This window comes from Vigna umbellata, chromosome 2 (assembly GCF_029865625.1).
Source record: "Vigna umbellata cultivar VRB3 chromosome 2, Vumbellata_1.0, whole genome shotgun sequence".
Lineage (NCBI taxonomy): Eukaryota > Viridiplantae > Streptophyta > Magnoliopsida > Fabales > Fabaceae > Vigna > Vigna umbellata.
The window spans coordinates 31,950,536-32,022,624 of record NC_142166.1 but is presented as its reverse complement, the minus strand read 5'-3'; the positions used below and the strand labels follow the sequence as shown (position 1 = coordinate 32,022,624).

The 72,089-nt window shown below is 36.5% G+C and overlaps 1 long non-coding RNA gene across 2 annotated transcripts; it reads right to left on the bottom strand.

Annotated features, from left to right (window-relative positions):
* Positions 1-51,725: 51,725 nt before the first annotated feature.
* LOC148203812 (uncharacterized) lies at positions 51,726-54,833 on the bottom strand. 2 transcript variants are annotated; one of them, XR_015784288.1, is made up of 4 exons: positions 54,807-54,833; positions 52,879-52,959; positions 52,721-52,793; positions 51,726-51,760 (listed from the first exon to the last, which is right to left on the bottom strand). It is a non-coding gene; the product is annotated as an uncharacterized LOC148203812 (long non-coding RNA). The 2 variants fall into 2 exon arrangements; XR_015784287.1 differs by having other exon boundaries at positions 51,727-51,760; positions 52,718-52,793.
* Between the last annotated feature and the right edge of the window lie 17,256 nt (positions 54,834-72,089).

Here is a 72,089-nt window from a genome sequence, read left to right as displayed (position 1 = left end):
ATTATTTGAGCTAATTATTTTCATTATTAATTGTAGGAAAATTATTGGATAATATTTGGGACATTTTGAAGGTCAAAAGAAAATGTGACATCAATTTTGTTTAAACTAAAAAGCAAAGAGGAGGTGGAGATTAAATTATATCCTAGTCTCACACACTTGGACACAACCCAGAAGCACTTCACGCACACATAGCTCTCCCATCCAGCAAGCCTGAAGGAAGCACAAGGAAAGTGATGCACATTCCACGGTCCAGCTAAAGAGAGCTCACGTCCAGCTGGCCCAGCAAAGAGGGGTGCACCCAGCAGCTTCAACATTCCACAATGGCAGCACATCCAACAGCCCAGCAGAGGAAGTCTTCAGCCTTCACACAAGCAGGCGGCCCAGCAGCATGAGAAGGGGTGCACGATCTTCATGTCTAGCAGCAACACACGCGTCTAAGGGGGTGACAAGCAGAAATCAACACAGCCCACACGCTGGCAGCAAGGTGTCACAATCCAGCAACGTGAGAGTCTAGGAGATGGGACAGCCACGCACATGGGGGTTACGGATACAGGATTTATTCAGCTGGAAGAGCACATGCGGTGCTTGAACTCATTTCTTTCTTTTAGAAAAGCTAGCCGCTACTTGCCAATTTTCGTTCGTGTTTTTATTTTGAAAGCTCTTGGCTTTGGAACGTTTTTTTTAATCTCTCATGGAATGAAAAATGGCTTTAGCACTTTGCACTGAAGAATTATTTTTTCCAGCACACATTTTGCTTTTCATTGAAACACTCGGTCAAAGAGAATGAAGCGGTGATACATAGTTTTGCTGGAAGCAACACGGTGATTGATTTAGCTAGTTGGCAACACGGTGATGGATTTTGGGTGATGCACACGGCTTACTTCAACAAGGTTACATCTTGGATTTTTTATTATTTTCTTAGAAAAGATGAAGGCTATTTACCTTTGGAGCATGTGCTGATTTCAATTGGACTGCACGGTTGGGATGTGTCACGGTTGATTCAAGAAGACAGCTGGAACAGAAAAGTGGTGCCATGGCTGGAAGCAAAGAGGAGAAGGTTGATTTGTTTTAGTGGAGTAAGGAAAGGGAGTTGCACGATTTTCAATGAAGAAAAGGGGGGCAGGCTGTTACGTTTAGGAAGAGGACAAACCATTTTGCTGGAGAAATGCTCTCACGGAGAAAAGGTGTGCACGCTGATTGATTGAAGCAGGAGGTGTCACGATTGCATTTTGGAAGAACACGTTGTCATAGTATGAGGGAATTCTAGAATGCATTTTCATTTTCTTTTGAGAAGCATGAAGCGGTCTGCTCATTTGGAAGAAGCGCTCTGGGATTTTCATTTGGTCTTCACGCATGAACAAGTTGCATTTTTATATTTTATATATTAATTTTGCATTTAGCATTTTTCTAGTTTACATTATGCCTTTTACTGTTGATGCCCTTCTTTTCCTTTTAGTAGTGTTGATGTGTTCCAATGCTATCCCGTTTCTTTTCTTTTATGTTGTTTAATACAATGAGCATTTCATTTTTACCTTTACCATTGCATCCTAATTACTCCAAACAATTAAGCATTGAATGTTTTATTCCAGTATTTTCCTTATGTTTTCAATTATGTTTGGTTGTATTTAATTTCTAGTTTTAATTCAGTTCGTTTAGAATCACAAAAACACTTTCAAACCCCCCCACTACGTGTTTGATCTGAGACTGAACCCAAATTGGTCCTTGAGAGACGACCTAGGAGTCACTTCCTAGCACTATACTGCATTCTTTTATGCACAACTTTTGTGGGAGGTGCGACCCTCTCATCAAATGTATTTGATGTGTTTAAATGAAAGGCAAAGTTGATTCATGTTACATTGTGATAGTAGAGTGTAAGAGTGTCACCTCACTATACACTTTTGAGTGCTTGAGTGAAACACTGTCTTTGGTGAGGAATAGTTCCATACACATAGGGTAACATTTTGTCTGCTTGTTGATCACTCATAAGGTTGTTGCATCTGTTGTGTATTTCTTGATTATGTGAGCACCATAATTGAAGCTTGATTGGCTATGACATCATCTATCTTGATTGATCTTTCTATGATGAGCAAACATGAGTGATTTACTTGTTCTAGATAAAAATCCTTTTTGTTGTGCTAGAGCATTGTAGTTTGACTATGTTATTTAAGCCAGGTTTTGTTTTGCTTAAGGACAAGCAAAGTTTCAAGTTTAGGGTTGTGATAATGGTTGAAAAACTAAACCCAACAACAATATCATCAACTTCATCCATTCATTCTTGTGTTTAGCCTCAATTGATCAAATTGCATTCATGTTTATTTTATTGCATTTGCATTCAAAACCCCCAAAATTTTTTCTTTAGAGTCTTAATTAGTTGAGTAATCACATAACTATTTAGTGTCGTGAGTCTCTTGGGAAACGATACTTGGTCTTACCATTTATTATTACTTGATACGATTCGGTACACTTGCCGACGTGTTAACAGCAACCCGAGAGGCCTCAAGCGGAAAAAGATCCAATCAAATATGGCAACGTTTTAGACCTCTAATCTATAGTGTCAGACGTCTATATAGACGTCTGACCTGTATGGATCAGACGTCTGACCTATTGGGTCCGACGTCTCATTAACGTAACCCATGTAGGCGTCGGACAAAGATCAGACTTTAAAAGCCAAAAATAACAGACGTCTAAAGCCCTTTCTGCACTAGTGCTTGTAATCGATTACAAGGGAATGACGTGGACACGATTGGCTAAGGATTCCACCTAAATTTGTTCAAAGCACCTAAATGACTTTTTTTCTCAACATTTAAACAGGAAAAGGTGTGAATTGGTTCACTAAACACCAACTATGACCAATAAATTCACTCATTCATCTCCAAAAGTGGAAAGAATCACCTAAAAACATAGGCAAAATCAACCTAGGGAGTGTAATTTTCCCAACTGCGGAGTGACCTTGAACCTTATGGACAACTACCCCTAAACCTATGGTATTCTATTACAACACCCTTGTAATCGATTACTAGGACATGACATGGGCACCAATGGTCATGCACTTCACTTGACTTTGTGAAAAACACCTAAATGGCCTTTTCCCTCCACAATTAAATGGCCTTTGATACCACTAATGATGAAGAAACTTATTCATCCATGCCCAAAAATGGAAATAGTCACCCACGAGAGTCTAGTTGTCCCAATTGGGGAGTCATGTAGAACTTTCTGTATAAACCACAAATACACCTCTGGTAATCGATTATATGCACCTTGTAATCGATTACCAGGGCCTAGCTTGGGAAGCAATGGTTATGGACTTCACCTACCTTGGTTTAAACAACTTATATGGACTTTTTCTCCATGTTGCAATGGACTAAGATGTTTTTCATGCACTAAAGACCAAAAATGATGAATAAACTTAGTCACCAATCTCAAAAAATGGATGGATGATCAATTAGTCCAACAATTAATTGCACAAATTATCAAAATCATCAATTCAAATCACTTTGTATACTATCTTTATACTCAAAATATTTTAGCCACCAATGATGACAACAAAAAGTTCAAATGACATTTATCACTACCTTTTTACTCAATAAGAATGATCAATGAAAATATCTACATATATATTAACATTTCCAATAATTGTTGCAATTAATTTACATGAACAAAATCTACAATGATCTTTTATTTTACACCTCATTTAAAATAAAACTTTTAATACACAAATCACTGCTGTTTCGGACCATATCCGACGTAGGGAGTTCTTAGCGCACAACTCTTGTAACGTACACATCACTATTCCTTCATGCATTTGTACATATTGCTTTGGTAAATGGAAATGCCTCCCTTGCCTTCGATGTGAATTTTCAAGTCGACTTCTTGAACAAGCGTATTGTCAAAACCAAACTTCATGTGTGATGATGGAAATACATGAGGACTAGCCCTTCCATCAACACCTTCTTCACCCTTTTCACCACCCTCGTCTTTATTCTCTTCTTCAACGAACTTCTCCGAAAAAAAACCTCAACTTTGAGTTCTTCAATCAACATTTCTTGTTCCTCTAAACCACACATAAGAACTTCTTTACATCTACTATTGTGAGTTGCTTTTTCCTGCTTGAAATCCTCTCCATTTCTATCAGGTGGTGCTTTGAAAATTGCATCAGAAAGTTCTTGTGTTGAAGCATCAACATCATTAACCATATGAAAAAAAAACAAAATTTTGATTCTAATAAACATTTCATTTCAATAACACGTTTAATGAAATTTTCTATAACACAGAAAACTCAAAGAACAAAGTACACACCCGTAGCATTCTCCATAGCAAGTTTGATGAAATTGTCACCCACATTTATGTTCATCCAATGCAATACTCTTGGGAATTTCTCTACACAAGCATGTGAAGTCATGAATGAAATGATCACAAAACCAAACCTGAAATATGTCAAAAACCAAAAACTAAGTCACAAATCAATCCACACCATAAAAGAATTTACATTTCAATCAATATACATTATTTATTTGCAACATGTAAACACATTCATCAACATAAATGTTGGTTGTACCTGTTTCTTTCTTCAATGCTATAAAAGCTTTGCATAAACTACCTACCAAATACTGATAAACTTTAGTACCGCAACTATAGTGACTTAAAGGCCCTAAGTCATCAATAATGTTAAAAATAATGGGAAATAGTGTTCTGCTACAATTAGACAATAAAACTTTAGATATTCTTAACAAAATATACAAGCTACAAAAATGTGATAACGAAAAGTTTTCATGTTCTTCCAACAAAAAATTTATATATCACCTTCACACCATGTTTTCTATGACCAAAATATTTCTTACATTCACTAAATCCCGCAAAATCATTTAAATCAATTTAATCTCAAAGTAAACTCCACACTAACCCTAAGAACACATATCCATTTCCTTGAGTTCCACATTTTTTCCTCCAAAACAAAACCCACTCCTAGAGTCAGTTCATATAACACATAATTCATTCAACACATTCCTACCAATCTTAACATTATCATGCAATTCTAAAAACCAACCGAATGATGTCTTTTGAATAACACTCCTCTGCTTCGAAGTCAATCTTCAAGTCAAAGCATCAACTAACTTGGTTTTAAAAGAATGTCAAACACACAAATGAATAAAAAATAAACTTATTACGTCATAACAATGAAAAAATCAAATAATCAAAGAGAAACAGGAGATGGAAAGGGAAAGGGAAAAAGGGAAACGCGAAAGAGGAAAGGGCAAATAGGAGAAGGGATAGTGGACATACCTTGCTCCCATTACCGAAGTCATAGGAGGCTTCCATTTCCCAACCTGCAATCCGCAATCGGAAAAACGCTTCATAGGAAGGCATCCTCTTAACAACGATGACAATGGAAGAAAAGGGAAAGGATCGTCAGAGCTTCTATTGCCAGAGCTTCTATCGCCAGAGAAGATGATGGTCCGTAAGAGAAAAGAGAGAAAGAGAGAGAACAAAAATTGAAAATGGAAGAGAGAGAGAAGCAAAATGAAAATGGAAGACAAAGAGAGAAAACAAAATTCAAAATGGAAGAGAGAGAAAACAACAATCAAAATTCAAGACATGCTATATTTCCACGTCAACATTTAAAATAAGAAAAAATAAAAACAGGCCAATAGATTGCTGATACATGACCGTTGTCAAAATGTTGCAAACAAAAAATTGTTAACATATCAAAATCTCATATAAAATGATATTTTGTTTAAGATAATGATACTTTGACAACATTTTTTTGGTCGACAACATTTTAACATCATCTACGTGTCAGTCTGTGATTGGTCCATGTTGGTGTTTATGATTATTATTATTGATTGTGGAGTAATTTTGGACCAATCACAAAATGACACGTAAATGATGTTAAAATGTTGTTAAAAAAATGTTGTCAAGTATCATTATCCTTGTTTTTAGTATGTCCAATCTTTAAACACAACGTCTAGTTTTCTTTCTTTAAAAGGATTAGGTTTTTGTAATAAAAGTTTGTTTTTTTTTTCTTGTTATTTTTAAAGTTTAAGACAGTATAGGTTTTTTTTTTTCATTTACATATTTAATTTAATAGATTTGGAGTGACAAATTAATCATGATACTAGAGAGAAAATGCATATTGAAGTAAAAAATAATAATTGAAAAAGGCTACTTAAAATGGTACAAGTTGAAAATAAGATTATCACAATCATGGTGTGGAGCACAATTTAATATCACGATAAATTCTGCCACCTTATCCTAAAGTTGAATAAACTTACCCTTAAACAATTTTTATAAAGTGTTTCGAAAAGGTAAACATTTCCACAGCCCAAAAAATGAGTTTGCCCTAACGACTGTTCTTAGCTTAGCTTTAATAATTGCTATATTTAACCTGTGTAGATAAATATTGTACAATGTTTTTTAAATAAATCATCACCTTAAATTTGAACGCAATCACAAATAAAACGAAATTAAATTTATCAGTTAACAAATGTGATACTAATTCAATTTATGAAAAAAAAAATATAAGCATTTAGTATCATTCGTTTTTGTCTTTTAAAAAAATTATACCGTATCCGATAATAAAAATTAACATGGATCTTGACTATAACATATTGACATTATTAGTTTAATCAATGACAATAAAAATGATACTACTTTTGGTGTTTTAATCGTGTTATTCTTGGTTTGATCCAATTTTAAAAAATCTAAGACTTTTCTCGTCAAAAAGATGAAAAATTGAAAATAAAAAAAAAGATGGAAGGTTTAAGGGTTTTTTTTATTTGTAATATTCCTTCTTAAACAAATACAAAACCATGGAAATTTAATTATTTTCAATAATTTTTCATTCCATTTCCATCATTCTAGAAGAAATTTCTTAGGTTGAGCTTGACACAAATTCAACTCGAATAACCATTAAAAAAAATACATATCCACTATGATTTTGTGATATTTAAGTTTAGGTACACATATGGATAGTGAAAAAGTGATTATGAAAGAAATTGACTTTTATGCATGTACCAACTCTTTGGATGATGACAAGTTGAAGATGAGAGGGCAGATAACTACATAAGCAATTAATTGACCACCACCATAGTCTCCGCTCATCACAAAAATAAAATTATATATATTAACCCTGTGGGCATGATGGTTCACGCTATTCAATAATAATATACACAAATATTGATGTATACAAAAACAAATATTTTGTTAAAGTTAAAACATCAATCCATTTATAATTATACATATATAAAATTGGAGTATTTTTATACGAGAAATTCATAAAACTGTAAAAATATTGTTTGGGAAGGATGTTATCTCTTTTCCCAGTATGTGCAGAGAAACAAACATAAGTGGGAACATTAACCAAAAGTAAACAACAAAGGGGATCCCATGTAATTAAAATTCAATGCTAACTAACATAAAATGCTGATTTACATACCATTTTAGTAGCATAAGATAAAGTTAACCAAGTGTAGATTACTTTTTTTACATTAATTTATGAGAAGTTTATACCATTGTTCATTGTAAGTATTTTTTTTCTTCTTCTTAGGAACATTTCCTACTATTATTAGTTATTTTAGTCTTCTTGTTTGATGTGGCCCTTTCTTTTAATAAAAATATATATTAATTCCCTTTTTTCTTAACTATTCTTTATACCGTGACGCGGATATGATATTTATAATTAAATTATAATATTTTCTTTCGTATGACACCCTTTTGGAGAAGATGAGACATTAATATTTCATTTGAATTAAAGTCTGTATGATTTTTATGAGCTACATGTTTTCTTTGGATGGTTATTCTAATAACACTTATTTTGTCTTTTATTTTTTTGTGTTTTTAGAAAGATTCCACACTTATTTTAAAATATAATCGTTGAATCATCTAATAAGTGTCATGACATGACATTGCTTTATAAGACAATATATACAATCATAATATATATACCCTATCAGTACGTATATAAGCATGTACATTACCATAACATAACCTATAATCATGTACTAATTACATGTAAACACCAATTTTCCCTACCTTCAATGATTTGATTATCATGATATTCTTCACATGAAGCAGAACCTTTCCAAATGAGGGACATGTACATGTCTCTTATAGGTGCACAGTTACAGTCTATCCACAGAGGGCAGGTGGCCACTGCTGAGATGATTGTTATAATGTATGATACACCTCCAGCACACAGGTGGACTAAGGAGGAGTTTCATAATGTGGTAGCTTGGCCAGAAAAGCAGGTACAAGGCAGCAGAGCTGGAGCAGCTGAAGCTTCAGCTATGGAGATGGATGAAGATGATGCTGATGATGATGATGCATTTGAGGATGCTGAAGATGAGGAAGAAGAGGAGGATACAGATGACAGCTCGGATTGATGAGGAGCTGAGATAACATTTACTGATGAATGCTATCATAACTAGAGAAGGACTTATGCTTTTGTTTTGTTCTGAACTTACTTATGTTTTTAGATAGGGTTTGATGTACTCAATTGAAAACTTTGTCTGTTATGATGTTTGCTTATGATTGTGATTGTTTGATAAAGTAATGCTTGATGATGCTTTGATATAGATTGATGTTGAGATGTGCACATTATATGCTTATACAGGTGGTTCACAAGCTTTGTGAACAAATGCATGATGTTATGATTGTGATTATGATATTAAGAAGGATGTGTATGTCAAATATGAATGAGCTGATATGTGAGGTTTTGAGCTCTAGAGTTTGTGTGATTGAATGTTATTCCTTTGGAAGCATGAATGACTTTGCCCAGGTTTTCTATGATTGAATTACTTGCTTGTTTGCACCATATGATCAAGGCCATTTGTTGATAACCCTTCTATTAACCAAATTCATAAATTTAACCCACTAAAAGAGAACACTATGTGTTCTATCCTTTGAACCTCTAGCCTTGAACATGATTTGAAAACCCTTGTTGAAAAGATTTACCTTGAGTTAAGTAGAAAATATTTTGTGGTATTGACAAATGTTCAAGTTTGGGGTTGTTGGAAAATAGAAAGGGAAATTGAAAGCATTGAGCTAAGAGCTAATAATTAAGTATGTGAAAAGAAAAAGAAAAAGAGAAAGAAAAGAAAAGAAAAAGCAAAGCTCAATGCAAAAGAAAGTTGGGAATAAATAAGAATGATGGTGTTTATATGTTTCTTAACTCAAGGGTTTTGTGATCTAGAAAAACCAATTTTCTTGTTAGCCCAGCCACGTTATAAGCCATAGAAAAGTCCTTGTGATGATGTTTGCTGGTAAGTGTTTTTGATTGTGGTTAAATGAAAGGCAAAGTTGATTCATTTGACATTGTGATAGTAGAGTGAATGAGTGAATACCTCTTATACACTTGTGTGTTTGAGTGAAACACTTTATCTAGTGAGGAAAGATTACATGAATACATAAGAACATCCATGCTTAGTTGATTGATCATTCATGAAAAATAGCATTTGTTGGATATTAAGTGAATTTGGGAACACCAAAGCATGTGCAAGTCTTGATTGAAATCTTTGTCATGGGTTTGATTGAAGTTTCTACTTATCTTGAAAAGAGGATTTTTGAATGAGTAAACCATTATACAGATTCGTAGAAGATTGAGTTACATCTTGTTTGCTTGAGGACAAGCAAAGTTCTAAGTTTGGGGTTGTGATAACAGTTGAAAAACTGTTATTTTCATGCTTAAAATTGATACTAAAAGCAACCTTTAACACTTAGAAACTAGCTTGAAATCATGCTTTTGGGTATATTTTTAGAAATAAGAGAGCTAGACAGGTTTATGCTTGATTTCAGTGTTTTATGCAGGTTTTAAGGTGAATTTGGTGAAAGAAGTGAAGAAGGATAGAGATGGAATCAGAAAAGACATCAAAGAAGTGCAAAAGGAGAAGCCGCAACTGCCGCAGATAACAGTTGAAAAACTGTTATTTTCATGATTAAAATTGACACTAAAAGCAACCTTTACACTTAGAAACTAGCTTGAAATCATGTTTTTCCTCATGTTTTTAGAAATAAGAGAGCTGGACAGGTTTATGCTTGATTTCAGTGTTTTTATGCAGGTTTTAAGGTGAATTTGGTGAAAGAAGTGAAGAAGAAGAGAGATGAAATCAGAAAAGACAATAAAAAGTGCAAAAGGAGAAGCCGAAGTCACCGCTCAGCGGCAGTTTACCGCTGAGCGGCACTCAGGAGCTTGCGGGAGGTCCGCTGAGGGGCAAAATGGCCGCTGAGGGGAGCAAACAAGTCACGCACTCACCGCTGAGCGGTATTTTACCGCTGAGCGGCACTCTGGAAGTCACGTAAGGTCCGCTGAGGGGCAAAATGGCCGCTGAGGGGAGAAAACAAGTCACGCACTCACCGCTGAGCGGTATTTTACCGCTGAGCGGCACTTTAATGGGCTTGGACTTGACTTTTTGTAATTTACGAATGATATATAAGCTTTAGGGTTTCCTAGGGTTAGGCATCTCTGGCTGGAACGAAGAAAACACTCTCTCTTCCACCCCTTTGAAGGAGGATCTTGGATGCTGAGGCTTCCTCTTCACCTTTTTAGGGTTTATTCTTTCATTCTTTCATTGTAATTCATCTAGGTTCACCATGAATATGGTGAACTAAACTCTGTATGTTTGTTGGGGAATCAATGTAATCTTGTGAAACTCTCATATATGGAATCTGTTTTTACATCTTTTAATTAAGACTTATGCTTTCTTTCATCATTAGTTAGGGTTTTTCCTCTTTGCTTAATGCTTGCATTGTTTAACTCATTCGATGCATGATTATTGGTTTTGTCGATACGGGCACGTACGGGGAAGTCTAGATCCGGGGAATTTCTCCCAATTTTATATTGGTTGTCGTTAAGCTCCTGCACTTATGAACTGATCATTAGGAATGCTAGGAATTGTATGAACTCGTGATTAGGGAGAAGCCTTCTGGAAAGGTACATTAGAGAGTGGCATTAACAATGATGATTTGATTGTTGAATTCCTAAAATATATGAGAGTGGATAAGATGAAATTGACCCCCAACAACATATCCATACATAAATTTCATTGAAAGTGTTTATCTTTTGCTTTTTGCCATTGATCAAAATTCATGCATACATATTTATTTTCTGTCTTGCATTTTAAACCCCAATTAATTCGTTTGTAAGTCTTAGTTAATTAAGAAACCACATAACTAAACTAGGCCGTGAGTCCTTTGGGAAGAACGATACTTGGTCTAACTAAGTTTATTACTTGAACGATTCGGTCATACTTGCCGATTGAAAACAAGTTTGTGACATCATAATTTGGTGTTCATAAATTTGTCCATCAAGTTTTTGGCGCCGTTGCCGGGGACTCGTGGTTTAACTGGTTAATTTGTGTGATTATTGATTATCTTTGACTTATTTTTTTATTTTATTTTTAAATTTCGAATTTTTATTTTATTTTTCTGTTTTTTATTTTTTTTTTTATTTTCTGAATATTATATCTTCTCTTATATCTTTTTGTGCTAACCAAATCTTTTCTAGGGTTTTGTGTTCTTGTGTATGCAGGAGGCAATTCGAACTAGGAGCAAGAAAACAACAGAACCTCTGCTTGAAGGATTAGAAGACAGTAGACGGAGGAGAAGAATCAGAACATCTAGAGAACTTTTCCCTCCTCCGGAAACTCTATTGCAACAATAGCACAGAAAATATGGAGAATAATAATATCAGAAGAACTCTTGCTGATTACACCAACATAGCTGGACCTCAACACTTTAACAGCATAGCTAGACCTAGAGTCAATGCAGCCAATATGGAGGTCAAACCAGCACTGATCCAACTGGTGAAGAGTAATCAATTTAATGGGTTATCTCATGAAAGCCCATATGAGCACCTTACTACATTTAATGAAATTTGCAACACAGTGAAAATCAATGGGGTGCCAGACGAAGCAATCAAACTTAGTTTGTTTCCTTTCTCATTGGGAGGCAATGCTAAGCTTTGGTTGAACTCTTTTCCAGAAGGAAGTTTCACAGAGTGGGAAGCAGTGGTAACAAAGTTTTTGAACAAGTACTTTCCACAATCAAAGGTGACAAAAGGCAAGCAAGAGATATCTTCATTTAAGCAGGGCATGGAAGAATCACTGGGGCATGCATGGGATAGATACAAAAGTCTGCTAAGAAAAACACCCACGCATGGCTTTGAAGAACAGGAAGTAGTCTTAACTTTCCTTGGAGGGCTTGGTTCACAAACCAAGATGATGCTTGATGCCTCAGCAGGAGGCAATATTAAATGGAAAACTCCAGAGGAAGCTATAGAAATCATTGACAACATGGCTACTAGTGATAATGAGCTCAACAGTGAAAGAGGAGCTCCTATGCAACAAAAGGGGGTTCTCCAATTACAGACACATGATGCCTTGCTAGCTCAAAATAAAATTCTAACTCAACAGCTGGAGACTCTGACTAAAACTCTTGCACAATTACCTAAAGAGTTGAAAACTACTGCACAGGTACAAACCCAGTTGTGTGAATTATGTGGAGGTGATCATATCAATGGTCAATGTGCTTTTCCAGTGGAAGCCTTGGAGGATGTTAATTTCATGGCTAATCAATTTCCATACCGTCAAGGGAATTACAATCAAGGGTGGAAACCACATCCAAGCATTGGTCAAGGACAAACTGGGCAAGCAAATCAATATAATAAGCAGCAGCAGCAACCAACCTTTTGGCAACAGTTATCTATGCTTAATGAAAAATCAACAAGGTTGGAAGAAACTCTTCAGCAATTCATACAGAAAACCGAATCTTCTCAAAAGAGCACTGAAGCTGCTATAAAGAATTTGGAGATTCAAATGGGTCAGATTACCAAGCAAATGGAAGAAAGGCCAAATAGAAATTTTGGGGCTAATACTGAGGTTAACCCTAGAGAAGAGTGCAAAGTGGTAAAGAGTGTGAATGAAGAGATAATTGAGTTAGAAGAAGGAGAAACAGAAGAAAGAAGAGAAATAGAGAGCAAAAATAATTTTCCTTTTCCAATAAATCAAGAGAAACAAATGGATTTCACAGAATTATTCAGAATGGTGGATAATAAAGCACCTTGGGAACAGATTTTATAGAAAATTGCAGTTTACACAAAATCTGATGAAGAAATTTCTACAAAGAAGAGACGTAGAGATGATGAGGCAAAAGAGTGTATAACTGTTAAGAAAGAGTCATTCCCTCCTAAAGCGTCAGATCCAGGCAGTTTTTCTATCCCTTGTACTATAGGGAAGAAAAAGGTAAAGAAAGCTCTCCTTGATTTAGGTTCAAGTGTTAACTTGATACCTTATTCTTTACTGGAGCAAATCGGCAATGTTAAAATGAAACCTGCAAAGATTAAGATAGTAATGGCCGATGGATCTTCAAAGGAGCCATGTGGGATTGTAGAGGACATTATAGTTTGTGTTGGCAAACTTCAGTTCTTGGCAGACTTTGTGGTGATGAAGATGGAGACCAAGAAGATACCTATCATACTTGGAAGACCGTTTATGAAAACGGCCAGGGCTATCATAGATGTAAATGAAGGGATAGTGGTGCTCCAGGATAGAGAGGAGAGAGTGGTGGTAGATGTCTTCAAAGATGAGATGCAAGCAAAGGAGGAAGAAGCTAGTTATAAAGCTGCATTTCGAGATGCACCCATGACTAGCCGTAAAGAAGAAAATCTTGAGGTTTCAGGTAACCATTGTTTGTTGTTTCAGGTACCCCAGGAAGAAGAGATTGGAAGAGGAGAAGAAATTCCTAGAGACTGGAAGAAAAGAAGACTCCAACTTGGCACACCTGTTAGAATCAAAAACAAGTTGTGGGTTGTGAAGGGCTTTAAAGAGAAGGAGATGATAGAGATAGAGTCTCCATATTCTAGAAGAACCAAAACAGTTCAAAGGAAACAGCTGAGGAGTTGGTGGAATGGCAACATCAACTACAAAGAAGATGGAACTTGAACTTTATTGGGTCAAGCTAATGACATTAAAAGAGCGCTTGCTGGGAGGCAACCCAGTGAATTTAAAAACTTTTGATTTGGTTTTGTAATTTTTAATTTGTGAACATTATTTTTGTATTTAATTTGTTGGATATAGCATCTACTGAAGGATGTTAGGTGGTTAAGTATCTACTGAAGGATACAATGGCTGTAACACCTACTGATGGGTGTTGGTAAGAAAATTTTGCACCTACTAAAGGGTGCTGGAGGATTTTGGGTCAGGCTCGTGACGTTAAACAAGCGCTACCTGGGAGGCAACCCAGTTGATTGAATATTTCTGTTTGTTTATTTTTAGGGTTTGCATAAGCATTGTGAATATTGAATTGCAGGGAACCAGTGAGGGGCACATATGGGAGGCACGTAGGTTAAGAAAAGAAGGAAAAGAGCACTTCACGAAAGTGCCGCTGAGCGGTACTTTACCGCTGAGCGGTACTCTCGCAGAATAGGGTTTTAGTTCCCCTTAGCGGGACCCGAGCCCATTAGGGTATTTTTAAACCCTAAGCTGCGCATTCTTTCACAGTTTCAGACTTTTCTTTGCACAAACACTCCCACATACCTTCTCCAAGGTTTTCCACATCTTTTCACTCTTCCCTCTTAAGAAAATTTCTCTTCCACTCACTTTTTCACTAGTGTGCCATCAAAGTTTGGGGTTGGAAGAGAGCATTCTAGCTTGGAAGCATTCTCATTGCATCTAGTATCTCCACCCAAGTAAGTAAAATGCATTTTGTTCATCCTAGGGTTTTGATTTTGAATATGATGGTTAAAGCATGAAGATTTAGGGGTTTTGATTTCTTGGCATGATTTGATGATATATTTGATGTTTGAACCGATTAAACTGCATGATTATGAACTGGAAAACTGAAAATTGCATTTGGGTGGAGTTAGGAAAGCTTTAAAACAGGTTTTTCAAAAATCTGCAGAGTTACCGCTGAGGGGTAAACTGCCGCTGAGCGGCACTCTGCCAGATTTGATTTTTTTTGTTTTTGTGTGATCTGGAATGTGGTACTGGTGGCGCTGAGGGGAAATTCTGGCCCTCAGCGATGGTTTAGCTTCGAAAGGAGTTGTGTTCTTTGTTTTACTAATGATTAACATCATGTTCTGTGGTTTTGTATTTGTTTTGAATGTAGGAATGGCATCATCTTCAGGAAAAAGATTGAAAACCATGGCAACCAAGAGAAAGGAAAAGGAACCAGAGCAACCCCACTCTAGCAGGTTCCTCTCTAGGAAACATGAGAAGCACTTTAAAGTGGTTCAGGACGGGAGACTTCTGATGGAGAGAAAGGTTGGAATGATACCTAACCTTGCTCCTCAATTTGGAGAGCAAGTTTTAGGGAATGACTGGGGAAAGCTAGCCACTTATCCTGCACCTGCCAACATAGCTGTGGTTAAGGAATTTTACACCAATGCAAAGAAGATTGGTGATTATCCAGCTGAGAATTATTTGGGCTATGTCAGAGGACATGCTATCAGGTATGATCCTGATTCAATTAATAACTTTCTGGACACTGTATGGGCTGGTGAGCAGTGCCAGTTTGCTCTTTGCATGGAGGAAGGTGCTGATTATGAGGATGTGGAGAGAGTACTGTGTATACCTGGAGGACACTTCCAAAGGAATCGATCTGGCTCAGTGGTTAACATTAGGAGGACAGATTTGACTCCTCTTGCAAAGTATTGGATGGCGTTTTCTCATGCCAACATTCAGCCATGTTCACATGTGTCAGATATTACTCTCAGCAGGGCATTCTTCATCTACTGTGCTATCAGAAACTTGAATGTTAATATTGGGCAGGTGATAGCTGATGAGATTAGTGTGTGCGCCAATACTTCAAACAACAAAGCACCACTAGGACATCCTTCTTTGATCACGCACCTTTGCAAGATAGCTGGGGTGGACACTTCTGCTCCACCTTTTGAGAGGCCAAGAAAAGCTATTGATGAGGCCTACTATAGACAGTACTGTGGAGGTGATGATGCAGCTCAGCCAGTTCCACCACGCCGTGCTCGTAGAGAGAGAGGGCCAGCACAGAGCCAGACATCTACTGAGACACATGAAGCAGAGCCATTCCAGATGAGGGACATGTATATGTCTCTTATAGGGGCTCAGTTGCAGTCCATTCATAGAGGGCAGGTGGCTACTGCTGAGATGATTGTGGGGATGTATGATACACCTCCAGCCCACAGGTGGACTATGGATGAATTCCATAATGTGGTAGCATGGCCAGAGGAACCAGTGCATGGAGGAGGAGCTGAAGCAGCTGAAGCTTCAGCTAGAGATATGGAAGAAGATGAAGCTGATGAGGATGATGCATTTGAAGATGATGAAGATGAGAAGGAAGAGGAAGATACAGAGGACAGCTCAGATTGATGAGGAGCTGAGATAGCATTTACTGATGAATGCTATCATGTGCTTATGTTTTGTGGTTTAAGTTTTCTGAACTTATTTGTTTCTGTTTTTTAGATTAGGGTTTGATGTACTCTATTTCAAACCTGGTTTCTTGTGATGGTTTGCTATTAACTGTGATTGTGTGATAAGTAATACTGAATGATGCTTATGATTAATTGATGTTGAGATGATGTGCACATTAAAATGCTTATACAGGTGATTCACAAGCTTTGTGAACAAATGCATGATATCATGATTGTGATTGTGAAATTAAGCAGGATGTGTATGTCAAATGTGAATGAGCTTATATGTGAGATTTTGAGCTCCAGAGTTGTTATTGTTGAATGCTATTACTTTGAAAGCATGAATGATTTTGCCCAGGTTTTCTATGAGTGAATCAATTGCTTGTTTTGCATCATATGATCAAGGCCGTTTGTTGGAAACCTTTTTATTGGCCAAATTTGTAGAAGTTAGCCCACTAAAAGAGAACACTTTGTGTTCAATCCTTTTGAACCCTTAGCCTTGAATATACACTGAAACCTTTGATTGAAAAATCTTTACCTTGAGTTAAGTAGAAAATCTTGTGTGGTATTGTTAAATATTCAAGTTTGGGGTTGTTGGGAAAACATGAAAAGCATTGAGCTAAGAGCTAAAAAGTAAGAATATGCAAAGAAAAAGAAAAGAAAAGAAAAAGAAGCAAAGCTCAATGCAAAGGCAAAAGGAAGTTGGGAAAGAATAAGATGATTGTGTTGTTATGATTCTCTTAACTCAAGGATTTTGTGATCCAGAAAAACCAATTTTCTTGTTAGCCCAGCCACATTATAAGCCATAGAAAAGTCCTTGTGATGATGCATGCTTGTGAATGTTTTTGATTGTGGTAAAATGAAAGGCAAAGTTGATTCATGTAACATTGTGATAGTAGAGTGAATGAGTGATCATCTCTTATACACTTGAGTGTGAGTGAAACACTTGACTTAGTGAGGAAATATCACATGAACACATGAACATCCCTGCTTAATTGATTGATCATTCATGAAAATAGCATTTGTTGGAATTTAAATGACTTTGTGAACACTAAAGCATGTGCACATCTTGATTGAACTCTTGGTCATAAGTTTGAGTGAAGTTTTTACTTATCTTGAAAAGAAGATTTTTGAATGAAGTGAACCATCATATGAATTGGTTTAAAGATGGAGTTACATCTTATTTGCTTGAGGACAAGCAAAGTTTTAAGTTTGGGGTTGTGATAACAGTTGAAAAACTGTTATTTTCATGATTAAAATTGACACTAAAAGCAACCTTTACACTTAGAAACTAGCTTGAAATCATGTTTTTCCTCATGTTTTTAGAAATAAGAGAGCTGGACAGGTTTATGCTTGATTTCAGTGTTTTTATGCAGGTTTTAAGGTGAATTTGGTGAAAGAAGTGAAGAAGGAGAGAGATGAAATCAGAAAAGACAATAAAAAGTGCAAAAGGAGAAGCCGAAGTCACGTAAGGTCCGCTGAGGGGCAAAATGGCCGCTGAGGGGAGAAAACAAGTCACGCACTCACCGCTGAGCGGTATTTTACCGCTGAGCGGCACTTTAATGGGCTTGGACTTGACTTTTTGTAATTTACGAATGATATATAAGCTTTAGGGTTTCCTAGGGTTAGGCATCTCTGGCTGGAACGAAGAAAACACTCTTTCTTCCACCCCTTTGAAGGAGGATCTTGGATGCTGAGGCTTCCTCTTCACCTTTTTAGGGTTTATTCTTTCATTCTTTCATTGTAATTCATCTAGGTTCACCATGAATATGGTGAACTAAACTCTGTATGTTTGTTGGGGAATCAATGTAATCTTGTGAAACTCTCATATATGGAATCTGTTTTTACATCTTTTAATTAAGACTTATGCTTTCTTTCATCATTAGTTAGGGTTTTTCCTCTTTGCTTAATGCTTGCATTGTTTAACTCATTCGATGCATGATTATTGGTTTTGTCGATACGGGCACGTACGGGGAAGTCTAGATCCGGGGAATTTCTCCCAATTTTATATTGGTTGTCGTTAAGCTCCTGCACTTATGAACTGATCATTAGGAATGCTAGGAATTGTATGAACTCGTGATTAGGGAGAAGCCTTCTGGAAAGGTACATTAGAGAGTGGCATTAACAATGATGATTTGATTGTTGAATTCCTAAAATATATGAGAGTGGATAAGATGAAATTGACCCCCAACAACATATCCATACATAAATTTCATTGAAAGTGTTTATCTTTTGCTTTTTGCCATTGATCAAAATTCATGCATACATATTTATTTTCTGTCTTGCATTTTAAACCCCAATAAATTCGTTTGTAAGTCTTAGTTAATTAAGAAACCACATAACTAAACAAGGCCGTGAGTCCTTTGGGAAGAACGATACTTGGTCTAACTAAGTTTATTACTTGAACGATTCGGTCATACTTGCCGATTGAAAACAAGTTTGTGACATCATAATTTGGTGTTCATAAATTTGTCCATCAGCCGCTCAGCGGCAGTTTACCGCTGAGCGGCACTCAGGCAGTCACGTTGGCTCCGCTGAGGGCTGAAAAGGCCGCTGAGGGGAGAAAAACAACTCACGCACTTACCGCTGAGCGACACTATTTTGGGCTTGAGCCTAATTTTCTGTAATTTTAGAATAGTATATAAGCTTTAGGACGTCCTAGGGTTTGTATCTTTGGTAGAGACGAAGCAAACACTCTCTTTTCCACCCCTTGAAGGAAGATCTTGGATGCTCAGGCTACCTCCTCCTCTTTCTAGGGTTCTATCTTTCAGTCTTTCATTATTGTTCATCTAGTTTCACCATCAATATGGTGAACTAAACCTTGTATTGTTGTTGGGGAATCAATGTAGTCTTGTGAAACTCTCATATATGGAATTTGTCTTTTAAAGTCTTATTTTAAGATATATGCTTTCTTTCATCTTTAGCTAGGGTTTTTCCTCTTTTCTTATTGCTTGCTTTGTTTAACTCATTCATTGCCATGATTATTGATTTTGTCGATACGGGAACGTACGGGGAAGTCTAGATCCGGGGAATTTCTCCCAATAGCATATTGGTTGCCTTTAAGCTCCTGCACTTTAAGAACTAATTACTAGGAATGCTAGGAATTGTATGAACTCGTAATTAAGGATAGGCCTTCTTGCAAGGTGATTTAGAGAGTGGCATTAGCATTGATGATAAGAATGATGAATTCCTAAAAGTATATGAGAGTCGATAAGATGAAATTGATAACCTCAACAACATACTCATCCATCTAATTCATTGAAGTGTTTGTATTCTGTTTTTCTCCATTGATCAAATTCATGCATACATATTTAATTACGGTCTCTTGCATTAAAACCTACAATCAATTTGTTCTTAAGTCTTAAATAATCAACAAATCATATAGCTAAACTAGGCCGTGAGTCCTTTGGGAGAATGATACTTGGTCTTACTGAGTTTATTACTTGATACGATTCGGTCACACTTGCTGATTGTTAAACAAGTTTATGGCACCGTTTTCGGTGTTCATAAATTTGTCATCAAGTTTTTGGCACCGTTTTCAGTGTTTTATGCAGTCACACATGCTTTGGTGTTCACAAAGTCACTTATTATCCAACAAATGCTATTTTTCATGAATGATCAATCAACTAACCATGGATGTTCATGTGCTTAATGAATATTTCCTCACTAGGTAAAGCGTTTCACTCAAACACAAGTGTATAAGAGGTAATCACTCATTCACTCTACTATCATAATGTCACATGAATTGTCTTTGCCTTTCATTTAATCATAATCAAATAAATTCACAAGCATGCATCATCACAAGGACTTTTTCAATGGCTTATAATGTGGCTAGGCTAACAAGAAAATTGGTTTTTCTGGATCACAAAACCCTGGAGTTAAGAGAATCATATCAACACAATCATTCTTACTTTTCCCAACTTTCCTTTGCATTGAGCTTTGCTTTTTCTTTTCTTTTCTTTCTCTTTTTCCTTTTCTTTTCATATTCTTATTTCTTAGCTCTTAGCTCAATGCTTTCAATTTCCCTTTCTATTTTACAACAACCCCAAACTTGAACATTTATCAATACCACAAAATATTTTCTACTTAACTCAAGGTAAAGCTTTTCAACAAGGGTTTCCAAATCATGTTCAAGGCTAAGGGTTCAAAGGATAGAACACATAGTGTTCTCTTTTAGTGGCTAATCATGAAATTGGCTAATATAAGGGTTACCAACAAATGGACTTGATCATATGATGCAAACAAGCAAGTAATTCAATCATAGAAAACCTGGGCAAAGTCATTCATGTTTCCAAAGGAATAACATTCAATCACAAAAACTCTGAAGCTCAAAACCTCACATATAAGCGCATTCATATTTGACATAAACATCCTGCTTAATATCACAATCACAATCATAATATCATGCATTTGTTCACAAAGCTTGTGAATCACCTGTATAAGCATATAGTGTACATCTCAACATCAATCCATATCAAAGTATCATCAAGCATCACTTATCAAACAATCACAATCATAAGCAAACCATCATACCAGACAAAGTTTCCAATTGAGTACATCAAACCCTATTCTAAAACAACAGTAATTATGTTCAGAACACTTGGTTGCCTCCCAGTAAGCGCTTGTTTAACGTCACGAGCCTGACCCGAACTTTAAAGGATCAACCAACTGCATCATTGTGGACAAATGTTGCACTTCTCCTCCTAAGTAAGGCTTGAGGCGTTGACCATTCACCACCCAGCTTTTCTGTGGATCATCAGCAGCTGGATTAAATATTTCAATTGCTCCATGTGGATGCACTCCTTTTACTACAAATGGTCCTGACCATTTTGTCTTCAATTTCCCAGGGAATATCTTCAATCTTGAATTGAATAATAGTACCTGTTGTCCTGGATTAAAAACTTTATTTACCAACTTCCTGTCATGATAGAATTTAATCTTATCTTTATAAGCCTTGGATGAATCATATGCATGTAATCGCATTTCTTCAAGCTCCAAGATCTGCCTTCTGCGTGTACCTTGAGTTTCATAAGGATCAAAATTCAAGAATTTCAAAGCCCACAACGCTTTATGCTCCAACTCTACTGGCAAATGACATGCTTTCCCATAGACTAATTGAAACGGTGATAGTCCCATAGAAGTCTTCATTGCCGTCCTATAAGCCCAAAGAGCATCATCCAACTTTAGTGACCAATCCTTTCTTGATGAAGTCACTGTTTTTTCTAGGATCCTTTTTGTTTCTCTGTTAGATACCTCAGCTTGTCCATTGGTTTGTGGATGATAAGGTGCAGCTACCTTATGTTTCACTCCATAATGTTTGAGTACTTTATGTAGCTGATAATTGCAAAAATGAGATCCTCCATCACTAATCAACACTCTTGGAGTGCCAAAACGTGAAAATATCTGCTTCTTCAAAAATTTAATTACTGTGTTAGCATCATTTTTAGGACAAGCTAATGCTTCCACCCATTTACTCACATAATCCACTGCTACCAAAATATATTCATTGTTGAAAGATGGAGGAAAAGGTCCCACAAAGTCAATACCCCAACAATCAAAAACCTCAACCTCTAAAATGCCTTGTAATGGCATCTCATGACGTTTAGTGATCGTCCCTGCTCTTTGACACTTATCACAATTTCTAGCATGATTATGAGCATCTTTAAATAAAGTTGGCCAATAAAACCCTGATTGAAGAACTTTTGCTGCTGTTCTTTCTCCATTAAAATGTCCTCCATAAGGTGAATCATGACAATGCCAGAGAATTCCTTCTGCTTCTTCATTTGTCACACATCTCCTCAGAAGATTATCTGCTCCAATCTTGAACAAATAAGGATCATCCCAGACAAACTGCTTGGCATCATGCAAAAATTTCTTTCTTTCTTGCCAAGTTAAATCTTCTGGCATAACCCTTGCAGCTTTGAAATTAGCCATATCAGCAAATCATGGCCTCTGCTGAATATACATGAGTGCTTCATCTGAAAAAGATTCCCAGATCTCTGATTCCTTGCTAGTGACCTCCTTGTTGACTAACCGTGACAAATGATCAGCAATCAAGTTCTCACTTCCTTTCTTATCACGGATTTCCACATCAAATTCTTGCAAGAGTAGTACCCATCTAATCAGTCGTGGCTTAGAATCTGGTTTTGTCAACAAATATTTGATAGCTGCATGATCTGTATATATAATCACCTTAGACCCAATAAGATAAGGTCTAAATTTTTCTAGAGCATACACAATAGCTAGAAATTCTTTTTCTGTGGTAGCATAATTCAACTGAGCATCATTCAGAACTTTGCTGGCATAATAAATTGGATGAAAAATTTGTTCTTTTCGCTGGCCAAGAACAACTCCTATTGCATAATCACTTGCATCACACATTAATTCAAACTTTCTATTCCAATCTGGGGCTACAATTACTGGAGCTAACACTAATTTGCTCTTCAATATGTCAAAAGCTTTCAAACATTCTTCATTCATCACAAAAGGAGCGTCCTTCATCAAAAGATTACTCAATGGTTTAGCAATTTTTGAGAAGTCTTTAATGAATCTTCTATAGAACCCAACATGACCGAGAAAACTCCTAATCCCCCTTACATTTGTTGGTGGAGGCAGTTTCTCAATGACTTCTACTTTAGCTTTATCTACCTCAATTCCTTTAGCAGAAATTTTATGTCCCAGCACAATTCCTTCAGTTACCATGAAATGACATTTCTCCCAATTAAGAACAAGATTTGTCTGAACACATCTTTTAAGAACAGTGTTCAAATTAGCCAAACACGTTTGGAAAGAATTTCCAAAAACTGAAAAATCATCCATGAATACTTCAATGCATTGTTCTAAGAGATCTGCAAAAATTGCCTGCATACACCTTTGAAATGTAGCTGGAGCATTACATAATCCAAATGGCATCTTTCTATAAGCAAAGATACCAAAAGGACAGGTAAAGGCCGTCTTCTCTTGGTCTTTTGGACCTACCACAATTTGATTGTATCCAGAATATCCATCTAGAAAACAATAGAAAGCTTGACCTGATAATCTTTCTAACATCTGGTCCATGAAAGGAAGAGGAAAATGATCCTTCCTAGTGGCTTTATTTAGCTTCCTGTAATCAATGCATATACGCCATCCAGTAACTGTCCGAGTAGGAATAAGTTCATTTTTATCATTATGAATCACTGTCATCCCACCTTTCTTTGGAACCACCTGTACTGGACTCACCCATTCACTATCAGAGATTGGATAGATGATATCGGCTTCTAACAGTTTCAATACTTCTTTTCCAACTACCTCCTTCATTACAGGATTTAACCTTCTCTGAGGTTGAACACTCGGTTTATAATCCTCTTCCATAAAGATCTTATGCATACAATAAGTTGGGCTAATACCTTTAAGATCTGAGATTGACCACCCAATTTCTTCTTTGTTAGCTTTCAGAATTTCTATCAGCTGTTCTTCTTCTTGTAGAGATAAAGAGTTACTGATGATGACTGGCTTTGTTCCATCTTCTTCTAGAAAAACATACTTCAGATGTGCTGGTAATCTTTTTAATTTTAGCATTTTTGTTTTGACTTCTTCTTCCTTGTCAATTATTTCAAACATTGGATCTCCCACTAGACTCTTTTTCAATGTTTCCAAGTCCATCAGACATTCATCAATTAATTTCTCTTCTGCATCATCTAAATCTTCACAATCATCAATAAGAGTTTTCTCTAGTGGAGAAACATACCGCACCATCCTTTCTTGCACCATACAAACTTCATCAAGTTCATCAAATTGAAAACATGCTTTATCATCATTTGGATATGTCATGGCCTTGGATACGTCAAAAGTGACTTCTTCATCATCAACTCTCAATTTAAGCTTACCATTCTCTACATCAATTAAAACTCTAGCAGTCTTCATAAAAGGTCTCCCAAGAATGAGAGGTACATCACTATTCCCTTCCATCTCCATTACAATAAAATCTACTGGGAATACAAATTTGTCAACTTTCACTAAAACGTCTTCAACCACTCCATATGGATATTTAAGAGACCTGTCCGCCAATTGAAGAGCCATTCTGGTTGGTTTGATTTCCAAACCCTTAATTGTTCTACACATGGATAACGACATTAAATTAATGCTAGCTCCCAAATCAATCAATGCTCTTCCAACTTCCCAATCTCCTATGGTGCATGGAATAGTGAAGCTTCCTGGATCTTTAAGCTTAGGAGGTAATTTCTGTATGATTGCACTGCAGTTACCCTGTACCTTGATAGTTTCCTTCTCAATGTATTTGTTTTTCCTTGTAAGTAGTTTCTTCAAAAATTTTGCATATGATGGCATCTGTTGCAATGCTTCAGAGAATGGTATAGTGATCTCCAGCTTCTTAAACAGCTCCATGAATCTTTCCAATTGTTTTTCTTTCTCCTTCCTTGAATAACTCTTTGGATAAGGAAGTGGTTTTTCAAACTCTCTTTCTTTTTGTCTCTCATCTCTCTCTTCTCTCTCTTTTTTTTCTTTCTTCTCATTTTCTTCTTCTTTCTTTTTTTCTCTCTCAACTCTTTCTTTCCACTCACATGTTTCTTTTTCACTCTCATTTTCTTTCTCCTCTCCTTCTTTTTTTCTCTCCTCTAACACCTTACCACTTCCGGTCACAACAGTTTTACACTCCTTTCTGATATTACCATTTTTCATCTTGTCAACTATTCGCTCAATATGGATCTTCATATTTTCAAATGCAACTTCCACATTCTTACAATAAGATGCATTCGTCTTCAAGAATTTTTGGAAAGTCTCGTCAAGTTTGGTTGTCTTCTTAGATGGAGTAGATTGCATTTCCCATTTTTGCTGTTGCCATTGAACCATTGAAACCTTTTGTATTTCTCGTGGTAATTGATGCATCAAGGAGGATGCATAGGAGCAGATCCGTGAGACTGAAGGAAACAACCAGCTCTGCTGCAACTGAAGAAGCCATGGAATAGTCAAGAAAGCATGGTTCAGTGCTGGAAAAGTTGTAGTAGAGAAGGCTCTCTGTTTTGGCTGGACTGAGTGCAATGTTTGCAACGGATTGAAGTGATTATGTGAAGTGAAATGGAAGTTGGCTTGAGGAAATGGTAGGCTTACCCACATGTGCAAAATGTGATAGCTTTCTAAAAGCCATGTTATTCACGTGGCTTATTACATAAGCGTATAAGTGGAATTAAAATAAGCTAATACTACCCCTTAGGCTACTATGCACACCCCCCCATGTGTCAAAGTCCACTTTTACCCTTCTCCATGCTTTGACATCTTAAAAGCATCTTCTAGGTCTCCAATCTTCCATCCAAAGATAGCAAAGAGGGTTTGGCCTTTGGGAGAGTACTCATCTTGTAGCTTCTTGATCATCCCTCTTGTGATAGGTCCAATGGTGCTAGGCCTTCTTGTATCATCCCCTCCCTCTTGAGAGGGATTTGTCCTCAAATCCATAGGGTCGTCATCTTCACTTGCATAACCTACAAAAGGTTTAAGGTCAGATACATTGAAGGTAGCATGAACACCATATTCAGGTGGAAGATCAATTTGATATGCATTGTTATTTATCCTCCTTATCACTCTAAAAGGTCCATCTCCTCTAGGATTGAGTTTGGATTTTCTTAGTTGAGGAAATCTTTCCTTTCTAAGATGAACCCAAACTAGATCACCTTCATTGAAGATTAACTCTTTCTTGCCCTTGTTGTGTTGCTTGGCATATTTCTCATTTTGTTGTTGAATTTGATTTTTAACCTTGTGATGTAATTCTTTGATAAACTTAGATTTAGATACCCCTTCTTGATGAACAAAATCAATAGAATTTGGAAGGGGTATTAAATCCATGGGTGTCAAAGGATTAAAACCATAAACAACTTCAAAAGGAGACAATTTAGTAGTTCCATGAACTACTCTATTGTAGGCAAACTCAACATGAGGAAGATACTCATCCCAAGATTTGTGATTGCCTTTTAGAACTTCCCTTAGTAAAGTGGAAAGAGATCTATTTACTACCTCAGTTTGACCATCTGTTTGAGGATGGCAAGTAGTAGAAAAAGATAACTTAGTCCCTAATCTAGACCATAAGGTCCTCCAAAAGTGACTAAGAAATTTTGTATCTCTATCCGAAACTATTACCTTAGGTAGACCATGAAGTTTAACCACATCTCTAAAGAATAACTTTGCAATGTTTCTTGCATCATCTACTTTGTGGCAAGGTATAAAATGAGCCATTTTGCTAAATCTATCTACCACCACAAAGATAGAATCAAAACCCCTAGAAGTTTTGGGAAGACCTAACACAAAATCCATACTTATCTCTTCCCAAGGGGTGGAAGCAACATCCAAAGGAGTATAAAGTCCATGAGGCATTGATTTAGATTTAGCTTCTAAACAAGTTATACACTTAAAACAATGCCTTTGAACATCCCTTCTCATGTGAGGCCAAAAGAATTTTTCTTTCAACATGCCAAGGGTCTTTTCTACCCCAAAATGCCCCATTAATCCTCCCTCATGTGTCTCTTTAACAAGGAGTTTTCTATGTGAACCTTGAGGAATACAAATTTTTCCTTCTTTAAAAAGATACCCTTCTTTCACATAGAATCCTCCTTGAGGCCTATTGAAACATTCCTCATAGATATGAGCAAAATCAGGATCTTGTGAATACAATTCAAGAATGTTATTAAATCCAAGAATTTGAGCTCCCAATGTGGCTAATAGATTAATTTTTCTTGACAAAGCATCAGCTACCACATTGGATTTTCCTTTCTTGTATTTAATAACATAAGTGAATTGTTCAATGAATTCCAACCACTTAGCATGCCTCTTCTGTAACTTGTGTTGACTCTTCAAATACTTAAGTGATTCATGATCACTATGAATGATAAACTCCTTGGCAACAAGGTAATGTTCCCAAGTTTGAAGAGCCCTTACAAGTGCATAGAGTTCTTTGTCATAGGTGGGGTAATTACAAGAGGCACCATGAAGTTTTTCACTAAAGTATGCAATTGGGTGTCCTTCTTGTAATAATACTGCACCTATACCAAATCCTGAAGCATCACATTCTAGCTCAAAAGTTTTGGAAAAATTTGGCAAAGCTTGAATGGGTGCTTGTGTGAGCTTCTCTTTGAGTAGCTCAAAAGTTTTTTGTTGTTTATCCCCCCAATGGAATGTAACATCTTTTTTCACCAACTCATTGAGGGGTGAAGCAAGACTAGAGAAGTTAGGAACAAATCTTCTATAAAAGCTTGCCAACCCATGGAAGCTCCTTACTTCTCCTACATTCTTTGGAGGAGGCCAATCTTGGATGGCCTTTATTTTTTCTGGGTCCACATGAACCCCATTTTTGGTGACCACAAATCCAAGAAATATGACACTATCAACACAAAAGGTACACTTGTCAAAGTTTGCAAACAATTTGTGTTTTCTAAGAATTGTTAAAACAACTCTCAAATGATTTTCATGAGTTTGCAAATTTTGACTATATACCAAGATGTCATCAAAGTAGACAACTACAAACTTCCCAATGCAATCCCTAAGGACATGATTCATAAGTCTCATGAATGTGCTTGGAGCATTTGTAAGACCAAAAGGCATAACTAGCCATTCATATAATCCAAACTTGGTCTTAAAGGCAGTTTTCCATTCATCACCTTCTTTAATTCTTATTTGGTGATAGCCACTTTTTAAATCTACCTTTGAAAATATTTGTGCTCCATGCAATTCATCCAACATATCATCAAGCCTAGGAATGGGATGTCTATACTTGATTGTGATGTTGTTGATAGCCCTACAATCACAACACATGCGCCACTTCCCATCTTTTTTTGGTACAAGCAACACTGGTACAGCACAGGGACTTAGACTCTTTTGAACTAAGCCTTTATCTAGCAACTCTTGGACTTGTGTCTCAATCTCCTTAGTTTCTTGGGGGTTTGTCCTATAGGCTGGCCTATTAGGAAGAACTGCCCCTGGAATGAAATCAATTTGATGTTCAATTCCTCTTATGGGTGGAAGCCCTTTTGGAATTTCTTGTGGGAATAGATCATCAAATTCTTTCAAAAGTTTTTGAATGGATGGAGAAGGAGTTGAAGTCTTTGAATCACTAGATGTGCATGTAAGTGTCCCTTGACAAAGAAGAAGATGTGAAGGTTGCTCGACTTGAAGTGTATTGATTAAAGTCTTTTTGTTTAAAAGAACTTCATGTTGAGTGACCTTAGGTGGCACACTTGTTGCTATACCCTCCTTTCTTTTTGACTTTTTCTTTTGATCATGTTCTTGCTTTCTTAAAGACTTCATTTGTGCTTGATCCTTAGCCACTTGGGTAGGAGTCAAAGGATGAAGCACAAACTTTTTGTCCTTTTGATGGATAGTGATGGTATTGTTTAGACCATGATGGATAGTTTGATGATCAAATTGCCATGGTCTCCCCAATAACACATGACATGTTTCCATGAGAACTATATCACATAAAACTTCATCTTTGAAGTTCCCAATGGAAAATGCCAACTTCACTTGATTCTTGACTATTATATCCCCATCTTCATTTAGCCAATGAAGTTTATAAGGTTTTGGATGGGGTATAATATCAAGCTTCAACTTCTCAACCAACCTTGTGCTACAACAATTGCAACAAGATCCACTATCAACAATGAGAGAACAATGATTTTCTTGAATTTTACATCTTGTGTGAAAGATGTTCTCTCTTTGTGATATGTGTTCAAGACTTGGTTGGTTGCTAAGTATCCTTCTCACCATGAGAAGTTGCCCATCATCAGCATATATTTCCTCTTCCCTCTCTTCTTCCTCACTATCACTTGTACTAGTTGGGGTGTCACTTTCACTACTATAAATGTCCTTGCCTTTCAAAATAATTTTTCTTTTTGTAGGACATGGAGTAGCTACATGACCCCTTCCTAGACATTTGAAGCATTTGATTTCACTTGTTCTGGTGTGTGAGGGTCTTTCTTTCTTGGGTCTCTCTTCTATTTTGGCTAGAGGTTTAAATGGCTCTTTTTCTTTAAAAATTTTCTTTTCAAAAGTAGGTTGAACTTGAATTCTTTTAGAAGAAGATTTTCTCAAGTTTTGTTGTTCTACCTTTATACACATTTGAACAAGATCATTCAAATCTCTATAAGGTAGAAGTTCAACCCTATCTCTTATGTCAAAATTGAGCCCACTTAAAAATCTAGCTAAAGTAGTTTCTGGACCTTCTACTATGCCTGCCCTCATCATATACAACTCCATCTTTTGTCTATATTCCTCAACTGTCATAGACCTTTGTTGTAACCTTTGGAGTTTATCCATGAGTTCTCTATTGTAGTAGGAGGGAATGTGTCTCCTCCTAAGGGCAGACTTGAGATCATTCCAATAGTGAATGGGAGGGGCTTGATGTCTAAGCCTCTCTTGGACCAAGGCAGTCCACCAATACATTGCATACCCTTGAAAGCTTAGGGTAGCTAGAGAGACCTTCCTCTCTTCACTCACTTGATGGCATTCAAACAATTGTTCTACCTTCATCTCCCAATCAAGATAAGCCTCTACATTGTCCTTCCCATGGAAGGGAGGCAACACCACATTGACTTCTCTAGGGGGTGGGGGTGCATGAGAATTTCTTCTATGCCTTCTAGAAGTAGAAGGCTGATGAGGATAATAATCACCCAGACTCATAGACATCCCTCCCTCTTGAGAGTTTTCACTCTGACTTCCCCTAGACTTACTTTTCCTTATCATTCTCAACTCATCTTGAATAACAGCATTTTGAAGCTCTCTATTGGCTTTCTCTTCATTCATTTCTCTTCTTATTTCCTTGAATTCATTAACTAAAGTTTGAAGAGAAAAATGTTCTTTTTCACTATCACTAATCCTAGGAGAATGCCTTCTAGACATTATGATGGACTTAAATGTTATTCTTGAAGTAAAGACTAGAGCTTTTCACTTGAAAGCAATATTCCAGGTAAGGGAGGTGATTCACTAGGAATGCTTAAGTACCAAGCCTTATCCTTGCCAAATATGCTTCTAGTTACTTACTAGAGTCCTTAGATCAAAATTACTCTTAAATCCACTTAAGTCTTAAAGACAACAAAGAAAACACAAAGCCAAGAAAAGACACAACCTAACTCTAAATTCGGACCCCTAAGAGAGCTTCCTATTCGCACAAGATATATACTATCTAGGCGAGAATTGGAAAAGCAATTAAAGTGAGGTCTCCTAGGTGAGGCTTAGACTTTGGATCTAAGACACACTCACCGACTACTCAATTTTAGGTTGTAAGACTTCTTTTAAGTCTAGTTACAAATGAGGGAAGAGCACTTGTGAACTCTAGCACCTCACTTGCTTGGATTTGGAACTTACAACCAAAGAAAACCAATGGAAATTACAAAGAAATTTGGTAATTTGTAAGAAAAAATATGCGAATTGGCTAAGGGAAAGATGTGTGCAGCTTTGGCTTCTCAAAAACAAAGAGTGAACTATGCTTAATTCACACCAATCCTCTCAGCTGCAAGTGATCACTCAAGAGTGCAGCTTTGGCACTTGCTGCAACATACTTTGGAAGTGCATAATTGTCACAGTTTTCCCATCCAAATTGCCATCTTCTTGTCTTTGCTCCTCTTCATTGAACCTTCTTTGATGCTTCCAATTGTGATACACCTCCTGAGGTATAAACCACGTATCCAACAAGCCAATTAATCACTGAAAATATCACCTCAAGTGCTGTAATTTTCACAACCAAAAGACAGCAACACCAGGAAATTTTTTCAAACAGTTGGTGTGCAGAATGTAGAAAAATCGAAAATCAAGCAATGAAAGGAGTTTCAAACACGGTGGCACCTCAAATAGATCCTAAGAATGGTTCTATATCAGATTTAAAACACAAGAAAAGACTTTAGATCAGAATCACACACGAATTGGCTATGCATTGAAAATTGACAAAACTGTTTGATGAAATGTCTGAATGATTTGCACCAGATTTCTGCACCAGATTTTAACAGCAACACTACTATACACTTCAAACTTTCGAAACTAATGATGCAATGGTCCTAAGTGCCTTTTAACATATGTAATATCTCTTTTGAATTGTTATCTTGATATTCTAAATGGACCATGGCTTTTACTACATCTAAATGTGATGAATCAAGCAAAGTAATACAGTGCAGAAATTGACAAAAAAAAACCAGCAGCAGAGTCAATTTTTCAATGCAGTAAAATATACCAAATGAACAGTACTGCGCCTAGTTATTTTCCAATGATTCAAACATGTTTTGATGATGAATTATGACTTGTTGGAACTAATTGGATGCATCAAAACTATATAAAACAGAAAATCACTACTGTAGTACCATATTTCAGCTAAATTTAACAACTAGCATGGTCAAATTTTGATTCAAAAGTAATTCTGATTTGAAAACAGCAAAGAGGAGTTAGAAATGGTATTTGAAAGTTGCACAAATGCAGAAATTCAGTGTTGAGGATGGTTAGCAATGATCTAATACTAACCACACACAATTAGGCAGAATTTACTCAATGAAAACACATGCATCTCGGCCAAATGCTTGGACACTCTTGCCACATGACAAACTATTTGGAATCAACTCATTTCATCTTCCAAATGGTTCAGACAATGGATCAATCAACTGCTGTTCAATAGAACAGTAAATGACCATAAGAACAGTGGCAATGCAGCACAAAAGAAAACAGAAACTGAAATGCTGTCAGATTTGAATAACCTGCACAAATTTGAGTTTGAATGGTAGAATCTAAACACCTGAGCACATTTCTGAAGTATTCATTGCTCTTAATTAGTGTAGCCACATTCAAACAACTCAGATTTTTGGTAAAACTTGGTTGAAAACCATATTTGATAACAAAAACAGCAAAGTAACTAACAAGACTTAAGACAAAACCAGAAATGATGTTTAAATGGTAAAAATAGACTCAAACAATCAATGATAGCCGAATAAAATGAAGGAACACTCAAGCAAAGACAGCTAGTAGCCAATGAAAGTAAGAGTAGATCCTAGACACAGCAATGATTGATGAAAACAGTGCAGAATTTTCAGAAAACATCAAGAACAACCAGGAAATTTTTGACAGCAAAGAAATGAAAGAAATCTGGACTTATCTCACGGTTCTAACTTGAACCAAGGCTCATGATACCACTTGATGCATCAAGGAGGATGCATAGGAGCAGATCCGTGAGACTGAAGGAAACAACCAGCTCTGCTGCAACTGAAGAAGCCATGGAATAGTCAAGAAAGCATGGTTCAGTGCTGGAAAAGTTGTAGCAGAGAAGGCTCTCTATTTTGGCTGGACTGAGTGCAATGTTTGCAGCGGATTGAAGTGATTATGTGAAGTGAAATGGAAGTTGGCTTGAGGAAATGGTAGGCTTACCCACATGTGCAAAATGTGATAGCTTTCTAAAAGCCATGTTATTCACGTGGCTTATTACATAAGCGTATAAGTGGAATTAAAATAAGCTAATACTACCCCTTAGGCTACTATGCACACCCCCCATGTGTCAAAGTCCACTTTTACCCTTCTCCATGCTTTGGCATCTTAAAAGCATCTTCTAGGTCTCCAATCTTCCATCCAAAGATAGCAAAGAGGGTTTGGCCTTTGGGAGAGTACTCATCTTGTAGCTTCTTGATCATCCCTCTTGTGATAGGTCCAATGGTGCTAGGCCTTCTTGTATCAGTAATTGAGAAAGTTTCATAATTACTTCTTCCAACTGTTGAGAAATAATTTTATTTTGAGTAAGCAGAGCATCATTTGATTGTAGCAACTCCTTATGACTAAGATATCTGCTTTCAATGTTGAGCTCATTGTCACTAGTAGCCATATTGTCAATGATTTCTGTAGCTTCCTCTGGAGTTTTCCATTTGATATTTCCTCCTGCTGAGGCGTCAAGCATCATCTTGGTTTGTGAACCAAGACCTCCAAGGAAGGTTAGGACTACTTGCACATCATCAAAGCCATGTGTGGGTGTCTTTCTTAATAAGCTTTTATACATATCCCATGCAGGCCGCAGTGATTCCTCCATGCCTTGCCTGAATGATGAAATCTCTTGCTTTCCTTTATTTACTTTTGATTGTGGAAAGTATTTGTTTAGAAACTTGGTCACCACTGCTTCCCACTCTGTAAAGCTTTCTTCTGGAAAAGAATTTAACCAAAGCTTAGCGTTGCCTCCTAGGGAGAATGGAAACAAGCTAAGTTTGACTGCTTCGTCTGGCACCCCATTTATTTTCACCGTGTTGCAGATCTCATTAAAAGTGGTGAGGTGCTCATATGGGTTTTCGTGAGACAACCCATTAAATTGATTACTCTTCACCAGTTGGATTAATGCTGGCTTAACCTCCATGTTGACTGCGTTGACCCTCGGTCTTGCTATGCTATTAAAATGTTGAGGTCCAGCTATATTTGTGTAATCTGCAAGAGTTCTTCTGGCATTATTATTCTCCATATTCTCAATGCTATGGTCAGAACCTTGTGGTGATGGTTGTAACAGAGTTTCCGGAGGAGGAAAAAGTTCTCTAGATGTACAGATTCTTCTCCTCTGTCTACTCTCGTCTAAACCTTCAAGAAGAGGTTCTGCAGTTTTCTTGCTCCTACTTCGGATTGCTTCCTGCATACACAAGAAAACAAAACCCTAGAAAAATTGGTTAGCACAAAAAGATATAAAAGAAGATATAAGATAAGAGATAAGAAGATAAAATAAAAACAGAAAATAAAATAAAATAAAATAAAATAAAAATAAAAACAGAAAAAATAAAAACAGAAATTCAAAATTCAAAATTCAAAATTCAAGTCAAAGATAATCAATAATCACACAAATGAACTAGTTAAACCACGAGTCCCCGGCAACAGCGCCAAAAACTTGATGAAAAATTTATGAACACCGAAAAACGGTGCCACAAACTTGTTTCACAATCGGCAAGTGTGACCGAATCGTATCAAGTAAGAAAACAAGGTAAGACCAAGTATCATTTTCCCAAAGGACTCACGACCTAGTTTAGCTATGTGATTTGTTCATTATTTAAGACTTAAGAACAATTTAATTGTAGGTTTCAATGCAAGAAACAGTAATTAAATATGTATGCATGAATTTGATCAATGGAGAAAAACATAATACAAACACTTCAATGAATTAGATGGATGAGTATGTTGTTGGGGTTATCAATTTCATCTTATCCACTCTCATATACTTTTAGGAATTCATCATTCTTATCATCAATGCTAATGTCATTCTCTAAATCACCTTGCAAGAAGGCCTATCCTTAATTACGAGTTCATACAATTCCTAGCATTCCTAGTAATTAGTTCTTAAAGTGCAGGAGCTTAAAGGCAACCAATATGCTATTGGCAGAAATTCCCCGGATCTAGACTTCCCCGTATCGACAAAATCAATAATCATGGCAATGAATGAGTTAAACAAAGCAAGCATTAAGCAAAGAGGAAAAACCCTAGCTAAAGATGAAAGAAAGCATATATCTTAATATAAGACATTAAAACAAATTCCATATATGAGAGTTTCACAAGACTACATTGATTCCCCAACAACAATACAAGGTTTAGTTCACCATATTCATGGTGAAACTAGATGAACAATAATGAATGAAAGAAAGATAGAACCCTAGAAAGAGGAGGAGGTAGCCTCAGCATCCAAGATCTTCCATCAAGGGGTGGAAAAGAGAGTGTTTGCTTCGTCTCCGCCAAAGATACAAACCCTAGGACGTCCTAAAGCTTATATACTATTCTAAAAATACAGAAAATTAGGCCCAAGCCCAAAATAGTGCCGCTCAGCGGTAAACTACCGCTCAGCGGTAAGTGCGTGAGTTGTTTTTCTCCCCTCAGCGGCCTTTTCACCCCTCAGCGGAGCCAACGTTGGTTCCTGAGTGCCGCTCAGCGGTAAACTACCGCTGAGCGGTAACTTCGACTTCTCCTTTTGCACTTTTTGATGTCTTTTCTGATTCCATTTCTATACTTCTTCACTTCTTTCACTAAATTCACCTTAAAACCTGTACAAAACACTGAAATCAAGCATAAACTTGTCTACCTCTCTTATTTCTGAAAATATAACCAAAAGCATGATTTCAAGCTAGTTTCTAAGTGTTAAAGGTTGCTTTTAGTATCAATTTTAAGCATGAAAATAACAGTTTTTCAACTGTTATCAAGCAACAACCAACCTTATGGCAACAGATTGCTATACTTAATGAAAGGTCAATAAGGATGGAAGAAACTCTTCATTAGTTCATACAGAAAAATGAGTCTACTCAAAAGAGCACTGAGGCTTCTATTAAGAATTGGGAGACTCAAATGGGTCAGATTACCAAGCAGTTGGAAGAGAGGCCAAACAAAAATTTTGGGGCTAATACTGAGGTTAACCCCAGGGAAGAATGCAAAGTGGTGGAGAGTACAAATGATGAGAGAGTTGAGTTAGAAGAAGGAGAGCAAGAAAAATAAGAGAGAGAAAAGAGAGAAAAAGAAAAAGAAGAGAGAGAAAAAGAAAAAGAGAGAAAAGAGAAAGGAGAGAGAAGAGAGATAGAGAGTAATGATATTTTTCCTTTTCCAATAAATCAAGAGAAGCAATTTGATTTTACAGAATTATTCAAGATGGTGGACAATGATGTACCTTGGAATCAGATATTACAACAAATTGCAGTTTATACTAAACCTGAGGAAGAAGTATCTACAAGGAAAAGACGTAGAGATGATGATACAAAGAAGTATAAAGCTGTTAAAAAGGAGCCATTCCCTCTAAAGGCAAAAGATCCAGGAGGTTTCTCCATTCCATGCACAATAGGGAAGAAAAGGATAAACAAGGCCTTACTCGATTTAGGATCAAGTGTTAACTTGATACCTTATTCTTTACTGGAGCAGATCGATGATGTTGATGTGAAGCCTATAAAGGTTAACTTAGTAATGGCAGATGGATCTTCAAAGGAACCCTGTGGAATAGCAGAAGATATTATAGTTTGTGTGGGCAAACTCCAGTTCTTGGTAGACTTTGTGATGATGGAGATGGAGACTGAAAAGATACCCATTATTCTTGGAAGACCGTTTATGAAAACGGCCAAAGCTATCATTGATGTGAACGAAGGTATAGTGGTGCTCCAAGACAGAGAATAGAGAGTTGTTGTAGATGTCTTCAAAGAAGAGAGGCAGATGCAGGAGGAAGAAGCTAGTCATAAAGCTGCATTTCAAGATGTACTCATGACTAGCTCTCAAGATGAAAAGCCCAAGGTTAAAGGTAAACATTGTTTAATGTTTCAGGTACCGGAAAAAGAAAAGATTGGAAGAGGAATGAAAGTTCCTGATGACTGGATGAAAGAACAACTCCAACTGGGTACACCTGTGAGATTCAAAAATAAAATTGTGGGTTGTGAAAGGCTATAAAGAAAAGGAGATGATAGAGATAGAGTCTCCATATTCTAGAAGAGTCAAAACAGTACACCGGAAGCAGTTGAGGAGTTGGTGGAATATGGACATCAACCAGCAAGAAGGAACTTGAACTTTATTGGGTCAAGCTAATGACGTTAAAAGAGCGCTTGCTGGGAGGCAACCCAGTGATTTAAGAACTTTTAATTTTTGGTTTGGTGATGTAATTTTGAACTTTTGGGTATTTTTGTTTTTGTTATAATTTTGTTACAGAGATATAGCATCTACTGAAGGATGCTAGGTGGTTAAGTATCCACTGAAGGATACTAGGTTTGTTACATCTACTTATGGGTGTTGGTAAGAAAGTTTTGCACCTACTGATGGGTGTTGGTGGATTTTGGGTCAGGCTCGTGACGTTAAACAAGTGCTACCTGTGAGGCAACCCAGTTGATTGATTTTATCTATATTGTTTGTTTTGATTCTGCTTTAGTTGCATGATAGGGATTGAATGTTTGAGTGATCTGAGAACTTAATTACAGGGAGCAAGTGAGGGGCATGAGTAAGAGGCACCTAGGTTAAGCTAGGAAGAAGAAAAGCACAACACGAAAGTGCCACTGAGCGGTAGTGTCGTGAAATGGGTTTAGGTTGCCCCTTAGCGGAACCTGAGTCCATTAGGGTATTTTTATACCCTAAGTCACGCTTTGGTCTCTATTTTTATATTCTTCTCTGCACACACACTCCTAAATCCTTTTCCAAAGGTTCTCTACATTTTTCCTTTCATTCCTCTTTAGAAAATCTCCCTTCCACTCACTTTCTCACTAGTTTTCCATATAAGTTTGGGGTTGGGAGAGAGCATCATTGATGGGGCTGAGTTTTTCAAAGCACTAGAGTAGGATTTGTTTTATCAATCACTTTTGTTTTTAGAATAGGGTTTGATGTACTCAATTGAAAACTTTGTCTGTTATGATGGTTTGCTTGTGATTGTGATTGTTTGATAAAGTAATGCTTGATGATGCTTTGATATTGATTGATGTGGAGATGTACATTATATGCTTATACAGGTGATTCACAAGCTTTGTGAACAAATGCATGATGTTGTGATTGTGATTGTGATATTAAGCAGGATGTTTATGTCAAATGTGAATGAGCTTATATGTGAGGTTTTGAGCTCCAGAGTTTGTGTGAATGAATACTATTCTTTTGGAAGCATGAATGACTTTGCCCAGGTTTTCTATGATTGAATTACTTGCTTGTTTGCATCATATGATCAAGGCCATTTGTTGGTAACCCTTATATTAGCCAATTTCATGATTAGCCACTAAAAGAGAACACATTGTGTTCTATCCTTTGAACCCTTAGCCTTGAACATGATTTGAAAACCCTTGTTGACAAGCTTTACCTTGAGTTAAGTAGAAAATATTTTGTGGTATTGACAAATGTTCAAGTTTGGGGTTGTTGGAAAATAGAAAGGGAAATTGAAAGCATTGAGCTAAGAGCTAATAATTAACTATGTGAAAAGAAAAAGAAAAAGAGAAAGAAAAGAAAAAAAGCAAAGCTCAATGCAAAAGAAAGTTGGGAATAAATAAGAATGATTGTGTTGATATGATTCTCTTAACTCAAGGGTTTTGTGATCCAGAAAAACCAATTTTCTTGTTAGCCTAGCCACATTATAAGCCATTGAAAAAGTCCTTGTGATGATGCATTCTTGTGAATTTATTTGATTGTGGTTAAATGAAAGGCAAAGACAATTCATGTGACATTGTGATAGTAGAGTGAATGAGTGATTACCTCTTATACACTTGTGTTTGAGTGAAACACTTTACCTAGTGAGGAAATATTCATTGAGCACATGAACATCCATGTTTAGTTGATTGATCATTCATGAAAAATAACATTTGTTGGATATTAAGTCACTTTGTGAACACCAAAGCATGTGCACGTCTTGATTGAAATCTTTGTCATGAGTTTGATTGAAGTTTTTACTTATCTTGAAAAGAAGATTTTTGAATGAGTGAACCATTATAAGGATTGGTAGAAGATTGAGTTACATCTTGTTTGCTTGAGGACAAGCAAAGTTCTAAGTTTGGGGTTGTGATAACAGTTGAAAAACTGTTATTTTCATGCTTAAAATTGATACTAAAAGCAACCTTTAACACTTAGAAACTAGCTTGAAATCATGCTTTTGGGTATATTTTTAGAAATAAGAGAGCTAGACAGGTTTATGCTTGATTTCAGTGTTTTATGCAGGTGTTAAGGTGATTTTGGTGAAAGAAGTGAAGAAGGATAGAGATGGAATCAGAAAAGACATCAAAAAAGTGCAAAAGGAGAAGTCGCAACTGCCGCTCAGCGGCAATTTATCGCTGAGCGGCACTCAGGCAGTCACGTTGGCTCCGCTGAGGGGTGAAAAGGCCGCTGAGGGGTGAAAAACAACTCACGCACTTACCGCTGAGCGGGACTATTTTGGGCTTGGGCCTAATTTTCTGTAATTTTAGAATAGTATATAAGCTTTAGGACGTCCTAGGGTTTGTATCTTTGGCAGAGACGAAGCAAACACTCTCTTTTCCACCCCTTGAAGGAAGATCTTGGATGCTCAGACTACCTCCTCCTCTTTCTAGGGTTCTATCTTTCATTCTTTCATTATTGTTCATCTAGTTTCACCATCAATATGGTGAACTAAACCTTGAATTGTTGTTGGGGAATCAATGTAGTCTTGTGAAACTCTCATATATGGAATTTGTGTTTTAAAGTCTTATTGATTATTGCTTTGTTTAACTCATTCATTGCCATGATTATTGATTTTGTCGATACGGGAACGTACGGGGAAGTCTAGATCCGGGGAATTTCTCCCAATAACATATTGGTTGCCTTTAAGCTCCTGCACTTTAAGAACTAATTACTAGGAATGCTAGGAATTGTATGAACTCGTAATTAAGGATAGGCCTTCTTGCAAGGTGATTTAGAGAGTGGCATTAGCATTGATGATAAGAATGATGAATTCCTAAAAGTATATGAGAGTGGATAAGATGAAATTGATAACCCCAACAACATACTCATCTATCTAATTCATTGAAGTCTTTGTACTCTGTTTTTCACCATTGATCAAATTCATGCATACATATTTAATTACTGTCATTTGCATTAAAACTTACAATCAATTTGTTCTTAAGTCTTAAATAATCAACAAATCATATAGCTAAACTAGGCCGTGAGTCCTTTGGGAGAACGATACTTGGTCTTACCGAGTTTATTACTTGATACGATTCAGTCACACTTGCCGATTGTTAAACAAGTTTGTGGCACCGTTTTCGGTGTTCATAAATTTGTCATCATCTGACACATGAGAACATGGCTGAATGTTGGCATGAGAAAATGCCATCCAATACTTTGTAAGAGGAGTCAAGTCAGTTCTCCTAATGTTCACCACAGCGCCAGTTCTGTTCCTCTGAAAATGTCCTCCATGTACACATAAAACTCTCTCCACATCATCAAAATCAGCGCCTTCTTTCATACAAAGAGCAAACTGGCACTGTTCACCAGCCCACACAGTATCCAAGAAGTTGTTGATGGAATCAGGATCGTACCTAATAGCATGGCCTCTGACATAGCCTAGGTAATTCTCAGCTGGATAATCACCAATCTTTCTTGCATTAGTGTAGAATTCTTTCACCACAGCTATATTGGCAGGTGTAGGGTATGTGGCTAGCTTCCCCCAATCATTCCCTAACAATTGCTCTCCAAATTGAGGAGCAAAGTTAGGTATCATTCCAACCTTTCTCTCCATAAGGAGTCTCCTATCTTGGACCACCTTCAAGTGCTTCTCATGTTTGCGAGATAGGAACCTACTAGAATGGGGTTGTTCTGGTTCCTTTTCTTTTCTTTTGAATGCCATGGTTTTCCTTCTTTTGCCTGAAGAGGATGCCATTCCTACATCAGACACAGATACAAAAAAACAAAACATGTTGTTAATCATTAGTAAAACACAGATAACACCTTATTTCGAAGCTAAACCACCGCTGAGGGTTAAAATCACCCCTCAGCGCCACCAGTGCATCAATCCAGAACGCAACTCAGCAAAAACAGCATGTCTCTCCGAGTGCCGCTCAGCGGCAATTTACCCCTGAGCAGTGACTCTGCAGATTTTTGAAAACTTCATTTTTAACCTGTCCTAACTCCACCCACATGCATTTTTCAGTTTTCCAGATCAAAATCATTCAGTTTAATCGGTTCAAACATCAATTAAATCATCAAATCATGTATAGAAATCAAAACCCCTAAAGATTCATGCTTTAACAATCAAATTCAAACTCAAGAACCCTAGAATGAAAAATGCATGACTTACTTGGGTGGAGATGCTAGATGAAATGAGAATGCTTTCAAGCTATGATACTCTCTTCCAACCCCAAACTTAGATTGAAAACTAGTGAGAAAGCGAGTAAAAAGGAGATTTTCTCAAGAGGGATGAGGGAAAAGTTGTAGAGAACCTTTGAAAAAGTATGTAGGAGTGTGTGCGCAGAGAAGAGTCTGAAAAGAGAAGCTAAGGCGCAGCTTAGGGTATAAAAATACCATAATGGGCTCGGGTTCTGCAAAGGGGCAACCTAAGCCCATTCTGCGACACTACCGCTCAGCGGCACTTTCGTGAAGTGCTCTTCTTCTTCCTAGCTTAACCTAGGTGCCTCCTACTCATGCCCCTCACTTGATCCCTATAATTAAGTTCTCAGATCACTCAAACATTCAATCCCTATCATGCAACTAAAGCAGAATCAAAACAAACAATACAGATAAAATCAATCAACTGGGTTGCCTCCCAGGTAGCGCTTGTTTAATGTCATGAGCCTGACCCAAAATCCTCTAGCACCCTTCAGTAGATGCAAATCTTTCTTACCAACACCCATCAGTAGGTATATACAAACATAGTATCCTTCAGTAGATACTCTTCCGCCTAACATCCATCAGTAGATGTAAACCCTGTAACAAACTTATAACAAAAACAAAAATACCCAAAAGTTCACAATTACATCAGCAAACCAAAAATTAAAAGTTCTTAAATCACTGGGTTGCCTCCCAGCAAGCACTCTTTTAACGTCACTAGCTTGACCCAATAAAGCTCATGTTCCATCTTCTTCTTCTTCTTTCTACTGAACTTCTTCAGAAATTTGATCAAACCAGGAACCTGTTGCAGTGTCTCAATCATAGGAACTTTAATCTCCAATTTCTTGAAGATTTCCATAAAGCACTTAAATTTCTTTTCCTTCCTATGATACTTCTTTGGATGACGAAAGGGTTTTTCATATGATGCTCTCTCTCTTCCTCTCGTCCTCTTTCTCTTTTCTCTCACTTTCTTTTTTTCTTTTCTTTTTTTACTCACTTTCTCAATCTTCACACAAATTTTCTCTTCTTCTTTCTCTTCTCTCTCTTTTCTCTCTTCTTTTTCCAACTCAACTTCTTCAACATTTACATTCACTAGCACTTTACACTCTTCCCTTGGGTTAACGTCAGTATTAGCCCCACAATTCTTGTCAGGCCTTTCTTCCAACTGCATTGTAATTTGACTCATCTGAATCTCCAAGTTCTTAATAGCAGCTTCAGTGTTCTTTTGAGAAGATTCAGTTTTTTGTATGAATTGCTGAAGAGTTTCTTCCATGCTTATTGATCTTTCATTAAGTATAGAAATTTGTTGCCATAAGGTTGGTTGTTGCTGTTGCTTGTTAAATTGCCCATTTCTCCAACTTGCCCACTTTGTCCTTGACCAATGGTTGGGTGTAGTTTCCACCCTTGATTGAAGTTCCCCTGACAGTATGGAAATTAATTGGCCATGAAGTTAACATCCTCTAAAGCTTCCACTGGAAAGGCGCATTGACCATTGATATGGTCACTGATAACAGTTGAAAAACTGTTATTTTCATGCTTAAAATTGATACTAAAAGCAACCTTTAAACTTAGAAACTAGCTTGAAATCATGCTTTTCTTCATATTTTCAGAAATAAGAGAGCTGGATAGATTTATGCTTGATTTCAGTGTTTTTGTGCAGGTTTTAAGGTGAATTTAGTGAAAGAAGTGAAGAAGGAGAGAGATGAAATCAGAAAAGACATCAAAAAGTGCAAAAGGAGAAGCCGAAGTCACCGCTCAGCGGCAGTTTACCGCTGAGCGGCAATCAGGAGCTTACGAGAGGTCCGCTGAGGGGCAAAATGCCCGCTGAGGGGAAGAAACGACTCACGCACTTACCGCTGAGCGGTACTTTACCGCTGAGCGGCACTTTTATGGGCTTTGACCTAATTTTCTGTAATTTACGAATAATATATAAGCTTTAGGGTTTCCTAGGGTTAGGTATCTTTGGCTGGAACGAAGAAAACACTCTCTCTTCCACCACTTTGAAGGAGGATCTTGGATGCTAAGGCTTCCTCTTCACCTTTTTAGGGTTTTATCTTTCATTCTTTCATTGTTATTCATCTAGGTTCACCATGAATATGGTGAACTAAACTCTGTATGTTTGTTGGGGAATCAATGTAATCTTTTGAAGCTCTCATATATGGAATTTGTTTTTACATCTTTTATTTAAGATTTATGCTTTCTTTCATCATTAGTTAGGGTTTTTCCTCTTTGCTTAATGCTTGCGTTGTTTAACTCATTCGATGCATGATTATTGGTTTTGTCGATACGGGCACGTACGGGGAAGTCTAGATCCGGGGAATTTCTCCCAATATTATATTGGTTGTCGTTAAGCTCCTGCACTTATGAACTAATTATTAGGAATGCTAGGAATTGTATGAACTCGTAATTAGGGAGAAGCCTTCTTGAAAGGTACTTTAGAGAGTGGCATTAACAATGATGATTTGAATGTTGAATTCCTAAAATATATGAGAGTGGATAAGATGAAATTGACCCCCAACAACATATTCATACATATATTTCATTGAAAATGTTTATCTTTTGCTTTTGCCATTGATCAAAACTAGATGCATACATATTTAATTTTCGTCTTTTGCATATAAAAATCCAAATATTTCGTCTTTAAGTCTTAGCTAATCAATTAACCACACAACTAAACTAGGCCGTGAGTCCTTTGGGAAGAACGATACTTGGTCTTACCAAGTTTATTACTTGAACGATTCGGTCATACTTGCCGATTGAAAAACAAGTTTGTGACATCATATTTTGGTGTTCATAAATTTGTCCATCAGTCACCTCCACATAGTTCACACATCTGTTGTTGAACCTGTGCAACATTGTTTAACTCTTTTGGCAGTTGTGCAAGCGTTTTTGTGAGAGTCTCCAATTGTTGAGTTAGTTTCTTGTTCTGTGCTAGCAAGGCATCATTGGTTTGTAACTGTAGAACTCCTTTTTGTTGAATAGGAGCTTCTCTTTCACTGTTTAGTTCATTATCACTTGTAGCCATATTTTCAATGATTTCTGTAGCTTCCTCTAGAGTTTTCCATTTGATATTTTCTCCTGCTGAGGCGTCAAGCATCATCTTGGTTTGTGAACCAAGACCTCCAAGGAAGATCAGGACTACTTCCACTTCGTCAAAACCATGTGTGGGAGTTTTTCTTAGTAGGCTTTTGTACCTATCCCATGCATGACCTAGTGATTCCTCCATGCCTTGCCTGAAAGATGATATCTCTTGCTTTCCTTTTTTGACCTTGGAAGAATTGAGTGCCCATATAGTTAAATTCTTGACCGAATTGCATCCTGTAGGCATTAGGCACAAAACCCTAAAAACAATTGTTAGCACAAAAAGATAGAGAAGATATAAAATAAGAGATAAAAATAAAACAGAAAACAGAAAAAAAAAATAAAAACAGAAAATAAAATAAAATAAAATAAAATAAAATAAAATAAAATAAAATAAAAACAGAAAAAATAAAAAACAAAAATTCAAAATGCAAAATTCAAAATTCAAGTCAAAGATAATCAATAATCACACAAATGAACTAGTTAAACCACGAGTCCCCAGCAACGGCGCCAAAAACTTGATGACAAATTTATGAACACCGAAAAACGGCGCCACAAACTTGTTTAACAATCGGCAAGTGTGACCGAATCGTATCAAGTAATAAAACTAGGTAAGTCCAAGTATCGTTTTCCCAAAGGACTCACGGCCTAGTTAGCTATATGATTTGTTGATTATTTAAGACTTATTAACAATTGATTGTAGGGTTTAAATGCAAAAGACAATAATTAAACATGTATGCATGAATTTGATCAATGGAAAAGAGGAAAACAAACACTTTAATGAATTAAATGGATGAGTATGTTGTTGGGGTTATCAATTTCATCTTATCCACTCTCATATACTTTTAGGAATTCATCATTCTTATCATCAATTGCTAATGCCACTCTCTAAATCACCTTGCAAGAAGGCCTATCCTTAATTACGAGTTCATACAATTCCTAGCATTCCTAGTGATAACGGTTGAAAAACCGTTATTTTTATGCTTAAAATTGATACCAAAAGCAACCTTTAAGACTTAGAAACTAGCTTGAACTCATATTTTTGCTTTAGTTTTGTGAATAAGAGAGTTGAAAGTGAATTTAATGGTTTTGTGCAAGATTCCCTTTAGTTTGTAGGCTAATTGAATGATTTGAAAGAAGAATTGAAGTACCGAATGATTGGAATGCTGAAAAGTCAACCAGAAACCAGAAAAGTCAACCAGTCAACCAGAAAAGTCAACCAGTCAACCAAGAAAGTCAACCAGTCAACCAGAATACGAAAAAAGTCAATCAGACGAGTTTTGGGCCAGTTTTATGCGATTTTATGATCTGTTTGGGCCTGGACCCGTTTTCTATTATTTTTATGTCCTATTTAAAGACCTAGATGTCTTAGGGTTGGTATCCTTGGCAGAAACGAAGCAAACACTCTTTCTTCCACCCCTTTGAAGGAGGATCTTGGATGCTCAGGCTTCTTCTTGACCTTTCTAGGGTTTTTATCTTTCATTCTTTCATTGTTATTCATCTAGGTTCACCATGAATATGGTGAACTAAACTCTGTATGTTTGTTGGGGAATCAATGTAATCTTTTGAAGCTCTCATATATGGAATTTGTTTTTACATCTTATATTTAAGACCTATGCTTTCCTTCATCATTAGTTAGGGTTTTTCCTCTTTGCTTAATGCTTGCGTTGTTTAACTCATTCGATGCATGATTATTGGTTTTGTCGATACGGGCACGTACGAGGAAGTCTAGATCCGGGGAATTTCTCCCAATAAGTATATTGGTTGCCTTAAGCTCCTGCACTTGATGAACTAATTATTAGGAATGCTAGGAATTGTATGAACTCGTAATTAGGGAGAAGCCTTCTTGAAAGGTACTTTAGAGAGTGGCATTAACAATGATGATTTGAATGTTGAATTCCTAAAATATATGAGAGTGGATAAGATGAAATTGAACCCCAACAACATATTCATACATATATTTCATTGAAAGTGTTTATCTTTTGCTTTTGCCATTGATCAAAACCTCATGCATACATGTTTATTTTCGTCTTTTGCATATAAAAATCCAAATATTTCGTCTTTAAGTCTTAGCTAATCAACAAACCACACAACTAAACTAGGTCGTGAGTCCTTTGGGAAGAACGATACTTGGTCTTACCAAGTTTATTACTTGAACGATTCGGTCATACTTGCCGATTGTAAAACAAGTTTGTGACATCATATTTTGGTGATCATAAATTTGTCCATCAAGTTTTTGGCGCCGTTGCCGGGGACTCGTGGTTTAACTGGTTAATTTGTGTGATTATTGATTATCTTTGACTTTAATTTTGAATTTATGTTTTTATTTTCTGTTTTTTTTGTTTTTATTTTATCTTATTTGATTTTATTTTATTTTATTTTATTTGATTAGATTAGATTTTATTTGATTTGATTTGATTTGACTAGATTAGATTTTATTTTATTTTATTTGATTAGATTAGATTTTATTTTTTTTATTTTATTTGATTAGATTAGATTTTATTTTATTTTATTTTATTTGATTAGATTAGATTTTATTTTATTTTATTTGATTTGATTAGATTAGATTTTATTTTATTTTATTTTATCTTATTTGATTAGATTAGATTTTATTTTATTTTATTTTATATTATTTTATCTTATCCTCTGAATCTTTTATCTTCTGAATCTATATCTTCTCCTATATCTTTTTGTGCTAACAAATCTTTTCTAGGGTTTTGTTTTCTTGTGCATGCAGGAAGCAATTAGAACAAGGAGCATGAAAACAACAGAACCTCTACTTGAAGGTCTAGACGAGAGTAGACGGAGGAGAAGAATCCGAACATCTAGAGAACTTTTCCCTTCTCCAGAAACTCTCTTACAATCATCACCACAAGGTTCTGTTCAGAGCACAGAAAATATGGACAACAACAATGTTAGAAGAACTCTTGCTGACTACACCAATATAGCTGGACCTCAGCACTTTAACAGTATAGCTAGACCTAGAGTCAATGCAGCTAATATGGAGGTCAAACCAGCACTGATTCAACTGGTGAAAAGCAACCAATTTAATGGGTTATCTCATGAAAGCCCATATGAGCACCTCACTACCTTCAATGAGATTTGCAACACAGTCAAGATTAATGGGGTGCCAGACGAAGCTATCAAACTTAGCTTGTTTCCTTTCTCATTGGGAGGCAATGCTAAGCTTTGGTTGAATTCTTTCCCAGAAGAAAGTTTCACAGAGTGGGAAGCAGTGGTCACAAAATTCTTAAACAAGTACTTCCCACAATCTAAGGTGACAAAAGGCAAGCAAGAGATTTCTTCATTTAAGCAGGGCATGGAAGAATCACTGGGGCATGCATGGGACAGGTATAAAAGTTTGTTACGTAAAACTCCCACGCATGGTTTTGAAGATCAGGAAGTAGTCTTAACTTTCCTTGGAGGACTTGGTTCACAAACCAAGATGATGCTGGATGCCTCAGCAGGAGGCAATATTAAATGGAAAACTCCAGAGGAAGCAACAGAGATTATAGAAAACATGGCTACTAGTGATAATGAGCTACACAGTGAGAGAGGAGCTCCTATGCAAAAAGGAGTCCTCCAATTACAGACACATGATGCCCTGCTAGCTCAAAACAAAATTCTCACTCAATAGCTGGAGACTCTGACCAAAACTCTAGCTCAATTACCCAAAGAGTTGAAAACTGTTGTACAGGTACAAACCCAGTTGTGCGAATTGTGTGGAGACGACCATATCAATGGTCAATGTGCCTTTCCAATTGAAGCCGTAGAGGATGTAAACTACATGACCAATCAGTACCGTCAAGGGAGCTACAATCAGGGGTGGAAACCACACCCAAGTATTGATCAAGGGCAAACTGGGCAAGCTGGTCAATATAATAAGCAGCAGCAGCAACCCACCTTATGGCAACAATTATCTATGCTTAATGAAAGGTCCATGAGGATGGAGGAAACTCTCAACAATTTCATACAGAAAACTGAGTCTACCCAAAAGAGCACTGAAGCTGCTATAAAAAATTTAGAGATTCAGATGGGGCAGATCACCAAACAGGTGGAAGAAAGGCCAAATAGAAATTTTGGGCCTAATACTGAGGTTAACCCCAGAGAAGAGTGCAAGGTGGTAGAGAGTGTTGATGATGAGAAAGTTGAGTTAGATACAGAAGAGAGAAGAGAAATAGAGAGCAAAAGCACTTTTCCTTTTCCAATCCATCAAGGGAAACAACTAGACTTCACAGAATTATTCAAAATGGTGGATAATGATGCACCTTGGGAACAGATTCTACAACAGAATACGGTTTACACTAAATCTAATGAAGAAATCTCTACAAAGAAAAGACGTAGAGATGATGAGGCAAAGGAGTGTATAACTGTTAAAAAAGAGTCATTCCCTCCTAAAGCAACAGATCCAGGCAGTTTTTCTATCCCTTGTACCATAGGGAAGAAAAAGGTGAAGAAAGCTCTCCTTGATTTAGGTTCAAGTGTTAACTTGATACCTTATTCTTTACTGGAGCAAATCGGCAATGTTAAAGTGAAACCTGTAAAGGTTAGTCTAGTAATGGCCGATGGATCTTCAAAGGAGCCATGTGGGATTGCAGAGGACATTATAGTTTGTGTTGGCAAACTTCAGTTCTTGGCAGACTTTGTGGTGATGAAGATGGAGACAGAGAAGATACCTATCATACTTGGAAGACCGTTTATGAAAACGGCCAAAGCTATCATTGATGTAAATGAAGGTATAGTGGTGCTCCAGGACAGGGAGGAGAGAGTGGTTATAGACGTCTTTAAAGATGAGACGCAAACACAGGAGGAAGAAGCTAGTTATAAAGCTGCATTTCAAGATGCACCCATGACTAGCCGTAAAGATGAAAATCTCAAGGTTGCAGGTAACCATTGTTTGTTGTTTCAGGTACACAAGGAAGAAAAGATTGGAAGAGGAGGAGAAATTCCTGGTGACTGGGAGAAAAGAAGACTCCAACTTGGCACACCTGTAAGAATCAAGAACAAGTTGTGGGTTGTAAAGGGCTTTAAAGAGAAGGAGATGATAGAGATAGAGTCTCCACATTCTAGAAGGACCAAAACAGTTCACAGGAAACAGCTGAGGAGTTGGTGGAATGACAACATCAACTATAAAGAAGGAACTTGAGCTTTATTGGGTCAAGCTAATGACGTTAAAAGAGCGCTTGCTGGGAGGCAACCCAGTGATTTAAAAAAAAATTTAATTTTATTTTGGTTTGTAATTTTTAATCTGTTGAACATGATTTTGTGAATATTTTGCTGAACATAGCATCTACTGATGGATGCTAGGTGGTTAAGTATCTACTGAAGGATACTAAGTCTGTAACACCTACTGATGGGTGTTGATGAGAAAATTTTGCACCTACTGATGGGTGTTGGTAAGTTTTAAACACCTATTGATGGGTGTTGGTGAGATTTTAAACACCTACTGATGGGTGTTGGTGGATTTTGGGTCAGGCTCGTGACGTTAAACAAGCGCTACCTGGGAGGCAACCCAGTTGATGGATTGTTTTTGTTTGTTTTAGTTAGGGTTTGCATAAGTATTTTAAGCATTGAATTGCAGGGAACCAGCGAGGCGCATGTCTAGGAGGCACGTAGGATAAGAAAAGAAGGAGAAGAGCACATCACGAAAGTGCCGCTGAGCGGTACTCTCGCAGATGGGCTTTGGTTACCCTTTAGCGGAACCCGAGCCCATTAGGGTATTTTTATACCCTAAGCTGCGCAAATGCTTTTATTTTCAGGCTCTTCTCTGCACACACACTCCTACATACCTTTTCAAAGGTTCTCTACAACTTTTCCCTCATCCCTCTTTAGAAAATCTCCCTTCCACTCACTTGCTCACTAGTTTTCCATCTAAGTTTGGGGTTGGGAGAGAGCATCATTGAAGGGGCTGATTTCTTCATTGTGGTTTACTAATGCTTAACAATGTATCTTTTGGTTTTGTGAATTATGTTTGATGTAGGGATGGCCTCCTCATCGGGCAAAAAGAATCAAGACTAGAAGATCGAAGAAGAGGAAGATACAGAGGACAGCTCAGATTGATGAGGAGCTGAGATAGCATTTACTGATGAATGCTATCATATGCTTATGCTTTTGTGGTTTAAGTTTTCTGAACCTATTTGTTTTTGTTTTAGATTAGGGTTTGATGTACTCTATTGGACACCTGGTTTGATGATGGTTTGCTATTAACTGTGATTTTGTGATAAGTAATGCTGAATGATGCTTATTGATTGATTGATGTTGAGATAGATGTGCACATTAAAATGCTTATACAGGTGATTCATAAGCTTTGTGAACAAATGCAGGATATCATGATTGTGATTGTGAAATTAAGCAGGATGTGTATGTCAAATGTGAATGAGCTTATATGTGAGGTTTTGAGCTCCAGAGTTTTTGGTATGATTGAATGCTATTACTTTGAAAGCATGAATGACTTTGCCCAGGTTTTCTATGATTGAATCAATTGCTTGTTTTGCATCATATGATCAAGGCCGTTTGTTGGAACCCTTTTTATTGGCCAAATTCATAAAGTTAGCCCATTAAAAGAGAACACTTTGTGTTCTATCCTTTGAACCCTTAGCCTTGAACATACACTGAAACCCTTGATTGAAAATCTTTACCTTGAGTTAAGTAGAAGATCTTGTGTGGTATTGTTATATGTTCAAGTTTGGGGTTGTTGGGAAAACATGAAAAAGGAAAAGCATTGAGCTAAGAGCTAAAAAGTAAGAATATGCAAAGAAAAAAAAAAGAAAAGAAAAGAAAAAGAAGCAAAGCTCAATGCAAATGCAAAAGAAAGTTGGGAATGAATAAGAATAATTGTGTTGTTATGATTCTCTTAACTCAAGGATTTTGTGATCCAGAAAGACCAACACTACAAAAAAGAAGGGCATTACCGAAGGCCAGAAGCCCTCGGAAACAGCCCAAAACCGTCGGTAAAAGGTAATTACCGAAGGCCTATCGACGGCCCAAGAGCCCTCGGTAAATCCCTTGTCGCTAACATTTACCGAAGGCTTTTGCCCTTCGGTAATTACCGAGGGCCAAAAGCCTTCGGTAATTACTGAGGGCCAAAAGCCTTCGGTAATTACCGAGGGCCAAAAGCCCTCGGTAATTACCGAAGGGCAAAAGCCCTCGGTAATTTCCGAAGGGCAAAAGCCTTCGGTAATTTCCGAAGGGCGAATTTTCTGCTGTCCAGTAACCAATTATGGTGCAGTTTATGATCTGCTTTGGTGCTAATTTCGTGTGATTTTTTATTACTCTCCTGCATTGTGGTGCAGTTTATGAAATTTTTCATGACATCAAGTCAAACTAACCACTGATATTTCTATTGGAGAAGGATAATTGAAAAGGAGATATCAAATTATATTGCATAATATGTTTGTAGTCTTTTACATAAGATACTTGTTGCCATAACACTACAACACTACAAGTTTTCACATCTCAGTACATAAGAAAAACATTTAAATTCTAAGAGCAAATATAAACGAGAACTAATAATAAAGGCTATCCAAGTTCAAGTGACATGATGAAGCAGACTTTGATCAAGGTGCCACACACCTGCAAACCATAAAGTATAAATGTAAGTAGAAGTCATAGGTATTGGGAGGAAATGTACATTTTTTTCATCCAATATGAGAAGTAACGGTATAAATATTACCAATATATCTATAATATGATATTATATAAAAAGTTATTAAGTCGAGAAATACAGAATTGTCAAAAAAAATGTTTAATTTTTTAAAGACAATATAATTTAAAAACACTATAATTTAAACATGATGGGAAATTTATAAAAGTTATTGAATCAAAAGTTTAAAATAGTACAGTTTCCTATATGCATCAATTTGTGAAGAAACTTATTTTTTAAAAATATTATAGAATAAAGAGTCTAAACAAACCTAATTCTTTTATGTACACTATATATTCAATTAAGTATTATGTGAAAATTGTTAGAGACTATGATAACCAAGCAATTAAATACCATAAAATAATGTATTTAATCATGGATGTACATACATGTACCAAAAACGATATCATTTTATAAAGAGAAACATGAGATATTGAAAAATAATTTATAATTATATTATTTAAGTATGAAAGTATACATTCTAGAATATAATCTTTGTATTATTGAATGTATAATTTTTATATTTCAAATTATATATTCTAAAACTTAAAATGAAAAAATAAAGGATAAAATTAGAATTTTTAAGTGTACTGATGCAGGAAGAAATTATGGAAACGCAGGAAGCTCTTGGATATAACATTTGCTTACTGTCAAATATTCAAAGGAAATTAAAACTTTTTAGAGTTCAAGATTTACTAATTGTTCACTTTACAATTATATTTATTTACAATGTACAATAAGTTTATTATAAATTTATAGTTTTTAAAGACTACTTTAATAATGACAACGAAAAGAAACTAAAAAAGATCATAATCAGAAATAGTAGACACAAAGAATAACACAAAACTTGAAACACAAATAAAAGAAGGTATAGAGATAGGGCTCACAACTTTCTCAATGCTTGAAAAATGTTGCATCCTGTTTGATAGAATTTTCTTGAATGAGTGAAGCCATAGTTGTTCCCTGCAATTGTTGAGACAATCAGCACTTTTGTTCCAATGACGAAAAAAGTAATCACGAAAGTAATAATAACTACATATTACAAAACCTCTACAACATCCACGACAACCCAACCAAGGTGGACAATGAACTTCTTGCAGCTACATGCACAACAATTGATCCTCCCATGCTTCAATAATGAAACAAATTTTGATCAATGACTTATAATAATAATATACAACAAAGTGAAATGTAATTTATACATGTGGAAAACTGCTCATGCTCAGTACACCAAATATATTCATAGGAAAAAAATTCAAAGAAAATAAGTGAAAAATAAAGGCAAGTGGTGCAGACCCAAAAATATAAAAATAAACACAAATATCTGCAGATGTGAAATTAAAGGGGTAATACAAAATATCCTTGTAATCATGCCACATTGCAGTCTTATAACAAATGCATTATGGTTATGAGCTATGAAGCATGATGCACAGTGATTAAAGGATGATAACTCTGGTCAGGTGTAGTAAAGCTATGGTGAAGAGGCAGGTAGCAAATATCAGGGAAAAATGTATGACCTTTGACACTTACGGATTTCCTGTATCGAACAGAGTACATAAGGTTCTTCTTTAATCAACTTAGTAGCATATGACTTGGTTTATTGAGCTTAAAATATTACTTCAGTTGCTCTTTGGCACAAAAAATTGGTCCAATTCACCAACCAAATCTCAAAAGAAGAATCAAACTTATTTGTAATCAACTAAAATGACTCTAGGACAACAAATTAAACTTGAACAACTAGGAATGAAATTAAAGATGTACAGTAGTGAGTTCTATACTAAACAGAATTAAAATTCAGAAAAATTGAAGTAAAATTAATGTAGATCGGTCCTACTGCTCAAGCAATGATTTCTGGGCATTTTGCAAGATAGTGCAACCAACTTTCTAGTTTTGGACAAGTTACTATGCATATGGTAGGCACACTTTAGAGTTGCAGCAATGCAAACACAGCCAAATGACAAACTCACACGATTCAGTTTCAACATTCAACTTAAATTAGAATTTTAAACAGTTTCAACTTCTGCATTAAATGGTATTGCACTATGATGGAATTCAAGGACTGTCATACTCTTCGTTGTTACATGGTTGGACCTTTCTTAATTCATTAAGGAATAACAGAATGAAATTTTTCACTAAGAATTTAAGAGGACAAAGTCACTCTAGACTGCCAAGGATTGGTAATATCTTTTTGAAATTAACTGGATCAGGTTGGCTTTAATAACCATCAATTACACATCAGATTTGAATAGAATTCAGTGAACAAAATTGTCCATGGTGACAATCTAAGTTCAACATAAATCCATCATGTATGCAGGTCTACGGTATTACAAGAGAGAAGAGAAACAACGCTTGGTACATATGATTAACTTTTTGGTCTATAATTCAGGAAGGATCAGGAAACCTCCTCAACTGTACATTACTACATATATATATTCACCTTGATTTCTTGCAATTAATGGACATGTTGGATCTCATTGGATTAAGGGAGATATATGAGGAAATAAAGCTAATTAAGATGAGCATAAAGGAAAAGAAAAGAAAATCCATTTGGAGTATCCCAATACTATAAGGTAAGGCTCTATCAATTATACTTTTATGTTCCAATTTTTGCTCCATGTGCACAAGGTGAATGAAAGAATATAATAATAGAAGTAGCAGGTTGTTTGTAAATGAGCAGAAGAGAAAAATTATTACAAAGTTAAAATATCTGAGAGGAAGGAAGAAGGGTGAAGGAATGCAAGAGTTTGCTTTTCAAAGGAATCAATATCAATGCAGAATAGGCTCATGGTTGCTCTTTCATTTTCCGACAATGCAACATATAAATATGTAACAAAATGAAAATAAAAAAATAAAAACAGAATCATCATAGCAATAGAAGTTAGTAATATTTTCACAACAAACTTGTACATATTTTCAACAGTTTATAAAACAAACTCATTTCAGAAGCCATGGCAATCGATCAAAAAGCTTTAATACCTTACTCGTCCAAGCTAACTGTTGCACCGACCTTCACCTCCCTGAACGAACCAGGTAGTCCTTCCTCAGCATTGTTGCCTCCTCTTTGTACGTCGACGAACAATGAAGCCTCCACCACCCACCAAACATTCGTGGCACCACGATTGAACTCCAATGCAGCCTCCTACCAACAACGTCGCGATTCAAACAAAAGCGATTCCACAAGACAGTGATCAGATTAGGGGAAAACACAGAAACATAAAACGTAAAAACAAAAGGAACGAATTCACATGAATTGTAAATGAACATACCCACCACGTTGCCACAGGGATCACTACAAAGCACTCCTCCAACGCTTTCGTGCCCATGATTGATGCAAATGGAAAGGGTTTTGTGCAAAGGGGAAGGGTTTGGTGTTTTCGTTGTCACTTGGGTAGAGGAGAGGAAGATTAGGTCTTGGGGTTTGGTGTTCTCATTGGAGAGGAGAGGAAGATTACGTTTTGGAGGAGCAAAGGGAAAGGGTTTTGGACGAGACGACGAAGAATAGGGCTGGTGGTGGGAAATGAATTACAGAGAAGGAATGACTTGATTTTGGCAAAAATTCTTCGAAGATATTACCGAGGGTTCCTAAGCCGTCGGTATTTTATTTCACCACTGCATTACCGAGGGTTCCTAGGCCGTGGGTAATTATCCGCCGGAAAAACGCTTTTTTCCTGTAGTGCAATTTTCTTGTTAGCCCAGCCACATTATAAGCCATTGAAAAGTCCTTGTGATGATGCATGCTTGTGAATGTTTTTGATTGTGGTAAAATGAAAGGCAAAGTTGATTCATGTGACATTGTGATAGTAGAGTGAATGAGTGATTACCTCTTATACACTTGTGTGTTGAGTGAAAAACTTTACCTAGTGAGGAAATATTCCACGAACACATGAACATCCGTGCTTAATTGATTGATCATTCATTAAAAATAGCATTTGTTGGAATTTAAATGACTTTGTGAACACTAAAGCATGTGCACATCTTGATTGAACTCTTGGTCATAAGTTTGATTGAAGTCTTTACTTATCTTGAAAAGAAGATTTTTGAATGAGTGAACCATCATATGAATTGGCAGAAGATTGAGTTACATCTTATTTGCTTGAGGACAAGCAAAGTTTTAAGTTTGGGGTTGTGATAACGGTTGAAAAACCGTTATTTTTATGCTTAAAATTGATACCAAAAGCAACCTTTAAGACTTAGAAACTAGCTTGAACTCATATTTTTGCTTTAGTTTCATGAATAAGAGAGTTGAAAGTGAATTTAATGGTTTTGTGCAAGAATTCCTTTATTTTGTAGGCTAATTGAATGATTTGAAAGAAGAATTGAAGTACCGAATGATTGGAATGCTGAAACGTCAACCAGAAACCAGAAAAGTCAACCAGTCAACCAGAAAAGTCAACCAGTCAACCAAGAAAGTCAACCAGTCAACCAGAATACGAAAAAAGTCAACGAGACGAGTTTTGGGCCAGTTTTATGCGATTTTATGATCTGTTTGGGCCTGGACCCGTTTTCTATTATTTTTATGTCCTATTTAAAGACCTAGATGTCTTAGGGTTGGTATCCTTGGCAGAAACGAAGCAAACACTCTCTCTTCCACCCTTTTGAAGGAGGATCTTGGATGCTCAGGCTTCCTCTTCACCTTTCTAGGGTTTTATCTTTCATTCTTTCATTGTTATTCATCTAGGTTCACCATGAATATGGTGAACTAAACCTTGTATGTTTGTTGGGGAATCAATGTAATCTTTTGAAGCTCTCATATATGGAATTTGTTTTTACATCTTATATTTAAGACCTATGCTTTCTTTCATCATTAGTTAGGGTTTTTCCTCTTTGCTTAATGCTTGCGTTGTTTAACTCATTCGATGCATGATTATTGGTTTTGTCGATACGGGCACGTACGGGGAAGTCTAGATCCGGGGAATTTCTCCCAATAAGTATATTGGTTGCCTTAAGCTCCTGCACTTGATGAACTAATTATTAGGAATGCTAGGAATTGTATGAACTCGTAATTAGGGAGAAGCCTTCTTGAAAGGTACTTTAGAGAGTGGCATTAACAACGATGATTTGAATGTTGAATTCCTAAAATATATGAGAGTGGATAAGATGAAACTGAACCCCAACAACATATTCATACATATATTTCATTGAAAGTGTTTATCTTTTGCTTTTGCCATTGATCAAAACCTCATGCATACATGTTTATTTTCGTCTTTTGCATATAAAAATCCAAATATTTCGTCTTTAAGTCTTAGCTAATCAACAAACCACAGAACTAAACTACGTCGTGAGTCCTTTGGGAAGAACGATACTTGGTCTTACCAAGTTTATTACTTGAACGATTCGGTCATACTTGCCGATTGTAAAACAAGTTTGTGACATCATATTTTGGTGATCATAAATTGTATGAACACCAAATATGATGTCACAAACTTGTTTTTCAATCGGCAAGTATGACCGAATCGTTCAAGTAATAAACTTGGTAAGACCACGTATCGTTCTTCCCAATGGACTCACGGCCTAGTTTAGTTGTGTGGTTTATTGATTAGCTAAGACTTAAAGACGAAACATTTGGATTTTTATATGCAAAAGACGAAAATTAAATATGTATGCATGAAGTTTTGATCAATGGCAAAAGCAAAAGATAAACACTTTCAATGAAATATATGTATGAATATGTGGTTGGGGGTCAATTTCATCTTATCCACTCTCATATATTTTAGGAATTCAACATTCAAATAATCATTGTTAATGCCACTCTCTAAAGTACCTTTCAAGAAGGCTTCTCCCTAATTACGAGTTCATACAATTCCTAGCATTCCTAATAATTAGTTCATAAGTGCAGGAGCTTAACGACAACCAATATAATATTGGGAGAAATTCCCCGGATCTAGACTTCCCCGTACGTGCCCGTATCGACAAAACCAATAATCATGCATCGAATGAGTTAAACAACGCAAGCATTAAGCAAAGAGGAAAAACCCTAACTAATGATGAAAGAAAGCATAGGTCTTAAATAAAAGATGTAAAAACAAATTCCATATATGAGAGCTTCAAAAGATTACATTGATTCCCCAACAAACATAAGAGTTTAGTTCACCATATTCATGGTGAACCTAGATGAATAACAATGAAAGAATGAAAGATAAAACCCTAGAAAGGTGAAGAGGAAGCCTAAGCATCCAAGGGGTGGAAGAGAGAGTGTTTGCTTCGTTCCAGCCAAAGATACCTAACCCTAGGAAACCCTAAAGCTTATATATTATTCGTAAATTACAGAAAATTAGGTCCAAGCCCATAAAAGTGCCGCTCAGCAGTAAAGTACCGCTCAGCGGTAAGTGCGTGAGTCGTTTCTTCCCCTCAGCGGCCATTTTGCCCCTCAGCGGACCTCCCGTGACTTCCTGAGTGCCGCTCAGCGGTAAACTGCCGCTGAGCGGTGACTTCGGCTTCTCCTTTTGCACTTTTTGATGTCTTTTCTGATTCCATCTCTCTCCTTCTTCACTTCTTTCACTAAATTCACCTTAAAATCTGCACAAAAACACTGAAATCAAGCATAAACCTGTCCAACTCTCTTATTTATGAAAATATGAAGAAAAGCGTGATTTCAAGCTAGTTTCTAAGTATAAAGGTTGCTTTTAGTATCAATTTTAAGCATTAAAATAACAGTTTTTCAACTGTTATCAAGAGTGTAAAGTTATTGTAAGTGCAGATGACAAGAGGGTGGATGAGAAAGAGAATGTTGAGTTGGAAAAAAAAAAGTGGAGAGAAAAGAAGAGATAATAGGTGAGGATGGGAAAAGAGAGAATGAAAAGAAGAGGGGAGAGAAAAAAATTGGGAAAAATGATAGAATTCTTCCTTAGCCTAAGGGGAGTGAAAAGTTTGAAAAAGAAAGACAATATGGACGCTTTAAAGACATCTTCAGGAAATTGGAGATTACAATACCTTTGAATGAAGCATTGCAACAAATCCCAGCTTCTGCAAAGCACATGAAGCAAGTCTCCACACAGAAGAGATATCTAGATGGAAAGGGAGATTATAGTGCTATTGAGAAGAAGCCACTTCCTCCAAAGGTGAAAGATCCAGGAAGTTTTACTATTCCTTGCGTCATATGGAAGGAGAAAATAAGCAAAGCCCTAATTGATTTAAGGTCAAGCATTAATTTGATGCCTTTATCTCTGCTTGAAAGGATTGGTGATCTTGAAGTCAAGCTGATAACAGTTGAAAAACTGTTATTTTCATGGTTAAAATTGATACTAAAAGCAACCTTTAACACTTAGAAACTAGCTTAGAATCATGCTTTTGTTCATATTTTTAGAAATAAGAGAGTTGGATAGGTTTATGCTTGATTTCAGTGTTTTATGCAGGTTTTAAGATGAATTTGATGAAAGAAGTAAAGAAGGATAAAGATGGCATCAGAAAAGAACTTAAAAAGTGCAAAAGAAGAGAAGCCGCAAGTACCGCTCAGCGCCAGTTTACCACTGAGCGGCACTCAAGAACACCCGTTCGTTCCCCTAAGGAGTGAAAGTGCAGCTGAGGGGAGAATTGACTATGCCCTGGTACCGCTGAGCGGCAGTTTACCGCTGAGCGGTGGTCTTTTGGGCTTAGGCCCACTTTTCTGTAATATTGCGAATAATATATAAGCTTTAGGACTTTCTAGGGTTGGTATCTTTGGCTGGGAGGAAGCAGAAACACACTTTTCACCCCTTAGGGGTAGATTAAGAGATGGTGACGACTCTCTTCTTCTCTTTCTAGGGTTTTTCTATCTCTTCCATTCTTTCATTATTGTTCATCTAGTTTCACCATGAATATGGTGAACTAAACTTTGTATTGTTGTTGGGGAATCAATGTAATATTTTGAAGCTCTCATATATGGAATTTTGTGTTTAAACATCATATTTATGATACATTCTTTCTTTCATCATTAGTTAGGGTTTTTCCTCTTTGCTTAAAGCATGCATTGTTTAACTCATTCGATGTCATAATTATTGATTTTGTTGATATGGACACATACGGGGAAATCTAGATCCGGGGAAATTCTCCCAATAGGATATTGCCTAGACATAGGGATATGAGGGTTGGTTGCCTTAAAGCTTCTGTGCTTCAGAATTAACTATTAGGAATGCTAGGAATTGTATGAACTCGTAATTAAGGATAGGCTTTCTTGCAAGGTGATTTAAAGAGTGGCATTAACATTGATGAAAAGAATTATGAATTCCTAAAGTATATGAGAGTGGATAAGATGAAATTGATTACCCCAACAACATACTCATCCATCTAATTCGTTCAAGTTTTTGTGTTCCTCTTTTTCATTGATCAAAACTCATGCATACATGTTTACTTATTGTCTTTTGCATTTGAAATCTCAAGAGTTTGTTCATAATAAGTCTTAAATAATCAAGAAATCATATAACTAACTAGGCCGTGAGTCCTTTGGGAGAACGATACTTGGTCTTATCGAGTTTATTACTTGATACGATTCGGTCACACTTGCCGAGGGTTTAACAAGTTTTTGGCGTCGTTTTTCGGTGTTCATAAATTTGTCATCACAAGCCAACAAAGGTGACTTTGTTAATGGCGGATGGATCTTCCAAGAAACCTTTTGGTGTGGCGGAAGATGTAATGGTTTGCATAGACAAACTAAAATTCCTGGTAGATTTTGTGGTGATGGAGATGAAGGAGGATGAGAAGGTCCCAATCATTCTTGGAAGACCATTTATGAGAACAGCAAAGGTAATAATCAATGTGGATGATGGGATGATAATGCTTCAAGACCGAGGAGAAAAGGTGATATTTAATGTCTTCAAAGGGGAGCAGCAGATTCAAGAGAAGGAGGCTAGTCATAAAGCTGCATGTAAGGATGCACCCTTGACTAGTTCAAAAGTTGCAAAGTCGGTCTTCAAAGGTAAACATTGTTTCTTATCATAGGTTAGGAAAGAAGAAAAAGATGGCAAAGGAAGGAAGGTTCATGATGACTTGATCCAGGAACAACTCAAACTTGGTACACCAGTAAGATTCAAGAACAAGTTGTGGGTTGTGAAAGACTATAAAGAGAATGGAGTGACTCCATATTCAAGGAGAGTAAAAAAGGTGGACCGGAAACAACTGATGAGTTGGTGTGATGAAAGAAAGACGAACACGAATAGTGAAGATGGAAGTTGAGCTTTATTGGGTCAAGCTAATGATGTTAAAAGAGCGCTTACTAGGAGCCACCCTAGTGATTTGAGAACATTAATTTCTTTTATTTTGGTTATGTAATTTTATAAACTTTGGGACATTGATTTATGTTGTTTGAGATTTTATGGTATAACATCTACTGATGGATGCTAGGTGGTTGAGTATCTACTTAAGGATACTAGGTTTGTTTACACCTACTGATGGGTGTTGGTAAGAAAGATTTGCACTTACTGAAGGGTGCTGGAGGATTTTGGGTCAGGCTCGTGACGTTAAACAAGCGTTACCTGGGAGGCAACCTAGTTGATTTACTTGTGTTTGTTTGTTTTGATTCTGCTTTAGATGCATGATAGGGATGGAATGTATGAGTGATGTGAGAACATAAATGCATGAGATGAAACTATATCACAGATAACGGTATTTTCAACCATTATCACAACCCCAAACTTGAAACTTTGCTTGTTCTCAAGCAAAATGTAACTTGGCTTAAACAAAATAATCATACTACAATGATCAAGCATATCAAAAACATTTTCTTTCTAGACAAGTAAATCACTCATGAATGCTCATCATAGAAAGATTAGTCAAGATATAATGATGCTTTAACCAATCAAGCTTCAACTGTGGTGCTCACATAATCAAGACATACACAACAGATGAAAACCTCATGATTAATCAACAACAATGAAGGTTTAGTTCACCATAACCATGGTGAAACTACATGAAAAATAATGAAAGAATGAAAGATAGAACCCTAGAATTTGAAGAGTGGAGCTTGAGAATCCAAAATCCTCCTCCAACGGGTGAAGAAAGTGTGATTTTGCTTCTGATGAAAAATTTATCAACACCGAAAAACGACGTCAAAAACTTGTTTAACCCTCGGCAAGTGTGACCGAATCGTATCAAGTAATAAACTTGGTAAGACCAAGTATCGTTCTCCCAAAGGACTCACCGCCTAGTTAGTTATATGATTTCTTGATTATTTAAGACTTGTGAACAAATTCTTGAGGTTTCAAATGCAAAAGACAATAAGTAAACATGTATGCATGAGTTTTGATCAATGGAAAAGAGGAACACAAAAACTTGAACGAGTTAGATGGATGAGTATGTTGTTGGGGTAATCAATTTCATCTTATCCACTCTCATATACTATAGGAATTCATCATTCTTTTCATCAATGTTAATGCCACTCTCTAAATCACCTTGTAAGAAAGCCTATCCTTAATTACGAATTCATACAAATCCTAGCATCCCTAATAATTAATTCTGAAGCACAGAAGCTTAAAGGCAACCAACCCTCATATCCCTATGTCTAGGCAACATGCTATTGGGAGAATTTCACCGGATCTAGATTTCCCCGTATGTTCCCATATCGACAAAACCAATAATCATGACATCGAATGAGTTAAACAATGCATACTTTGAGCAAAGAGGAAATACCCTAACTAATGATGAAAGAAAGCATGTATCTCAAATAAGATGTTTAAAAACAAATTCCATATATGAAAGCTTCAAAAGATTACATTGATTCCCCAACAACAATACAAAGTTTAGTTCACCATATTCATGGTGAAACTAGATGAACAATAATGAAAGAATGAAAGATAGAACCCTAGAAAGAGAAGAGGAGAGCCGTCACCATCTCCAATTCTACCCCGAAGGGGTGAAAAGTATGTTTTGCGTCTTCTCCAGCCAAATATACAAACCCTAGGACGTCCTAAAGCTTATATATTATTCTAAAAATACAGAAAATTAGGCCCAAGCCCATAAAAGTAACAGAAAACTGGTCCAAGCCCATTTAGAATGGCGCTCAATGGTATTTTACCACTGAGCGATAATAGCGCATGATCCATTTTGCCCCCAGCTGTTGTTTTTGCCCCTCAGCGGTGATTTTGGCACCTGAAAAGTGGCGCTCAGCGGTATTTTACCGCTCAGCGGAACTTTTTCTGTATTCTGGTTGACTTCTCAGCATTCTGGTTGACTGGTTGACTTTTTTGGTTGACTGGTTGACTTTTTTGGTTTCTGGTTGACTTTTCAGCATTCCAATCATTCGGTACTTCAATTCTTCTTTCAAATCATTCAATTAGCCTACAAAATCAAGGGAATCTTGCACAAAACCATTAAATTCACTTTTAACTCTCTTATTCACAAAACTAAAGCAAAAATATGACTTCAAGCTAGTTTCTAAGTCTTAAAGGTTGTTTTTGGTATCAATTTTAAGCATAAAAATAACGGTTTTTCAACCGTTATCACAACCCCAAACTTAAAACTTTGCTTGTACTCAAGCAAACAAGATGTAACTCAGTCTTCCATCAATCCATATAGTGGTTCACCACATTCAAAACTCCCTTTTCAAGATAAGTAAGTGCTCAATTCAGCTCATTGCAAAGATTTCAATCAAGACATGCACATGCTTTAGTGTTCACACAATCACATACTATCCAACAAATGCTACTTTTCATGAATGATCAATCAACTAAGCAAAGATGTTCTTATATGTTCATGGAATCTTTCCTTGCTAGATAATGTGTTTCACTCAAACACGCAAGTGTATCAGAGGTATTCACTCATTCACTCTACTATCACAATGTCACATGAACTCTACTATCACAATGTCACATGAATCAACTTTGCCTTTCATTTAACCACAATAAAAAACACTTACAAGCAAGCATCATCACAAGGACTTTTCTATGTCTTATAATGTGGCTGGGCTAACAAGAAAATTGGTTTTTCTAGATCACCAAACCCTTGAGTTAAGAGAATCATATAAACACAACCATTCTTACTTAATCCCAACTTTCCTTTGCATTGAGCTTTGCTTTTTCTTCTCTTTTCTTTCTCTTTTTCTTTTTCTTTTCACATACTTAATTCTTAGCTCTTAGCTCAATGCTTTCAATTTCCCTTTCATAACTTCCCAGCAACGCCAAACTTGACCATTTGTCAATACCACAAAATATTTTCTACTTAACTCAAGGTAAAGCTTTTCACAAGGGGTTTTCAAATTATGTTCAAGGCTACAGGTTCAAATGGTAGAACACATAGTGCTCTCTTTTAGTGGGCTAAATTCTTGAATTTGGCTAATAAAAGGGTTACCAACGAATGACCTTGATCCTATGATGCAAACAAGCAATTGATTCAATTATAGAAAACCTGGGCAAAATCATTCATGCTTTCAAAGTAATAACATTCAATCACAAAAACTCTGGAGCTCCAAACCTCACATATAAGCTCATTCACATTCCACATATACACATTATGCTTAGTATCATAATCACAATCACAACATCATGCATTTGTTCACAAAGCTTGTGAATCACCTGTATAAACATATAATGTGCACATCTCAACATCAATCAATATTAAAGCATCATCAAGCATTACTTATCAAACAACAATCATAAGCAAACCATCATAACAGACAAAATTTCCAATTGAGTACATCAAACCCTATTCTAAAAACAAAAGTGAATGATAAAACAAATCCTGCTCTAGTGCTTTGAAAAACTCAGCCCCAACAATGATGCTCTCTCTCAACCCCAAACTTAGATGGAAAATTAGTGAGAAAGTGAGTGGAAGGGAGATTTTCTAAAGAGGAATGAAAGGAAAAATGTAGAGAACCTTTGGAAAAGTGTTTAGGAGTGTGTGTGCAGAGAAGAATCTGAAAATAGAGGCCAAGGCGTGACTTAGGGTATAAAAATACCCTAATGGGCTCGGGTTCCGCTAAAGGGCAACCTAAGCCCATTTTACGATACCACCGCTCAGCGGCAATTTGTCGCTCAGCAACACTTTCGTGTTGTGGTTTTCTTCTTCCTAGCTTACCCTAGGTGCCTTCTACTCATGCCCCTCACTTGCTCCCTGCAATTAAGTTCTCAGATCACTCATGCATCCAAATCCCTATCATGCAACTAAAGCAGAACAAGCAACAAAAATATAATCAATCAACTGGGTTGCCTCCCAGGTAGCGCTTGTTTAACGTCACGAGCCTGACCCAAAATCCTCCAGCACCCTTCAGTAGATGCAAATCTTTCTTACCAACACCCATGAGTAGGTGTATACAAACATAGTATCCTTCAGTAGATACTCTTCCGCCTAACATCCATCGGTAGATGTAAACCCTGTAACAAACTTATAACAAAAACAAAAATACCCAAAAGTTCAAAATTACATCACCAAACGAAAAATTAAAAGTTCTTAAATCACTGGGTTGCCTCCCAGCAAGCGCTCTTTTAACGTCACTAGCTTGACCCAATAGAGCTCAAGTTCCTTCTTCTTTTTCTTCCTCTTTTTACTGAACTTCTTCAGAGATTTGATCAAACCAGGAACCTGTTGCAATGTCTCAATCATAGGAACTTTAATCTCCAATTTCTTGAAGATTTCCATGAAGCACTTAAATTTCTTTTCCTTCCTATGATACTTCTTTGGATGATGAAAGGGTTTTTCATATGATTCTCTCTCTCTTCCTCTCGTCCTCTTTCTCTTTTCTGTCACTTTCTTTTTCCTCTTTTTCTTTTCTCTTATTTTTTTCTTCCCTTCTCTTTTTCTACTCAACTTCTTTATTTTCACACATATTTTCTTTCTCTCTTTTCTCTCAACCACTTCGTTTTCTTTTTCTTCATCTTTATCTTTCTCACTCAACTCTTCTTTTTCTTTTCTCTCTATCTTTTCTCTATCTCTCCCTATTTTTTTCTCATCAAAAATCTTGTCACTTTAAGTGACAATGGCTTGACCTTCCTCCTTAGGGTTAACTTCAGTATTAACCTTAAAATCTTTCTCTCTGACTAATGTAACGAAGGTTCATCTCCATCCTTTTACATGATGCTTCAATGTTTTTCTGAGTAGAGATGGAATGTTGCAAAAATCGTTGAAGGGTATTATCCAAACTTTCTAATAGAGAGCTTTGTTGCTGCCATTGTTGTGGTGGTTGGTTCTCAAATTGTCCGGCAGCTTGCCAAAATTGACTTTGATCCATGCTTTAGTGAGGTTCCCACCAGTGGTTGAAATTACCTTGGTAGAATTGAGTGCCCATATAGTTAAATTCTTGACCGAATTGCATCCTGCAGGTATTAGTGATGCGGGCTGTCGCCGCCCATCAAATTTGATGTGCATTAAAGAAATGCAGTATAGCTAGGAATTGACTCCTAGGTTGTCTCTCAAGGACCAATTTTGCGGTTCGAAAATCGAGTCTACCACAAAAAAAAGGGGGGGGGGTTTGAAAAGGTTTTGCAAAAATTAAAGAACTCAATAAAGACACAGATGTAAACAAACTAATTTAAGGTAGCATGGTAATTAAACTAGCACTATTAAAAGCCTTAGACAACATTCAAACATCAAACACTGTTACAAACTGATTAACAAACACAGTTAAAAATAATTAAATGCAACACTAACTCAAACACATAAACTCAACCTATTAATTAAATTAATTAAAAACCAAAGAAACCAACAAGCCTAATTTAATCTTAGCAAATTACTTGTCATAATGGCAATTAACAAATGAATTTAAAAGTCCAATTGGCCAAAGAAAAAGCACATGGCCGTGAGTCACCATGCACCCAAGTCAAACTTCAATTTCACCTTAAATAAGCCACAAAATGTGTTGACTTCTTCTCCCATGTGCACCATTTTTCAAGAAATTAAGCATGTGCCTTCCACACTCTCCAAGATCGTCCCCTCTCTCCTTCCATGCAGAAAAGAAATGATTTTATACACCAAAGCACACAATTTACGTGAACCACCAAGTGAAAATGCCAAAGAATGCTTCAAAGACCAATGTGCAAATGGAAGATACCATGGGTGCTCCTACCAATGTGCCAAGTAAGCTAAATCAAATGAAAACAAACTCCAAAAACCTCCATGCTCATTGCAATTCACGGCTGGAACAAGCAAAGGCCAAATCTCAAAGTGGAAACATTCATTGGGTCAAAACAAGCATCTTTTGTGTTGGTCCAAAAGTGGTAAAAATTAAATGAAGTAATTTCGTCTCTCCTACAAACTCCAAACGGTTTTTCTTCAAGAATTATGCATCCAAAAGCTTTCTTCCACTCTTCAATACAGAGAACAACTTCAAGAAACCAAAGTTAAAGTTGCAAATGAACACAAGAACAATAAACCCAAACTTCTACTCATCAACCCATCTTCAACACTACCATTTCTTCAAGTTTCTTTGCAAAAACGAAAATAATACTTAGACCATCATTCCAGTTCTATCCAGCCTCCATAACATCACCAAGATCTGATCCCAACCTAGTCTCAAGCATCAAAACCAAAATATGCAAGGAAAGAGTTAAACCCACAACACCCACACATCATCTTAAGCTCTCTTCAACCTAAAACTACATAGAACTTCATTTTTATCATCCAACCATATAGAATGAGATAAAAAACGAGAGGAACAGCAGCAAAGGGAGAGGAAAACGAAATATAAAGTTACTCAAACCCAACATCCACCATGGAAATGCAAAGACAAGCTCCAAAACTCAAACTCCAAGCATCAAGAACAAGCAAAGGGAAGTGGAAATGAATAGTTTTTCACCACCAATAAGCTAAGACAACCAAGAGTAAATTAAGAGAAGAATAAAATCTGCATCTTGCTCATTGAAATGGCCAAAAACGAGACACCCAAGTCAAGCTCTCCATAAGAGTGTTCATACAACAAACCCTAAGAGAGAAAAGCTCCAAAACATGAAAAATATCAAGTGTGTAAGAGTCTTCTTTGTGTGGCTGGCTAAGGCTCTCTAAAGTGCCGAGATTTTTCTTCCAAATGGGGTCCACAATCAATTAAAAACCCTAACCAAAAAGGCACATGTCTTACAAATGGGTCTTTTTACAAAATTGCCCCTAAAGGGTCCAAAACACTTAATTCTAATTAAGGGCTTCTAGAAAATGTTGAGCCTTTGAGTGTGTCACGCCATATCCCAATGCTCCAGATGATGTTTCCATAACTTCCCTGCAACCAGAAATGCACTTAATCAGCTAAGAAAACCCAAATTAGCACAATTACGAATTTCTGACGAAATTAAGCAGAATTCGGAAAACAGGGAAATAACAGAAAATTAAACACAATTCCCTGGTTTATTTAAGTGCAATAAACTAAATATAGTTCAAGAAATAACAACTCATCAATTAGGCACAAAACCCTAAAAACAATTGTTAGCACAAAAAGATAGAGAAGATATAAAATAAGAGATAAGAAGATAAAATAAAAACAAAAAAATAAAAATAAAAACAGAAAAATAAAAACGGAAAACAAAAAAAATAAAAACAGAAAAATAAAATAAAATAAAATAATAACTGAAAAAAATAAAAACAGAAAATAAAATAAAATAAAACAAAATAAAATAAAATAAAATAAAAACCGAAAAATAAAAACAGAAAATAAAAATAGAAATTCAAATTTCAAAATTCAAATTTCAAAATTCAAAATTCAAGTCAAATAAACTAGTTAAACCACGAGTCCCCGGCAACGGCGCCAAAAACTTGATGACAAATTTATGAACACCGAAAAACGGCGTCAAAAACTTGTTTAACCCTCGGCAAGTGTGACCGAATCGTATCAAGTAATAAACTCGGTAAGACCAAGTATTGTTCTCCCAAAGGACTCATGACCTAGTTAGTTATATGATTTCTTGATTATTTAAGACTTGTGAACAAATTCTTGAGGTTTCAAATGCAAAAGACAATAAGTAAACATGTATGCATGAGTTTTGATCAATGGAAAAGAGGAACACAAACACTTGAACGAATTAGATGGATGAGTATGTTGTTGGGGTAATCAATTTCATCTTATCCACTCTCATATACTTTAGGAATTCATCATTCTTTTCATCAATCAATGTTAATGCCACTCTCTAAATCACCTTGCAAGAAAGCCTATCCTTAATTACGAGTTCATACAATTCCTAGCATCCCTAATAATTAATTCTGAAGCACAGAAGCTTAAAGGTAACCAACCCTCATATCCCTATGTCTAGGCAATATGCTATTGGGAGAATTTCCCCGAATATAGATTTTCCCGTATGTTCCCATATCGACAAAACCAATAATCATGACATCGAATGAGTTAAACAATGCATGCTTTGAGCAAAGAGGAAAAACCCTAACTAATGATGAAAGAAAGCATGTATCTCAAATAAGATGTTTAAACACAAATTCCATATATGAGAGCTTCAAAAGATTACATTGATTCCCCAACAACAATACAAAGTTTAGTTCACCATATTCATGGTGAAACTAGATGAACAATAATGAAAGAATGAAAGATAGAACCCTAGAAAGAGAAGAGGAGAGTCGTCACCATCTCCAATTCTACCCCCAAGGGGTGAAAAGTGTGTTTTGCGTCTTCTCCAGCCAAAGATACAAACCCTAGGACGTCCTAAAGCTTATATACTATTCTAAAAATATAGAAAATTAGGCCCAAGCCCATAAAAGTAACAGAAAAATGGTCCAAGCCTATTTAGAATGGCGCTTAGCGGTATTTTACCTCTGAGCGGTAATAGCGCATGATCCATTTTGCCCTCAGCTGTTGTTTTTGCCCCTTAGCGGTGATTTTTGCACCTGAATTCACTTGTAACTCTCTTATTCACAATACTAAAGCAAAAATATGAGTTCAAGCTAGTTTCTAAGTCTTAAAGGTTGCTTTTGGTATCAATTTTAAGCATAAAAATAACGGTTTTTCAACCGTTATCAGCTTCGTTCTGCCAAAAGATACTAACCCTAGGTTGACTAAAACCTTATATAGACTCGTAAAGATTACAGAAAAATGGCCCAAGGCCCATAAAAATGGTGCTCAGCAGTAATTATCGCTCAGCGGTAAGTGCAGTTCTTCTATTTGATGCTCAGCTGAAGTTTTTCCCTACAATGGTGACTGCGGGACTTCAAGGTGCCGCTCAGCGGAAATTACCGCTGAGCGGTACTTGCGACTCTTCTTTTATCCACTTTTTCTTCCTTTTTTGAATCCAAATTATGGCTACTTCACTTCTTCCATTCAATTCATCTTAAAACCTGCAAAGACAAGGAAAACCAAGCATAAAACCCATCCAAATCTCTAATTTCCAAAACATAAGCAAAAACATGATTATAAGTTAGTTTCCTTGGAGGAGGATTTTGGATGCTCAAGCTCCACTCTTCAAATTCTAGGGTTCTATCTTTCATTCTTTCATTTTTTTTCATCTAGTTTCACCATGATTATGGTGAACTAAACCTTCATTGTTGTTGGGGAATCAATGTAATCCTTTGAAACTCTCATGTATTGAATTGGTTCTTTAATTCATATGCTTTCTTTCATTAATTGTTTGGGTTTTTCTTCTATACTCTATGGATGCTTTGTTTAACTCATTCAATTGCATGATCATCAATTTTATTTGTATGGACACATATAGATAAATCTAGACATGAAGAAATTCACCCAATAGTAATATTGCCTAGACATAGTAATAGGAGGATTGGTTGCCTTTAAGCTTCTGTGCGAATGTAATGCATGAATAATTGCTAGGGAAACAAGACATTGTAAACTAGTGATTAGGTGTAGGCTTTCTTCACTAAGACATTGGGTTTAAGGTAAATTAGAAAGTGACATTAACATTAATGAAGAAGATGAATTCTTGAATACATGAGAGTGGATAAGATGAATTGAAAACCCCCCAACAACATCATCATCATATATTTCAATCACTTTTGCTTCTTTTGATCCAATTGATCAATACTTTCATTCATATTTAGTTTTCGATATTTGCATTTATCTATAAAAACTTTGTTCACAAGTCTAATTTAATCAACAAATCACATAATTGTTTAGGCCATGAGTCCTTTGGGAAACGATACTTGGTCTTACCATTTATTATTACTTGATACGATTCGGTTACACTTACCGAGGGTTAACATGGTGGTACTGGTTGAGCTGCCTCATCACCTCCACAATATTGTCTGTAATAGGCCTCATCAATAGCTTTCCTAGGCCTCTCAAATGGTGGAGCAGAGATATTCACCCCAACTAGCTCACATAAGTGTGTAATCAAAGACGGATGCCCAGAGGTGCTTTGTTATTCATAGTGTTTGCACACACTTGTATCTCATTAGCTATGACCTAGCCAATGTTAATGGTCATCCCTCTGAGCACACAGTACAAAAGAAGCGCCCTGCTGACAGTAATGTCTGAGACACGTGAACATGGCTGGATGTTGGCATGAGAAAAGGCCATCCAATACTTTGCTAGAGGAGTCAGATCAACTCTCCTTATGTTCACAACAGCACCATTCCTGTTTCTCTGAAAGTGTCCACCAGGCACACATAACACACTTTCATATCACCAAAGTCCGCTCCTTCTTCCATATTTAGAGCAAACTGACATTTCTCACCAGCCCATTCAGTATTTAAAAATCTATTAATAGAATCAGGTCATATCGAATGGCGTGTCCTCTAATATAGCTCAAAAACTTCTCAGTAGGATGATCACCCAACCTTCTTGCATTGGTGTAAAATTCTTTCACCACTGCTATGTTAGCTGGTGCAGGGTAAGCGGCTAGCCTCCCCCAATTCATGTTCTCTAGTTGCTCCCCAAACTGTGGAGCAAAGTCAGGTATCAATCCAGCCTTCCTTTCCATTAGTAGCCTCCTATCTTGGACAACTTTAAAGTGGCGCTCATGCTTGAGATAGGAACTTGTTGGCATAGGAGCGTTCTGGCTCCTTATCCTTCCTCTTGGATCCTACAGTCTTGATTCTCTTGCCCGATGAGGAGGCCATCGCTACATCAAACACAATTCACAAAACCACAAGACATATTGTTAAGCATTAGAAAACCATAAACAACACCCTAAGATCAGTCCTATCACCGTTGAGCGCAACCAAAACCCCTCAGCGCAACTTATACAGTAAGCCAGCAAGCAAAAGAAGCAATAAAAACCATTATGTTAGAATCGCGCACATGGGAAATTTCCGTTGAGCGGCGATTCTGCAAATTTTTCAAAATCTTGTTTAAATGCTCCTAATCTCCACCCACATGTGTTCTTCCTTCTTCCAGACCCAAATCTAGCAATTTAATCGGTCCAAACAGCAGTTAATTCATCTAATCATGCATAAAAATCAAAATCCCTCAAGAATCAT